Genomic DNA, 72089 nt, shown 5'->3' on the forward strand with positions numbered 1-72089 from the left:
TGGGGAGGAAGGATGTATGATTGGCTCTGGTAAGCTGGTGTCACCTGGATCCAGGAGGGCTTTGCTCAGATATTCATCTTGCTTCCTCTAGACCAGGGGTGGGCAAACTTTTTGACTCGAGGGCCACAGTGGGTTCATAAACTGGACCGGAGGGCCGGAACAAAAGCATGGATGGAGTGTTTGTGTGAACTAATACATGTTAACACTGCTGCTGTGGAAGGAGCGGAGAGGAGAACAAGAGAACCCTCTGCTCTTTCGGCTCCGCGGGCCAGATAGAACAGCTGAACGGGCCGGATTTGGCCCGTGGGCCGTAGTTTGCCCATGGCTGCTCTAGACCTTGTCCTTCCATCAGTCCTCCTTCTCTCATAATCACACACATTTATTAGTGTGGAGTGTGATGGGGGTGCTTTAGTCTGGTAAGGGTTTTTGATCATTTGTTTCAATAAGAAGAGAGCTGTTAGAATGAAATGTTCTCTCTCCCTTTTTTGTTGAATAAACATTTTGTTCTATAATCTTTCTATTTAAGGGGATGCAGGAGCAGGAGGACAGAGCAGAATCCCTAGGGAGCTCGTCAGTAAGGTCTCCTGGACAGGAACCGAGGGCTCAGCACCAGATATGTTGAGTGTGTGGTGCTTGGAGGTACAGTGGTCCCTTGACTTACGAGTGTCCCGACTAACGAGTTTTTCGAGATATGAGCCGTCTCTTGGCCGAGTTTTTGCTTTGAGTTGCGAGCTAAAATTTGGGTTATGAGCCAGCTTCAGATATTCCACCGCTAGTTGGCGCAGCGAATGTCACAGTGAGCGCCACAACATCAGCCCAGCATCACGTGTCTCACTCGTCCACTTTTTGATTTGACATACGAGTAATCTGAGTTACGAGCTTCATCACGGAACAAATTAAACTCGTAAGTCAAGGCCCCACTGCACAAGATAGTGAGGGCCAGGGGGCTGTTGGATATACTGTGCTCGATAGAGTGCAGGAGGAAGGGCTTGGCTGGAGTTTCAGTTCAGGTATAAGCCTCAGTGTCCACACATGTGAAAGGACAAATAATAATCTTCTCACTGTCGATGAAAAGAGCAAATGCACTCTCTTATGTCTGAGCTTCCAATGCCTGCTCTTGCATTTGCTTGTTTGGTGGATTGGCTGGTTGTCATCAGATTGAAAACTCATCAAGCCTAAGGACCTAGCTGGTCTTGTGGTTTTGACCTTGGCCATGGTTCCGTGCCATATGCTTCTAGCCATCTTCTCCATGGCCCAGCATCAGACCTGGGAGAGCCCAGGGCTGTGGGAAGAACCCTTCTCTGGGTATCAGGAGACCTGGTTTCTCCTCCCGCTGTTGGTGCTACCTCATTACATAACCTCGGGGGCAGTTTGGTGTGACTGGATGTGGGTAGCCCCAGAGGAGGGGTCGGGGTGTGCTGTGGCATGTGGATTTGATCCCGAAAGTGGTGGGAAGTGCCTGAAGGGTTTTGAGCAGCAGCAAAGACTCGATGCATCATCAGAGTTGTGCTTTAGGAAGTAGTTTCTGCAGAGCACTGGGCCAGAGTGCGGGCTGGATGAAACCAGTTAGGAGGCTGGTGCAACAGTCCAGTCCAAAAGTGATGAGGTGCCCCACGGCTGCTGAATGCTGAGCAGCGCAGATAGAAAGTGCTGTGAGAGTTCGGAGAAGGAGAGGCCAGTGTGAAGTGGGGTGTCAGCATATCAGAGAAGGCTTCATGGAGAAGGTAAGCCTGCTGCTGGCCTTGATGGATGACACAAAGAATGGAGGTATGTGGAGCTATAAGTCTGTGTGCATATCAGGGCAAGGAAACACAAAGCTGCAGTAAGCCACATCGGGCTTAAGTTGAGAGCTTATATAAAGGATGCTTCTCAATTCGTATGGACTTGAACGCTAAACCCGGGAATATGGATTTTGTTAGCGGTGGTTCTCACAGGTTAAGTACATTTTCTGTAGTTGATTTCTGTGGGGAGCTTATCCCCAGCATTTTCCTGTCCAGAGCTCCCCCCTTTCTTTTTCCCATGCTTGGGGCCAGGTGAGGGTGTATGATGCACCCCCTACAGCCCTGAGCTGGGGAAGGCAGAATCGCTTTGAGTCTTGAGGCTGAATGGGCCTGAATGCTGATCATGTGCCTGCTGATTCGGCGGGCAGCAGGGACCCTGGACCGGGAGCAGCTGTGCTATTATCTCAGTGCGGTCTCCAGGGTGTGCTGCCTGGGCCAGGGGACCGTCCTCAGCGGAGGAGATAGAGATAAGCCGGCTGCCAGCTGTCGCAGGTACCTTCTCATTCATTCCTCCTCCGTCATCCCCGAACCGCTCCCCTTACTAAGAGTAATGGAAATCCCCCGTTTTCTCCCACGCCTGACTGGCGAACGTGTATCTGGATCCGCTCACGGGAGAGGAGGATGGCCAGCCTTGTAGCGTTTGAGTAAAATGAGATCGGTGCTTTCTGGGAGGTAAAGCGGATACCATTGCCTCTGAGGCTCACAGGAGAAAACAGGCTCAGACTCCGCTTGCACAGCCAAGAATCGGTGGGGTGGGAACTAGGAACCAGCTACCCGTGGACATGAGTGTGTTCCTATTAGATCAGAATGGGGGCCTTTTGCAGGACAGGTCCCTTTAAGTGGGGTTTTGTAGCAATTCACTTTCTCAAAGGGCAGTGTCTCTCGTAGGTGAAGCTCTTCAGTACTCTTTGTTGAAAGGCTGTTCCAGACACTGAGGGTCCCAGGTTCCCAAGTCCACTTCATTGGCAGGGAGTGACTTGCCCAGTGTCTTAGAGAGACAGAAAGTCAAAGCAGGCCCTGGCCGGTGGCTCAGTTGGTTAGGGCATCATCCCAATACAAGGTTGTGGGTTTGATCTCCAGTCAGAGCACATGCAAGAATCAACCAATAAATGCAGAAATAAGTGGAACAACAAAGTGCGCTCTCTCTCTCTCTCTCTACAAAATCAATCAATCAGTAAAAATTTTTTAAAAAGAATGTTTAAGGTCAAAGCTGAAACAGGAGCCCAGATTGCCTGCTTTTCAAGCCTGTGTTTTGCCATCCCCCAGCTTTAGGGGGCAAGTGGGTCTTCATAGAAGAACACGCAATGTAAGCCACCCAGAGGTGGCCCCTGTCGGTGGCTCTGTGGGCCAGGGGCTGCGGGAGCTCGCAGGTGGTGTGTGGCACTTGGTGGTGTTGCCGTGGGAGACCTGCCTGGTTGGGTACATGGGTGCTGCCAGCGTTTGCAGATCCCTAGAGCACGCCAGCGTTGGCGGGAACTTGGCAACAAATGGCTGCAGCCAGACTGGCCCTTAGATGGTGCCCAGTGCAGTCTGGCCAGGCCCCATTTCTTAGTTTCCCATTCCTGGGCAGCACTGGCCTTGAACTTCCACAGCCATCATCTACCCTGACAGTCCAGGCCAGCGCTGTCTATCTGTGCTGCTCGGCATGTGTTTAGGGGCTGTTGTATTTGCTGAAGTTCAAATAGGTACCAAGTACTGTACTGGCCACTTTTAACATTGGGGTACCTAAGGACCCTGACATGGAACTATTATTCCCATTATAGAGACGGGCAGCCAGGGCTCAAAGAAGCATTGGTCGTAGGCCCCAGGCTCTTTCCACAGCCCATCCTCCCACTAATACTGACACCAGGGCTTGATACACTAGCTACCTGTGGACATCCCAGTCAGCCTTGGGCACAGCCTCTCACCAGTCTCTTTCTCGGCTGTATCCCTGCACCTCCCCCACCCTCCCTGGCACACTGATCTGCTCACTGCCTTCCAGGAAGCCGGATTTTACAGATCCCACCCTCCACACGTTATGTGTGCGGGGCTCTGGATAAGTAAGACATTCCCCTCCTCTCAGGAAACTTCAATCCATCGGCAGAGATGAAACATGACAAGAGCTACGGTACTTTAGCGGAGAAAGCTCACTGGGTCTTCAAAAGAGCCCACCGCGGCCTGCTGGGCCATGTCCTTCATTGTAAGGTCAGCATTGGGCAGACTTTGCATCTGATGATAAGAGAGAAGAAATGAAGGACTTCAGGTCACATTGCCCAGCCAAGGCCATGCTGGGGGCAGACCCAGGTCTCCTGGCCTCCCTGTGGAGCCTTCTCTCTCCTTCAAGCCGTCGTCCTGGCTTGTGGTCCAGCAGGGCCTCTGCGGCCTGAACTGTGTTCACTTCTGTCTTTAACATTTTTTAAAATTTATTTTTCAATTACAGTTAACTTACAATATGATATTTGCTTCAGGTGTACAACATAGCGATTAGACATTCATATGCATTACAAAGTGATCCCCCGATGAGTCTTTTACCCGTCTGATACCTTCCATAGTTATTGCGACATTATTGCCTGTTCCCTGAGCTGTCCTTCCAGCCCCATGGCTGCTTTTATAACTGGCAATTTGTATGTCTTCCTCTCTGTCTGATTGCCGCCTGCCTGGAGGAGACGCCTCAGACTACTGCCTGTCAAGTCGTTACAGCGACACCCCTGAAGTTGCCACCCTGGGAGGAGGGGAGTGAGCATGAAAGGCCCCAGGCTGACTGCGATGTCATCGTACTGATGTTTGGGGTTGTCAGAAGGAGGAAGATACTCATCTCATTTGATTTCTCACGTGTCCCTGCTCCCCAGCCCAGAGGAGGACCTGATGATACCAACACCGAAATCCTGTCAGAGACAGGAGCCTCTGGCCTGGCCCATCTGTTCAGATGGAAGACTGGCTGGGGTTTCCCGAATCCCTCAGCCAGTTTGACCTATGTCCCTGGCCACGCACATGGGGGCGCTCACCTTCTTGGCTGTGTAGGTGGGACAGGGGTCAGAACCGGCTTAAACCACAGCTCTGGGAAATGGAGCCAGTGTGAGCTTCGGAGCAGAGACCCGGGCTCTGGTCCTGCCATGGGCCACTGCCCTCCCGCCCTGGGTCAGATGTCCCATCGGCGTGATGGACGGACCCTCCATGGCTGTGGAGTGCAGGGGTTGGAGTGAGCGCCGTGAGGTTGAACTTGGGTTCAGTTGCGAGCTTCATGACCAACTCTTATAAACGTGTGCTGTTAACCGGGGCTGGTCTCCGGCCTCGCCGAGTCTCCCTCCAGCTGCTAATCTGTACGATGTGGCTAGTGGGCAGGCATGCCCTCATTTTCCGCAGGACCCATGTGAGGCCCGAGGGAGACAGTCACATGATGTGACGGGCGGCATAGTGCCTGGGCAGAGGCAGTGCCCAGTGAGGAAGAGTGGCATTTTTCGGTGCCACCATGGTCACTCACTCCTTGACCCCTGACAGTCTTGGATCGCCAAGCCCAGGCTGCTCTGGTCGGCCCCCGTCAGGTTTCTAGGCCGCTCCCAGGACAGGGTTCCCACTGTGGGTTCCCAGAACGCTGGCACGGTGGGGAGACCTGCACCCCAGTACTGGCTTTCTCTACCTGCGTGCTGAGTGGCATTAAACAAGTCCCTTCCCTTCTCTAGGATGGAGGTGTCTCCTGAGTAATATTAGAAATGATAATAGTCGTTGTTATGATACTAATAGAGGTAGTGGGTTGCATGGCGTCCAACCCCGAAAGGCGAGTCCATGCCCTAACCACTCCGGCCTGCAGACATGACCTAATTTGGGAAAAGGGTCTTACCCACCAAGTATGACCACTTATAGAAGCTCTTACACAGAACAGATAAGGAGCCTGGCTTAACTGCCTGCATGGCTGCGGGAGGAGGTCCCAGAGCCACCGCGCTCCCCGAGGCACCCCTGAGCCATCAGGCCCTGAGCCTTGGCAGAGCTGTCAGGAACCTGTGGGCTAGACGTCCTGTCACGCTCTGTGATTCAGTAAATGCCAGCGTCTCTTCCAACTATGCTTTTTTTGTTAGCATTTACTTTACCTGAACTGATGGAAGAGTGTGAGTCAAGACGGGTCCCTGGTTTCAAAAGAAGGCAGATTCTTTCTCTCCTGGGGCAGATTCCTAAGAAGGCAGATTCTTTCTCTCCTGGGGCAGATTCCTAAGAAGGCAGATTCTTTCTCTCCTGGGGCAGAGATTCCTAAGAAGGCAGATTCTGCGGGAACAGCAAGATGAAAGCCGGCTCTAAGTGCCGCCTCCATCCTCCCTGGGCCAGTGAGGTGGAAGGGGAGATGCCCCTCCAGAGGGCCCCCCTCCGCACCCTTCGGCAGGGTCAGTGCCTACTGGCGGTGGAGAAAGGCCAGGCCTATCCCAGCAACACGCTGCCCCTTGAGGCAACAGGGTCTGTGTCCTATCGGTGGCCTGCAGTCTCCAGCTGCCTTAGGGAGGAGAGCCACCCGAGCCTGCATGTTGGGGGAGTGGCTGGTTATCAGAACAGCTGGGCATTTGGGTTCTGGGAGCGGTTCTGGGAGCCCACAGTCCTTTTGAAATATATTATTGCCCAGCTGGTGTGACTCAGTGGTTGAGCATCGACCTATGAACCAGGAGGTCCTAGTTCGATTCCTGGTCAGGGCACATGCCCAGGTTGCAGGCTCGATCCCCAGTGTGGGACGTGTGGGAGGCAGCCAATGGATGATTCTCTCTTGTTATTGATGTTTCTATCTCTCTCTCCCTCTCCCTTCCTCTCTGAAATCAATAAAAATTATATTAAAAAAATAAGTGAAGCTGGTCACACCCTTGCTTCTCCCTTCGTAGCACGATGCTTCATTACCTGTGGCATCGGCCTGTTTTATATGCAAAGCCTACAGGCCCAGCAGATGGAGAAGACCTTTGGTGAGCTAAGGGGCGGGAACGGTTGCAGAGGAATGTGTGTGTGGATTGGAAAGCCCGGGATTGCTGGGACAGTTCTCTCCCGACAAGCGTAATTGGCCCTCGGGGCTGTAAGTGACATCAGGGTGCCCACATGTCCTGGGTGCCTGCGACCGCCCTGGCTCATGCCTGTTGTCCCAGTGGCCTTCATGGTTTGCTTCCCACTCCCACAAGCACTCAGTTTAGATGGTGAATCCCGTGGTCGCCCTCATTGTATGTGACCGAATACCTCCCCACGTGCAGATGCCACGGGGATGACGCACTCAGGCAGAAACTTGCACCCGTGATGCCGACGGCGCAGAAGCCGGCTGTGGGTCAGCACCAGTGCACGGTCACGGGTAAGGCATGTCGCCATGTCACAGCACAGGCGGTGCACAGGCAGTGACATCATGGGACAAAATGTCACACAGACCACAGACCGTGCAGCAGCTCCTATCTCATACCAGCTGGCTTTCAGACCGAGGAAATTACTTAGTGTAGCTCAGCTACAAATGAGGAGTAATGATATGGCCGTCACAGAGTGGGAGTAATTACTAAGGACCTGCGGAAAGCGCCTGGCCTGTTTCACATAATAGGCTGCCACAGATGGCATCATCATCATCATCATCATCATTATTATTATTCCATGACTTATTATTTGGGCTTTAATCTCCCCGCCTCTGAAGTGGTGAGAGATGATTTCTGTGCTGTCCTGTTCCCAGGTCTTCATGAGGCTGAAACCAGAGCCTGGTGTCCCTGCAAGTGTGTGTGACCTGGGAGTGTGTGCGACCTGGGAGTGTATGCGACCTGGGAGTGTGTACAATCTGTGAGTGTGTGCGACCTGGGAACATGTGCGACCTGTGAAAGTGTGTGCAACCTGGGAGTGTGTGCGACTGGGGAGTGTATGCGACCTGGGAGTGTATGCGACCTGTGAGTGTGTACAGTCTGTGAGTGTGTGCAACCTGGGAGTGTGTGCGACCTGGGAGTGTGTACAATCTGTGAGTGTGTGCGACCTGGGAGTGTATGCGACCTGGGAGTGTGTACAATCTGTGAGTGTGTGCGACCTGGGAACATGTGCGACCTGTGAAAGTGTGTGCAACCTGGGAGTGTGTGCGACTGGGGAGTGTATGCGACCTGGGAGTGTATGCGACCTGTGAGTGTGTACAGTCTGTGAGTGTGTGCAACCTGGGAGTGTGTGCGACCTGGGAGTGTGTGTGACCTGGGAGTGTGTGTGACCTGGGAGTGTGTGTGATCTGAGAGTGCGACCTGTGAGTGTGTGCGACCTGGGAGTGTGTACAATCTGTGAGTGTGTGCGACCTGGGAACATGTGCGACCGGTGAAAGTGTGTGCAACCTGGGAGTGTGTGCTACCTGGGAGTGTGTACAACCTGAGAGTGTATGCGACCTGTGAGTGTGTGTGACCTGGGAGTGTGTGCGACCTGGGAGTGTGTATGACCTGGGAGTGTGTGCAGTGTTTGAGGACTTTCGACATCATGGTCACCCGCCTGTCCCATAGGTCTGTGCCCCTCTGACATGGGGATGGATTTCCAAGGCACCAGCCCTTCTACTCAGCCTGAGGACTGTCATCTCGACCTCCCTGTCCCCTCCCCAGCCTAGCCTCCTCCCACCACCGAGCCATGCTGTGTACACACCAGGGCCAGATGTCACTGACTGGTGCTGGCTGACTCCCGGGGCAGGGCGGGCGGGGGAGGAGGACAGGGGTGTTGAAGAGTGGGGGCAGGTGGGAAGGAATTGGGGGTGCTGGCCTCTCCACATTCCCACCTGGAGCCTTCCTTCCTTCCTCTGCCTTTTATTCCTGATTTCTTCCCACTGTCGGCCCTTCCGCGTGCCTCACCCTTTCCTGGTTGCTGTCACTGCTTGCAGAGGGAGTGCTGCATGGTGGCCTCCGGGGCGGTGGCCCCCGTCCTCCCGGTGCCATCGGCAGGCTCTAGGTCTCCACTCCTCAGTATCAGTGTTGCAGCAGATTAGCGATCATTGGGCTTGCCTATTGGCGCGATTAGCGATCATCGGGCTTGCCTATTGGCGTGATTAGCGATCATCGGGCTTGCCTATTTGCGTGGCTGTTCTGCTTACCAGGTGATTGCCATCCTCACGATGCCCACTGGGAGTGGGGGACTTCTATAAGAGTCTATAAGCAAGTGGTGGCAACATGGACAGGAAGAGATTCGCCTTCCCCTGGCCTGGCCTGCTTAGCTTTGTGGTAGAAGAAAGCGGGGCTCTGACTGGGCTCTGTCAGGTGAACCCAGGCCCAATCGTATACACTGAAAGCAGGTTACACATTAGAGAGCAATCGAGAAGGAGAGCAGGGGGTGGGGTGACACCCTTGAGGCCCCCTCACCTCAGCCTCTCCTCTCTCGTTTCCCGGTCCTTGTGGGCGCACCTGGGCTCTCGGCCACAGCCCAGAGGTGAGGGCCGCGGCCTTCCCGGGATTCCTCTTTGGGAATTGGTTCTGTCCTTTGTCGGCACCAAGTGCTCGTGGGAGACAGTGCCTATGCCAGGGAGCTGTCTTCTTGGGCCGGGCCCTGGGCTGGAGACATGGGCTCCAACCCCAGTCTCCCCGCTGCCACCATGACCCGCTTTCCCCAAATGCAGAGACAGCCCCAGGGACGCCGACTCAGAATCACTTTCTCATCAGGCCAAGGACTTTGCAGAGTTGCTGTGTTTTCTCTATCATTTCCTCCCCCCACACTTCCTGTTTTTTCTTCCTCTTTCTCCACCCCCACCCCATCTCTCAGCCTTGTCCCTGGTTGCCTGAGAACAGGAACAAGCGTGGCGCGTTGATAATCGTGATTTCCTGACCTACGGGCCCTCTGTCTGCTGCTCAGGGCTGGAGCCAGAGGGCCCAGCCTCTCTGGGCACGTGAGCCCCGGCGGGGAGCAGGCAGGAAGCCGGGGCCCCAGAGCACCGTCTGAAAGAGAACCTCCTAAAACTAATTCTTCATGTTCTTGCAGCAATTTACAGCTTCCAAATTATATCCTCCTGCTTTCGAACTAAAACACTGCAGAACTCCCAGTGTTTTGGCCGAGTAGATACAGTCAAGTGTCAATGGGCACAGCCTAGGTGTGGGAGGGAGACAGGAGTTTATTAGTGATTCTGCACCATGTTCTCCTTGTGATCCTCCGGGTCTTTCTAGCGCTCTGAGCTCTGAAGTTAGGTTCCCTGACCCTTTGGGAAAATGAAGTTGACGGTATTCATGAGGACAGATGAGGGAAATACATCTGTGAGACTCACATGGTGCGCCTGGCCGATGCTATTTGCTTAACAAATGCAAGCTCCCTTTTTTGGTTTTCGTTTTCTGCACGGGGAAATGGCTCTTCAGAAGTACAGTAGCCAGAAAAATTACCTAATCAGTCATGCCCATGGGGGAGAGTCGTGGCTGTTGCTGTCTTCCTGAAACAGGGAGAGTGAGAGCGAGAGCGAGAGCGGGACGAGAGCGAGAGCAAGAGCGAGAGCGAGAGAGAGAGAGAGAGAGAGAGAGAGAAGCAGATAATGACAAAGAGATAGAGAGATAGAAACAGAGAGAGAGGGGGGACAGACAGAGCAAGAGAGAGGGGAGAGACAGAGCAAAAGAGAGGGGAGAGACAGAGAGAGACCCACTGAGAGACCTGCAGGCCGGGTGCTCACATGCCCATCCCTGGATAACAAAGCCTGCCCGCCACTGGGCCCCTGGGGCACGCTGTTCCATCACAATATTTTTCTAAGGGAAACAGGGAGAGCCACCCGACCACATGCCTGACGTGGACTCTTTTACTCATTTAGTTCCCAGGGTAAAGCTGCAAAAACACCAACAGCAATCTGGAAAACGTGCCGCCTCCCTTTCTGAAAATCTGTTTTTTTTAAAAAAAGGGCTTTGCATTCAGGGTCAATGACCAGTTGTTTGAGGAGTCAGCCAGACCGTGTGGCTGCTTTTTAAAAAATTCCAAAGGCCAGAGAGTCCAAGACACGTTCTCCTCTGGGTTCCTTGTCCAAGTCTCCGAACCTCGAGCGAGGCTTCTCTGAGCCTCAATCTTCTCAACCACCAAGCGAAAGCATGAAGCTGGGTGCCCGCGGATTTCTCTCAGCCTGGGAATCTGAGATTCGGGGACTCTCTGCTCTCCTTAAAAAAAAAAAAAAGTATTGTTATTGGAGGAGAACAGGAAATGGCCTCTCAGTAACATGACTTGCATTCCTTTTAGCAGATTATCACTCACTTAAGGACAGAGAAACCACCGGACTCAAGGGGGCCGCAGCCCTGACCAGGGACCAGACTTTTCTTGGCCGAGGGCTGCTCCGCTGGTCCGTCCCATCAGCCTGGATTGGTGAACCTGACTCCCAAGAGCCTCTCCAGGTAAGAAACAGCTGACGGGCGGCAGCAGGCTGTGCAGTGGCGCCCAGCACTTTCTGGGTAGGGATGTGTGATCTGCAGCCTGGAGCGTACATATGGGAAAGCGTTACGGAGGGTCGTGTTTTTCATCTAGATAGCTTGAGTTTCCTTGAAAACTGAAGCCAGAGCATTTCATAAAGCTGAGCACGGTATAGAAGGTGAGACCCGGTGATTTCCAAGGTATTTTCCAATCCCGCGGTCCCAGCGTCCTTTATCCCACCGTGCTCCGCCAGGCGTCTCACTCGCTGGGGAGCGAGGTGTACGGGTGCTCCCTTTCTTCTCCTGTGGTTCCTCTTCCCCGTGGGGCTCCCTGAGAGCGCGCCTCACTCAGAAGAAGGAGGCGAGTTTCGGAATGAGGCGGACCTGACGTGGAATTTCAGTTCTGCTATTTATGAGCTGACTGGTTTTGCCCGCATCGTTTTAAATCCCCATCTTCTGTTTCCCCATCTGTGGGATGGGACAGCGCAGTCTCGTCTGTAGACTGACGGTGACAATCAGAGGACATAATGTGCTAGCTTTGTTTCTTTCTTATATTAGACCTCAAAAAAGGTTAGCTTCTCTCCCCGTCCAGCCTTACTTTGAACTGTTAAAATATCGCTTTTCTCCTCCATTGGGTTCCATGTGGGGCTTGGGCCTTGGTTTTCGTTTCCAAAGAGCCTCAAGGTATCTAGAAGAAGAAAGAGAACTTTAGGAGAGAGGACAGCACAGTGACACCAGCAACTAGTGCATCCAGGGGCAGGCCTTGTGCGCACACACCGGAAGTCCCAAGCAGTTACAGAAGAGAGAGGCTGTCACCAGGCTTTTGATTTCAGAGCTTGTCCTCAATAGCAGCCCTCCCTCGCCTCGGCTCTGGCCGGAGTGCCCTTGCAGCCCAGCCATGGGGATGGCGTGCTCTGCTATACCCAGCGCCGGGGCCCTGCTCCTCTCCCAGCCTCTTGCCCCATCCTTTGTCACTCAAGGTGTTAGGTGAAAACCAACTCCCTCCCCGCCGCCCCTTTCCTGTTAGACCAGCAGGGTCTCAAGACCCAGGGGAAGAGCCTGCCAGCTGGCATCAGTTAATCTGGGGGTGGGCCTCCTGGCCTGGCACTCAGCAGGAGTTCCCTTCAAGAATGTGTTCCTCCAGGGACATGACATGGGCTTTCTCCCGTGTCTGTTAGCTCTGTGGGCATTCATTCATGCAGCCGTCCATGCATCCCACACACGTTTATGGAGCACAGGCTACTCGGCAGGCATCCTTGGTGTTCGGGGCACAGCACAGAACAAAGCCAAGTTGCTGTCGCATGGAGCTTGCATTCCAGTCAGATCAAGGGATCGCCAACAGGGAAACAGGCACACACGTTATATCAGGCAGTATTAAGTGCTACGTAAAAAAATAAGTCTGTTCATGCCAGAGAGCTGGGAAGTTGGGAGAACAGGCACTCCTCTTCTCTAAGGCACCAGGGAAGCCTCCCTAGTCGGCGTTATCTGAGGGGGACCTGGCTAAGTGAGAGGGGGGCCTCTCCAAGGCCCCATCCCTAAAGCATCCTCAGTAGAAATAAGGGTGGAAGTTCTTTTCTCGCAGTTTTAGTTACTGAGACTCTGGAGATGAATGAGACTTGGTGCCACGCAAGGGGCCCGTGGCCTGGCGCTCGGACAGAGCTGCTTGGGAAGTGGCATTGGTAAATGGGGTTGAAGTGAGCAGCTGTCCTGATCTGGTCGTTGTGAAACAGATTTGCTAGAGTGGGAATTTTCCATTGGAACCTCCCCCGGTCACTGCTACCAATTCTCTTGGAATTCGTTCACCTAGACCATGGCCAAGTCTTGGCTTCAGGGGAGAGGGCGGATTAGTTCATTCAGCAAACATTCGAGGGCCTCTCGCGTGCCAGCGCCAGTGCTAGACACCAGGGGTCGGTGGTGATTCGATTCAGCCCCTGCCCTCGAGTTGTTTGTGGTTTTATTGGGAGACCTACGAGTGACTAGACAACACACACTTGCCAGCATCGTGTACGAGTGGGTGTGCGGGAGCCCAGAGGAGGGGTCTCTGACCCACACTGAGGTGCAGAACCCGGGAAGCTGCCCAGAGACACACTACCTCCACTCAGTCCTAGACTTGAGGGCTCATCAGGCAGCTGAACAGCAGGGAGGGTGGGACCTTTAGGGTGGGGCATGTGGGCCGAGGGGAGGCATACACAAGGCTGCCCCTGGGAGGCCCTGTGCTCAGTGCCATTCACTGAGCTGTAGAATGTGAGGTGACTGAGAGACTGGGGGACTCGTGTGGAGTGAGAAGCTGGAACCTTGAGTGTCAGGCCAAGAGGATGAGTATGTCCTGAGGACAGCTCGGTGCTGTGAACCGTTCTTTAAGCAAAGATTGATGGGCGGCTAAGGTTGGAGTTTTATGAAGCAAAGGGTCTAATTTTCTTTGACCCCCCCCCCCCAGTTCCTTCAAGGGCTTATGTCACACCCATTCTTCCTAATGTTATAAGACCACGGTTTCCTCGGCTGTCAAGTAGGTGAATACCGAAGGGCTGAATGGGGTGTTCGTGGGGGGGGACATGGATCTAGGGCACGTCCAGCACTGAGTGCCCCTGAATGTTCACTGCGGACAATGCTTCACGGGCAGTCTTGGGACTAAATTGCTGGGAGATGGTTGGAGCACGAGCCTCGTTTCTGATGGGAGAGAATGGCTGACAAAAGGCCATGCTGTTCTAGTAGAAACCATGGAATGTACATCTCGATGTGTTTTCTCCTGGTCAGAAAATGGATGGGTAATAGCCATCTCTTAACCCTCTCTCTGCTGAATACTGAAGTAAGAGTGTTCTCTTCAGAAATGAGTGGACTCATTAGGTAGAGAATACCCGAGTACCTGCTTCAGGCCAGACACTGTGTGAGGCCTTGGAACATCAAGACACAAACGTGGGCAGCCCCTCGAGGAGTGCATTAGCTCGTCGGGGAGGAAGGAGCCAGAGTCACAGGAGCAGGTGGTGAGCAAGGGTTTGGGCCTGAACAAAGTGATGTGGATGCAGCGAAGGAGCATGCGCTCTGCCCAGGGAAGTCAGGGACGGCTTCCAAGAGGGGCTGATGAGCTGGGCATTGAAGGATGATTAGGAGTTGGGATCTGGAAGAGAGATGCTCACAGTACAAACAAGGGCCAGCACTCAATTCTAGGTGATGCTGGTGGGGAGGAAAGAGCCAGAGTGATTGTGGTGCACACATAATGCCTCCACTCTGCCTTTGAAAAATCCATTAGTAGCCACCCCCTCATGTTCCCGCCTTGTTCCCAACAGGGACTAAAAGTAGTTAAATTAACTCATTTGAGTTGATCTCTGACCCCTTGGAGGTGTGAATGAGCAGCAAAGGATAAAGGGGACCAAGAAAAAAGTGGCGAGAAAAGGAGGAGAAATCCACCATCATCCCGAAAGAGAGGAACTGCTTGATGGTGGTGGTTCGGTTTTGGTGCAGAAGGTTAGCTGTGCGTTCAGACTTGTTGGTGTGCAATGCCTGCGGGCACCACGCGCAGATCCCTCCACTTGGCCCAGCGCTGGTGTCGGGGGAGGTAGAGGGCTCAGGACACGGACATGGAGGCCCCCATGTCAGACAGGGCTGCTCTGGGTGAGTGAGTGAGCACAGGCCCCTCTGTGTGCTGCCTGGGAGCCTGGCCTGGCCTCCGCCTCTTGAAGGCCCACAAAGACTTGCTTGTTCTCCCCTGACATCAGCCTGGCCCCCAGGATCTCTCTGTCCTTCTGGGGCAAGATCTCACAGAGAGATAATAGAGTGAAAGGGAAGGGGGATCAAGTGAAGGCCGGCTCTGCGTCACCATGCCAACCAGAGTGGAGGCTAGAGACATGGTGCCTGCCCCGAGCGCCTACCCACCTGCCAGGCCCCACTCACCAGGCCACACCCAGGACAGCCCCAGGCTGCTGAGCTGCTGGTCCCACCAAAATAGAAGCTACTGGCATTGGTCCCGAGAGACCCTAGCTGTCTGGTCAATCATGGACAATACATTAGAGGGTGACATTAGTCCTAGCTGCATGCAGTGGGTTGATTGTTTAAGTAAGCAAGTATTGCATTTAAACACCTGGGTTTTCTATTTTAGCAAAGACTTATAGAGAGAGTTTGGCCTCAGAAGTTTCACAAAAGCTCACTGTTTAGTGGGCTCTGTGAGAGGGTCTGGTCTAGCTTCTGTCTGATCCCTTTTTCGGGTGCGTAAACCGAGGCCAGGAGTATGGGAGGCAGAGCTGGAAGTGGAAAGAGGGAAGACTTTATAGCCACACAAGCCCGGGCTCCAGGGCGGGAACATGTACGGAAGGCACTCAGCACAGACTTGGCCCACAGCGGGGGCTCGGCCCGCGCTCCCCCTGGTTGCTTTGTGAACTTCCATTTGTGCTGTTCAATGAATGAGCTCCCTCCTGAAGCAAAATGCATGTTAAGCCAGGACAAGAGAACTCCTGGTTTTCTTCATCCTAAACCGACCGGCCCTAAAACAACCTTCTAGTTATAGAGACAGGAAGGAAAGGGAATTTGACATTGAGACTTCAATGCTTTGTCTCAGAACTCCGGCCAAGGGCAGACTAGTCCTTGAAAGGTGAGCCGGTGTCTCCACTGTCCCTCCAGCATGTTCCCCACACTCCACTGGGCACCCAGCGACCTGAGATCGTTTCTTTTGCCGGGTTCTCAGATGGTATGAGTGGAGGAGGGGCCCCGGGCCTGGAGTTGGAATAACGATTGGCCCTCTTCCCGTGGAACGAAGTAGCCTAAACAATATTTGATCTGCCTGTGAGGGCTGCGGACCCGACAGCCAGTGAAGGGCAGAGCTTCCAAAGTTAGTCATCTGTGGCCGCAGACACCAGCCTGGGAACCCGGGCCGCAGGGTCAAGTTGAAATCAGGACAACACATGGTTTAGTCATCAAGAGCAGGGCTGGGCTTCAACATCAATTGGGAGATAAACTTGGTGAGTTTGTTTGTTTGGTTCCATTGTGGTCCGGGTTGATGAATCCAAACAGGGAAGTCCCGCCGTGACTTCGCTGCCTTCTCTGTGTATCGAGAGTTTCCTGTGGGAGCACCTCCGTGCAAGGCACGTCCCTCTGCCCCCCTGTCAGTCTGTCCGCCCTAGGCTGGGGGGACAGATCGCTAATGGAGGCTTTCCCACTGTCTTAATTTACGCGTCCAGAGTAATTTCCAGTTTCACAATATAACTGTAAGTGAAAGTTTCTCCAAAGTGAGTGGTAAGAACTTGTTTTGATAAGTTTGGAGTCAGATTTTAGCCTTAAAAAAAAATCCTTACTCTTTGCAACTGGAGTCTAGAAGATTTAGCCACAAGACAGATGTTTCCCTCGGTGGAAAACATGATTTAAGAAATTAGCGGAAGGGGTTGGGGGTAAGGGGTAGGAGGAGGTAGACAATTCCTAAGCCAAATGGTTGAATCTATTAATCTTTCATTCCCAAATGTCACGGCTCCTTTACTTATGACCAATCCTTTTGAAATGATCTTGAACAGGAACTGAATTAGTGATGCATTGGGTGCTACAGCTGTGGGTATGAACAATTCTTACAACTAAGAGAAATAACATTTAGAAAATATTCAGGATGCTGAAATTGATCCTCTGCTTTCACAAACTTCTGTTTTTCTACTAAGTACCCACCCACACAGGGGCCTGCAGTGTTTAATATGAGATGGTATCTCCCCCTCGTGGAGAAACTACTTAACTGCAAGCTCTTGAATTTGCCCCAAGAAAAGCTGTTTTAAATATATCATTTTAGTAACTCTTAAAACTAAACTACTTATCTACTTTTCAGAGTTATTGTGAGAATTAATTGAGATAGTTTGTGAGAAGCACTGAAAATTTAAGGATTATCTGGTAATGAGGATTTTTTGAAGCAGGGGACTGAGGGAAGTAATCTTTTTATTCTTTCCTTCCTTTTTTCCTTCCTTCTCTCATTTCTTCTCTCTCTCTCTCTCTCTCTCTCTCTCTCTCTCTCTCTCCTTTTCTTGGCCACCCATCCTCCTTCCTTCTTTCTCTCTTTCTAATTAAGCAGCTGGAATTCCGACAAGAGGTTCTTGAACATAGGCTTTGGCCTGGATGCCTTCACTTCACTCATTTTTTTTTCTATTGACTTAGAAACACATTCCCTGAGTGGCCTGTTTTGGATCCAAGCATAAGCAAGTCCTAGTTCCCAGCCTGGAGTGCTCCCCTCCCAGCAGGAGAGAGAGCAGGCAGGTAAGCAGGAGTGGCAGGAATGTGGAAGGCGCAAGTTGTGAGAGGACTTGGGGTTATGGCAAGAGAGGCAGGAGGCAGGGGATTCCCCCAGGACTGGGACAGGCATCCGGGCTCCAGGATGGTGGGGGATGGAAGCTTGCCAGGCAGAGAACTACCCTGAAGCAGGTTCAAATGCCACGTAGGAAACTGGTCCCTCCAGGAGATATATTGGAGGGAAACCATTCAGGCCGAAGAACTAGCAAATGCAAAGATCCCGTGGCAGAAACATATGTGATAAGTTCAAGAAAGAAAAAGCAAGGTGGCCAGAAGCAGTGACTAGTACAATGCAGGAGGGAGGGGTGTCGGGGATGAACCACCGTGGGATGGCATCACCTTGGCCTTGCTGGTTATGATAAGGACCCTGTATTTCACTCCGAGTGTAATAGGAGGTCATTGAAGGGAGTGAAGCAGGGGGCGGCATGATCACCGTAGCTGCTGCACAGCCGCTGGCTGAGTGGTTGGGCATGGTTAGAGCTAGGAGATCTGTTTAGAAGGCAAGTGGGAACTCAGGGCAGGAGATGGTGATGGCTGGTAGCTTGACCTAGGGCACTGATGATGGAGGCTGTGAAATGACTGAATTTAAGACACACCCTAAAAAGTGGAGCTGATGGAATTTGTTAGCTGGGATATGGTGGATGTGAAAAACAAAGGAGTTGAGAATAACACCAATATTTTTGGACCAAGCATCTGGAAACGTGGAATGGACATAATTGCCATGGACTCAGCTGGGAAAGACTTGGGAAGGGACAAATTTCAGGGGGAGAAACCAAAACTTTAATTTTGAATGTGCTCAGTGTGAAATGTCTGTTAGAAGTAAAATAGTCAGTTGGATATGGATATGTGAGTCAGGTGACAGTTACGAACTTGGAAGTCATCCACATACACATTAGGATGGTATTTAAAGCCCTCACGGGCACTAATAGTTCTGTAGGAACGCGGGAGTCTTCTTCATGGCCAGGGGAACAGAACTAAGACCAGTGGGAAGAACAATAGAAATAGCAGTAGTAACAGTGATTACAGTAACATTTATGTCTAGCTATTTACACATGTTGTCTCATTATTCCTAAAAACCACTCTTGGAGAGGTTGAATTAATCTCTGTGTTACTCATACTGAAACTCAGACTCGAGGGAGGGTAAGTAACTGTTGTCAAATGCATTGATTAGCACCCAGCTAATAAATGGCTGAGCTGGGATTCAAACTCACGTTCGTGTTCTTGGTGCCACACTGACCATCAGGAACCAGTTCACAGCGCAGCTTAAGAAGTGCAATGGTGTGGCTTTGCTTTCATCCCTGAGACGTGCAACTGAGCGAGACTTTCTGCCAGCTCAGCCACCCTCTCACAGAGCTGCCCTAGAGGCCGCATGTCAGAGGCCAGGGGAAACTGTGCATGTGGGTGTTGTCCAGGCCAGCACACACTCACACACTCACACACACACACACTCACACACACTCACATACACACACTCACACACACACACACACACACGCGCACACACCACACACACACACACACACACACACACACGCACACACACCACACACTCTCACACACACTCACCCACACACACACAAACACGCTCACACACCACACACTCTCACACACACTCACCCACACACACACAAACACGCTCACACACCACACACTCTCACACACACTCACCCACACACACACAAACACGCTCACACACCACACACTCTCACACACACTCACCCACACACACACAAACACGCTCACACACCACACACTCTCACACACACTCACACACACACGCACTCACACACACACACACTCACAGTGGACAGCAAGGGAGAGCAGCTTGACAAGAGATCAGAGAGATGAGACCTTAGGAAGATGAAGTCACATTTCTGCTCCAAACACCAGCTGCAGCTTAAGCACAGAGAGCACCACTAGGTGCCTACTGGTTTCCCTTGTCAGGGTCACGGTCAGAGGACCGGGCCACACTGGCCAGGGGCGGGCACTCCTTCACGCCCGCCTCAGCCAAATGAGTGCCCGGACTCCATGGGGGAAGTGGGATCTGAGGCACGAGATGGCTACTCCAAGGTCTGCGTAACAGCTCAGATTGGAGCTGGGCTTTCTAGACCCTGAGGGTCATGTCTGTGGCACTGGACTCCTTGGAAAGGGAAGGGAGAGGCTGGGATCCTGAGAGCAAGTTAGAAGCTTTACACCCCGCCCCGCCTCCACCCCCCGCCCCGGGTCCCAGCATGCAGTTCCGTGGGCGGCCAGCAGAGGGAAGCGTGCACCCGGCTTTCCCCAGCCCCGGCCTGAAGCCATATTGAATGAGCAAACGTCTGCCTCCGACTCCGTGAGATCTAAACGTCTCCTGGGCAGGAAATCCGCGAGGAGCACTGCGGGGTTGTGCAAACAGCCTTACAATGTCCGCTTGTGTGTGCGCGCCCGTGTCGCCCACAGTGCTCTGGTTTTCTGGATAATGGGGCTCTGTGGACCCCTATGCCTTGTCATGCAAAGGGAGGGACCTGCGTTTGTCATCAATGGGCTCTTGTGTGATGAATGGCCCTGCGAAGGAGCCCGCAGCAGCCGGTCCGCGCGGGCTTGGCCAGGCGGTGGTCTGAGCAAGGGCTTTCTTCCTGGCTCTAAGCGGCAGCGCAGGCTTTGTTGTAAAAGGGAAACGACGTGTTTGCGTTGCGGGGGCAGCTCTTTGCATGCAAGACAGGAGCTGCGTCAGTTAGCTGCCTGCGTGCCAGCCATGACTAGGTGCTTCGCCTGCATTGTCTCATGTTCTCGGCAACAACACCCCAAAGGAAAGCAATGCTCATTACAGAGGAGAGCGACTTGCCCCAGGTCCCCTCCGCGGGTGCCGTTTTCTGCTAGGCGACTTTTTCCCTTTGTGTGGCCCGTGATTTCAAAACAGATGAGGGATTTCTATTCCTGGGCTCCCCTGTGCTTGTACCTCCTGGGATTACATGTACAATGATGTGTGTCTGTGCGTGTGCACATTTTGCTGAGAAAGCTGATTTTTGTCATATTCTCCAAATCATCCACGGTCATAAAAACAACAGAATCACGCACCCAAAATATTTGTATTCGGGGAAATACTTGTTTTCTCTTACCTGTTCCTCTTACCAACAACTGATCTCCCGCTCGGTGTGGTTGCAGCGGGCACCTTGTCGCCCTGGCTATGCAGTGACTCCTGATCTCTCACTCCCAGCCTTTGCGAGGACGTGAGTGAGGAGGGTTTGTGTGGGAGCTGTGCTTGGCGGGGAGGAGTGGTGGGAAGGGGGACATTCTGAAAATGAAGAATTCACAGCAAGGAAGGCGGCTCATTTAGCCTGGGCCGTGGGTAGGAGGTTTCTGGGAGCAAATGCTGTCTGATCTGGACCTGGAAAGACAGACAGGATGTCCAGAGGCAGCAGAGAAGGGAAGGGCGTTCGAGACAAAGGAGGTTTGTAATCCACCAGGCCGGACCGTCTGTCTCATGTAAACCACCGATGGACAGAGCAGCCCAAAGGAGGCAACTTCTCCATGTCCCCTTTCATTTTCCAGCCGGAAGTGAGGCCATACAGAGAGTGGAGATCAATGGACGTGCCCAGATCACTCAGGCAGCCAAAGGCAATTCCAAGACCAGCCCTTAGGTGCCTGGGCTGCTGGCTCTGCGGGGGTCTCTTTCCCTTTGGAATGTGGCCGAACAGGCCTGGGCGGGCGGGCGGACACTGCCCGGCCTCCTAGGTAAGGGTCAGGCTTCCCCAGCAGCTTCCTCGTCACTATGTTCTTTTTTTAAAATATATTTTATTGGTTTTTTACAGAGAGGAAGGGAGAGAGATAGAGAGTTAGAAACATCGATGAGAGAGAAACATTGATCAGCTGCCTCCTGCACACCCCCACTGGGGATGTGCCCGCAACCCAGGTACATGCCCTTGACCGGAATCGAACCTGGGACCTTTCAGTCCGCAGGCCGACGCTCTATCCACTGAGCCAAACCGGTTTCGGCACTATGTTCTTAATCTCACACATGAAGGGGAACAAATTCACTAATGACTTCCCAGCGCTGGGCCGGTCCAGAACGCAGCCCCGGTTGCATTGTTTCCATGCTCACCAGCATTGGAAATTGGGGGGCCCATTGACTTTGAGGCCCTAAAAAGAACCTAATTTTCCCCTCATTTCTGGGAGACTGTTGCCGCTATACTACTGATGTTTTCGGGGGAAATGAGCTATGATGAGGTAATAGTCTATTTTAGAAAACCGAACGCAGATATTGACAGGGCTATTTTTGACCTGCACTTAATTGTTCGGCTCCATAATGGTCTCCCGGAATTATTAATTTTTTTGGAGAATTCCTGTGGACTGGCTTACACTGGACACCAGCAGCGCGTATTCCACAGGGAGCGCCCCCTTTGAGGAACACGGTGGTATTAATGATCGATGAGAATATTCAAGGCATTTTCCCATTTGAGTGCCATTACTTGTAGTGTTAAAACGTTTTGAAAACACATTTTAGCCATTAACTCATTTTTATTGTCAGATGAAAGTGCCTAATAGACTCACTCTACTTGAGTTTTGCTCCTTCATCTTGGAATGAAATCATCTGTTGGATTCTTGGCAACACATTGGGCAACAGAACAGAAAACCTTATGACTTCACTGCAGGAGTGAAGTGGCAGATGGGAAGGGTCGGCCACCGGCCCAGCTATCTAACATCGCTCACTGGTGGAGCAGACCAGGCTCCTGGAACATATAGGCTGAGCTACTTCATTATCTGGGTGCATTTCCCCCAGAAAAGCAGGTGCTTAATATCTTTTAAGAAATGTACCTTTACAGCCACCCAGCGTGGCTTAGTGGCTGAGTATCAACCTGTGAACCAGGAGGTCCAGGTTAGATTCCCGGGAAGGGCACAAGCCCAGGTTGTGGGCTCCATCCCCAGTGTGGGGCATGTAGGAGGCAGCTGATCCATGATTCTCATCATTGATGTTTCTATCTCTCTCTCCCTCTCCCTTCCTCTCTGGTATCAATAAAAATATATTGTTTTAAAAAAGAAACGTACCTTGACTTTAGTTGAGAAGTACTTTTTTTAAAGCACACTGTTTTGTATCTGATATAGTATGGGCTCTTGACTAACTGGTTTTGCTTATACTTCAAAACAATTAAGTAGTGGAGATACTGTACAAGGGGTTCATTGGTTACCAGGAGTGTCTCCGAGTCATGTGACTACTGGCGTGTCAGGTGGTGCCTTGGACGCTGATGCATCACGGGAGGCAAGCAGAGGGGGTTGCTTACCTTGCAGGGCACCGCTGCAGTTAGGGGGTCAGGCTTACGCTGCTACAAAGACAGACAGGTAGCCGCAGCAGGCACGCTGGAGGCACTGGCCTGAGACGGAGCAGGTCCCTCAGTGGCATGAATTTTGGTGACGCAGTGGGACTACAAATCAGAAAGTTCAGAGTCCATCTGAAGACTCTGGGAAAGGCACTTTCCTATACCTGACTCACCAGATCTGATCTCTGAAATGGGTTCAATAATCTGTCTTTGACACATACTCAAGTTGAGGACAAATGTGGCCAGACAGATCTTTTGCAAAGATGTGATGTTCTATAAATAATATGTCATTGTAGTAGTCATGACTGGTCTGTGGTTTATATGGTGACTATGTTGCCAGAAAATATTTGGATCAACCAGATTTTCTTAATCCCCCAAATACTGAGTTATGGACAGAGACTCTAAGTCTTTGGTTTTTTAAAGTCTTTGCACTAGGGATGCTAAAAATTGTAGATTCTGGGAGGCATTGGCTCACTCAAAGTGCTAACAAAAGCCGTGCATTGCCTATGCATTATCTTAGCCTAAGAAAAGTATTTGAAAAATAAAACCCTGTAGGGCTGCTATTTTATTTTGTTAATTTTTCCTCTCACCTTCTGTTCTGTATTGACAGAAGGGGTACTGGCTTAGGAATTCCCTGTTCATCAAACAGTCAGAGCTGCAGAGAAAGTCTTTAGTGCTTGTTCTATTCAGGAAAACGGGGTGCCGAAATTCTGGTGTAAGCAGGCAGAGCAGAGGCCAGCACGAGCAGCGCTGGACCTACGTCCTTTATTACGTCCTGTTTATAGAAAACAAACAAGTTTCCCCCAAAACTATGGCAATCTCTTTTCAACACAAGCCCTGGCGGTTTTATTTGGTTTTATGTTCTGGGAAAAGAACTAGTGCTATTACTTAATTTCTTTCCCCCAAACAAAAACAGAGTTCAAAACAGAAAAAAAAAAAAACACCAAAAAACAGCACAGCAGTGTGTGTGTATGTGTGCATGTGTGTGCGTGTGTGTGTGCACACACTCCAATTATTTCCTTGTTTTGGAACTGGAAGTGTTCGCAGAGAACTATTGCTTTAAGAGAGTAAATGTTTTCCACTGAGCAGCCTTGGAGCCAATTCCCTTGGGAATGGTTTCGAGATCAGAGCCAAGGAAGTAGTCATAGAAAACACTGTGTGTATACCCCAAATTGTCTCCCCAGGCAGGAGTGCTGCCCTTGGCAGGGACGTGCAGGCCGTCTCTACGGACTCTTAGCCCTCCTCCAGGGGCTGGAGAAATGCCCTCTTTCTAGACTACTTGGAAAACAATGTGAAACGACTCATTTCATAATGGTCTTGCAGTAAATCAGCCTTGAGGGAGAAGCCTTTTGTTTTTGGAAGACTTGTTGAGTCTCCCAACTTGTATCTTTTGTTCCCTTCAGTCCTGATCCCCCCTAGTTGGAGGGCTTGTCAGACTCCCAGCATCCTTCATGTCTGGGTGACAGTTGACTTCTTCTATAAGCCAACTTTCCTGAAAGAGCCCATCCACGTGGTTTTCTTTTCCTCTGAATTCCTACAGAAGTATATCCTCCCTGTTCAGGCCGTTGTGTGTGGAGCAGGTCACGTTGGATTCTAACAGAAACTGCAGACTTTCTCTCCAGAAAGATGAGCATCTACATAATCCTGTGTGCACTTTCCACAGACCCCGGATGCTCAAAGTCCCCAAACAGGGACCTTCTAGGGGTCTGGAGCCCCAGGTCTCCTCCTGTGAGGAAAAGAACCTACACCTTGCGTTTCCAGACTCTCAAGATCAAATGTGACTCCCCCTTTCATTCTCTTGTCATCTTCAGAAGTATGCTTAACCATCTGAACCTTTGTCTTCCAATAAACTCAGAGATACGTACAGCTGCCTGGCGGGTAGTATTTGCACTGCCTTCATGAGTACGTGTCCAATTGGTAAACCCTTTCCTGCGTCGTCATCTGGAAGCCAAGGCCTTGGACCCTCCCTTCCTGTGCCCCAGCCAGACCTTACTCACAGAAATGAATTCAGATGTCACAACACTCAACGTGCTGCACAGTAACTACATCACGTCCCAGGACCTCTAGGGAGCCTAAGGGAGGCATGTGTGTGTGTGGTTTAAAGTAAACCTAAACTTTACAATATCTACAAAAACCCTAGTTTTAAGTAATAAGCACGTTTACACATTATTGTTTGACCTCCTCTGTGTGAAGCTACTCTCTTACCCGGAGATTTCTTTTTCTCAACTATCTCATAGCCATGATCACTTTTTCCTTTAATCATAGAAAGCTGTATATGCGGGGCCAGCACAGCCAAGGGTTCAGTGAGCCTGAGTGGGGGCAGTGAAGGATTAAAGAAAAGTCAGACAAAGAGAATAAACTGGGTCGATCTCCTGTGCCTGGCTGAGGCCACAGAGAGACTAGGAAGGCAAATTGAGGCTTTATTCTATAGCCAGAGGTAAACAAGGTAGTGGTCACCATAGTACAATGTTCTTGTGAGTTTCACTTGTTTCAGCAGCACTTGCTGCACCTCCCACAGCCCATTAGCTACCTAGGAAGGATTTAGGGAGCTTTATAAAGACAAGCTTAATTATGCTAAGAGTGCTGTGCCCTCTAAGCTGGGACTTGTTTGTGGCTTTGCCAGCAGGTCAGTCCAAGGCTTAATCCTATAGTCGCTCCCTACAGCTGTACTTTCCATTTGTTTTATTTTTGGAAAACCATATCTTGAAAGAGACCCATTTTTCTTCTTTGCTTTGATTCTCAGAAGCTCAGGCCTGAATTGATAAGCCATCTCCAGTGAATGTGAAGGTCTTATGGCCTAGAAGTCATTCCTTGCCTCTCTACCTTTATCTTCCTAGTCTACTCTTACTTTTCTCTTCCCTCCACTTCCATTATGTACGTATTTGTATTCTCTAATGGTATGTACCATCTCTTAAATTCTTTTACTGTACAAGATAAAATATTAAAAAATTATCTTCATGTGAATTAGCTGAGCTATCTCACTAGGAACATGGTGGATGGCAATGTGTTGTGCCTGCACCGAGGAACTTAGAAAAGAGTAGACAGCCTCTGGCATGAGGATGCGTCTGGGGCTTAGTGGAAGTCCCAGGCGTGAGGGACCTTTCTATGTGGCGCCCTGGGTCCAATTCCAAACAACCATTGTCTCCACTCAGGGACCATCCATGTGATGTTAACTCGCTTTGCATTCCTTCAACCAGAACATACTTGCATGGATTCTTGTAGACCTTGGAGGAAGCAGGATGCATCAAATCTTTTGCCATTGCCCAGCAGGTATGGCCCAGTGGTTGAGTGTCAACCCATGAACCAGGAGGTCATGGTTCAATTCCCGGTCAGGGCACATGCTCGGGTTGTGGGCTCAGCCCCCAGTGGGGGCTGTGCAGGGTGCAGCCGATGAAGGTTTCTTTCTCATCATTGATGTTTCTATCTCCCTCTCCCTCTCCCTTCCTCTCTGAGATCAATAAAAATATATTTAAAAAAAACTTTTGCCATGAAGGAGTTGAAATGATTTTGTACTTATTCAAGTAGCTTGAGTTGAAATGAATGTCTTCTAGGTTCCATACATCTGGACCGGACCCCTAATACTACGCAACATCCCACAGTCATTGGTGTCAGACATCCAGAATAGTGAGAGTTCCTTAACTGGCCTTGCTTGATGTAAGCTAGATGTTCCAAAATATTGGACCGTATCAGGCAACCAGCTCAAATAACCTCTGAACAGATAGAAGTCCACAGCCACCTCATATCTGCTGGGTGTATTTCCACGTCCGTTCCTTTCAGTCTGTCCCCAATTTTAAAGGCTTGACATATTTCCCACCTAGGTCCTCTGACGGTAAAATCATGCACAGGACAGAATTTTAGGAGAAAGCTAAAGCCACTCAGGTCCCTTGTGACACATTAATAGCACAAAACGAGGGAAATTAAGAATATTTAACTTCCATTACGGCATGTCATCTGAAAGGCGGGCTGCTACGACGCAGCACGATCATCTTCCTATAAGAAAAGCCTGGATTAGAACTGGTCATGAAGTTGGAAACAGATTCTTTCCTATAGACCCAGAGGGTTTGTGAAAGTTGCCCAGTGGCAGGGATGAATTATATCAGTGCCGAATTTTAATTTGCTAGAACCTACCCCATACAAGCCTTTGCTCAAAAGCATCTTAAAGGGAGGTGTACATAAAGGAAAAGAATAACAGAAAGAATAGGGAAGATTCTTTTGGAAGGAAGAAGCATGTCATTTGCCTCTCGTGTGTGTGTGTGTGTGTGTGTGTGTGTGTGTGTGCTCAAAACGTTTATATACTTTAAGGTGGGTGAGTTCTAAGAATTATCCAGTCCAGCTGTCTGCCCAATATATAGCTCATTTCTACAATACTTTGAAGGGTTGATATAGCATATTTCTACTTAAACATCACCAGTGATGAGAAGCTCAGTGTTTCACAAGGCAAATAATTCACTATTCAGACAACCATAATGGTTAGAAATTTTTTCATGATCTTGAATGAAGATCTCCCTCATCATTCCCCCTTCCCTAGCGCCACATACAACCTGTCTAATGTATCTTTCTTAGGAAACTCCTCAATCATTATTTGAAGGCTGTTGTGATCATGGGGATGAGGGTGGCGGTGGGGCTGATCATCATGTAACAATACATAGCATGTTCTGAGCAGTCCCCATAAGGGCTATGCTAAGCACTTTCAGTTTTATCTCGTTGATCCTCACGAGCTGATGAAATACGTACGTTTAACTATTTTCCAGAGGAGAAAACTGAGGCTTGGAGAGGGAAGTAGCTTGCCCTGGATAATAGCCGGCGGGAGCCAGCAAGGATTGGAAGCAGGCCTCCCCAAATGGGCTCTTTGCTAGCTTCGTCAGTGACTGACGTCACAGGTGGTGGCTGCCAGCATTTGTGTTCTCCGGGGAGGATTGCAGAGTCTAGATGCTACCACCTGCTGTGCCCACTGCATGGCTTGCTTTCTCATTTCATGCACAGAGGTGTCCTTTTAGTGTGTTCTTCTCGCCACATCTTTCTTACAGTGGCATTTAAAGAAATTCCTGTATCGGAACACCCTCGGAAGCCACACGCCTGGAAAATTGTAGCCCTGTAGTTAGTTCTCTTCTAGAGCCCAGTGGTTTTTCAAGTTGATGTCTCCCCAGCTGAGGCATCCGAGGCACGAGCCAGGGAAATGCCTGGCAAAGCACACAGCACCCACAGCGGATGGCGCCTCCCTCACCAAGTGCTGAGTGAATGGGGGGAGGGCAGCCTCCCCAGGATAGTTACTGTCTAGAGCAGTAGAGGTTTTGCTGTTGACTTCAATAATTACTACATCTGGCCTTTTCTTTTCTTTTTTTAGGGTGACGTTGCAGCTATGTAACAAGTTTGTATTTCTCTTTGGTCTGATTTATTTTTGCCAATGCTGTAGGCTGCAGTGTCACTGAGAATAAGTTTTGGACATTATACTTTCTCATTTTTACATTTCATGAAGAATCCAATCTCATTACCACTGACATGTCAAATTTTGAGAGGCTCCGACTTGCCTGGGACTTGTATCTGTGGGAAACGTGGCCTCCAATAGAGGCTAAAAGGGGTCGCAGGGGTTGTACATCTACATTTTCTGAACTCTTCCTCGGGCACTTTAAGAAACTTACCTTTCTGGACAGACATTTTAATAACACCCTCTCTTGCGCTTATCCATTGACATGGTATGTTCCCGCATCAATGGAACAGAAACAAAGCAAAGATGAAATATTAACTGTGAGGGATCAGGGAATTAGTGAGAGGGGAGGGGAAATACTTTGTAGACTATACCTAACCTCTGCTGCCTATAACTAAAATACCTGACTCTTTTCATGGAAATAGTGGTTAAGATATTACCCATCTCCCAGTATGAAGATGCTTTTTATAGGGTATTAAGACAGTTATGGGGCTCAGGGGTATTTATGCAAGTTATCAAATATGATCAGTGCTTTCGAAGTTTATTTTTATACTGCTAATGATATTTGGTTTTGTGTTGCTTTTCCTAGGTTTGCTGGCATGGGAAATCTGCTCAAAGTCCTTACCAGGGAAATTGAAAACTATCCACATTTTTTTCTGGATTTTGAAAGTAAGTTTTAAAAACTTAAAGATGATGATAAAAACTTATCATTTTATAGCTTGCTGATAGGGAAGCGTATAACAAAAATGTCTCCTTTCTTTCCCTGTTTAAAAAAACAACAATGGAACATCTTTTAAAAATATGTACAGTTTTCTTTTATTTTAGAAGTGATCAGCTTTTGTGAGCTTAGCATAAATCATCATCATGCATTTTTCCTAATAATTTTCATGAATTTTTATCACATTCTAAATAAAAATAGTGTTCATAGCAATTTCCACCGATTAATGTAAAGCAAATTATCATTGGTGGTGAAAGGAAAAGAGTGATCAATACCAGGAATAAGGCTTACAGGTGATTTATTTTTAGTCATCTCTACCTCTTCTTTATTCATTATTTTGTAATGTAACACTATTTCAGGATTTTGACACGCATGACTTTTATCTGAAAGGTTATGTTTCTTTTATCAAAAACTTTAAATATTTTTCCAAGATAAAATGGCTTATGAATCATGACTAAATAAACACAGAGATTCTTTGTTATCTTGTTTATTTTCTTGATTGAAAATATTTACAAGTGAGTGACACATTCATGTTTAATTGACTAAGCTCATGTTTCCACCTTTCCTCCTGTGTCCCCCCTTCATTTTGAATTAAAATTCTGTAATAGTGGGCACATTCACTTTTAAATGTCATTTTTTTTGCCAGTATTCACTATCTACTAGGTATTACAGACTTTAAACTTTAATTTTTCAAGTATTTTATCTATATTAAAAATAAGAAGAAACTTCCTTACATGGGGGGTAAACTTCCTAACAGACATTTTTGAGGTAAATGCTAGAAGACGCTTTCAAGGTATGGTACACCAAAAGGTGGAAGCTCTCTAGGAATATCTTTTCAGAACCCCTTCTGGGTCTAAAATAAATACTTAAAAATCAGGAAAATTGATCCCAAAGCTCATGTGTTCTGAAATAATATTTAGATTATATTCAGTGAAAGACATCTCACCTCTAATTTTTTACTACTGCTATTGTTCTTGTTTGGTTGGGTTTGGTTGGGTTTGGCTGTGTTTGGCTGGACTTGGTTAGGTTTGGCTGTGTTTGGTTGGGTTTGGCTGTGTTAGGCTGGATATGGTTTGGTTTGGCTGGTTTGGGCTGTGTATGGTTGGGTTTGGCTGTGTTTGGCTAGATTTGGTTTGGTTTGGTTTGGTTGGGTTTTGGCTGTGTTTGTTTGGGTCTAGTAAGGGGTGCATCTCCAGAGAAAATAGCTGATACCAGTAGGGAAAAACTAGAGAACAGACAAGATCTGAGCAGAAGGGAACTTAAGGTAAGTTTATGCCTAAAGCGGGGACATGATTAGTTATTATCATGGATCCAGGAAAGAGGCCACATTGTAGAGGAAGAAAGATGTCATCCTGCACTGATATTCTTGATGGCAGAATCTGGTCCCACTCTTAGCTCATGTTGAGCATGGAGCATTGATCACCGAGTGAGACTTAGTGGCAAATGCTGGCCATAGGAAGGAATGGGACAGAACAGGCTAGATCCAGGAGGGCACAGATGTTCAAGAAGAAGGGAGTGTAAATGGGTTCAAATGCTGCAGTGTGGTCATGAAGGACAGACTTGAAAAGGGAATGATGAGTGAGATCATGAGCTGCCCCCCTCCTGGTAGTCACTGGGAGAACAGATTTAAGATTTATTGCTTTGCATACAGAGACTGGGTTGCAAAGAGTTAAGTAGTAACCAGCGGAGAGAGGAAGGAAGGCTGAACAGCATGTAGCAACAGCTTAAATGAATTTGGCACCTCAGCTTTGCATGTTGAATATTCTTTTTGAAGTCAGTGATGGAATATAATTGAACCGGGTCAAATAGATATAATTAAGCTGGGTCAAAATATAACACAAAATTAGACACATCTGTCCTTAGGTTGCCAGTTGTGTAGACCTGACTCAAATTCTTGTTTGACCTTTGTAGTGAGTTCTACTCTTTATGCTCACATTTCTGCTCAACCACTTAATATCTCTTTCATTGTTGCTTTTTTTCATCCCACTACTTTTTTTTCTTTTTCTCTCTCTACTTCCTTGTCATGTCTACATTTCCTCTTTGAAGGCTGGGAGACAGAATGGGAATAAAATGCAACCTAATCTTTCATGAGTAATGTTTTTTTTTTTGGGGGGGGGCAGTGTATAGAAAGATGTGTGCCTGAAGACCTACTGATAACTTTAATCGAATTCACCCATTATGGCACCCAAAGTGGGCAATGGGCATTAACCTTCCTGTGAAAAGTTCCAGTGATTGCCAGACTGAAATGACCACTGGAAACATCTAGCAAACCTTATTTTTCTATAGTTGTCTGTTCCTCACCCCAAAATTCTGATTCAATGGTCTAGTCCTAAGACTCTACTTTTGCCCACATTCCCCAGGCATGTTTGAAGGTCAGCCAGTTTGGGAACCACATTTAACGAATGGACCCAAGTGAGGCACTAGCCCAGCCTAGTGTGTGGGACCAGAGAGCTAACAAAGTAACCTCTTGAGTTCCCAGATCCAGAGCTGCAGCCTCCAGAATTGATCGCAGAGGGCCCCTCGTAGCTTCTGTCTCCCTATTTTCCCTTGCCCAGCAGGAGTTAGAGCTGGCTGCAAGTCAGAGCTACAAATCGAGAGTGATGCTCTTCCTCAGTCCTTTACACAGTGTCTGTCTACCTTGAATTGGAAGGTCACCAAGACAGGTAGAAGTTCAAGTAGATTAAAATCTACATTGTTATGACAGGTATCAGTAATTCATCCCCCTTATTTAAACCTGCTATGAACATTCTTGTAGAATCTTGGTGGGCATTATTTCTTTTGGAGAAATACCTAGTAGGGGATTGCTGGTCAGTTATATGCAACTTTGCAAAAAACTGTTGAATAGTTTTCGAAACGTGATATACTATTTTCCATTCCTACTAACAAGATAGGGAGCTTAGGTGTTCTAAATCTTTCACAACATTTAGTATTGTCAATCTTCACCTTTTTAGTTATTCTGGTGGTTACAGGATGGTATCTCATTGTGGTTTTAATTTGCATTTACATGGTCACTGATAATGCTGAACACGTTTTCATGTGCTTATTGATTATTTGATTATCATTTTTAGGAATGTTGTCTACTCAAGTATTTTACCCATTTTTAATTGGATTATTTTTCCTTATACTACTAAGATTGTTCTAGCTCAGATTGTTTTAAATCCCTTATCAGAAATTAGTTAACTGTACTTGTCCAAATCAATTTTACAATTAGCTTCAATTTCTACAAAAAAAAAATCTTGCTCGGATATTGATTATAACTATATTCAATCTATAGCTTGGTTTGCTGAGAATTGGCATCTAAACAATATTGATTCTTCCTATTTATGAATATGGCATATCTTTCCATTTATTTAGATATTCTTATAAGTTCATTTATAGTTTTTGGGATCTTGTATACCTTTTGTTGACTATATCCTGGAGCAGTTTCTATTTTGACCATAACAGCTTTTTTATGTTTTGTGTTTGCGTGGTATGTGTGTCCCCATCCTATCTATGCATTAATCTATATTCTGTATTCTTGCAAACAACATATAGTCCACCCTCGCTTTTCATCCAAGCTGATACTATCTACCTTGTAATTGGAGTGCTTAATGCATTTGCATTTAATTATCATATGTACATTTAATTAATGTTGTTATTTGAATCTATCTTGGTGTTGACTTCCATTTGTTACATTTGCTCTTTGTTTCTCTCTTCATGTTTATCTGCCTTTTGATTACATGAAGTAATTTTTGGTAGTCTCATCTGTCTTTTCTGTCGACTTTTTATTTATGCCTTTTAGTGCTTATTTTAGATATTATAATATACATCTTTAACTTATGGAAATCTATCTTCAAAGTATATTCTTTACTTCATGAAGAATTTATGAACCTTATCACTGTATACTTCCAATCACCGCCCTGCCCCCCTTTCTGTGAGTGTGATATGTTTTGCTTCTACATATGATATAAACTTCTCATTGCAATTTTTAAATTTTAAACTCCCAGTAACCTTTTAAGTGTGTGTGTGTGTGTGTGTGTGTGTGTGTGTGTGTGGTTTTAATAGATATTTTATGTTTACTTGTCCTGGTGTTCGCCATTCCTTCTTACACAACCAGGTCTCTTTGGTATTATTTCCTTGCAGCCTAAACAGCTTTCCTGTGGAGAGGATTTGGATGGCATCTTAGGCTTCTATCATTATTTGTCTTATCTAGTGTCCAGCACAGGGGGGTATGAAGCCTAGGCTTAGGAATTTGGATTTTCTTATTGATGCTAATTCAGTCACTATATTCCGAGCATCTCCAGCATTATAACCTCAAGTGGGAATATCAGGGATGGGAGTTGGTCAGGGAGGCACAGAGAGGTGACATAGCAGACATAAATATAGGGACATTAGAAAAATATGACCTCTTCTTCAAAGAATGTATAATTTTATTGGGGAGATGCAAGGACATTGGAGAGACAATAGTACAGGTAATAGAGAAATCTGTACTAGGACAGAGAGCCAGAAGAAATAAAGGTTCTAGGCTGTGCTGAAGATAGTGGCTGATAAATAATTTTCTTATAAGACAAACCAAACCTGATGAGAATAATAGAAATGCTGAGCACAAACATGGGGGTGAGGTTGTTAAGAAAGAAAATCTAAAGCCTCCAAACCATTTACTACCAGGAAGACTGAATATTTTGACCTATTAGGACTCCAGTCTCTCACTCTTTAAAGCAAAGAGGGTGTCAGATTAGCTGACCATCTGGGGTATTTTGGTTGACACAGATTGCTTCTTGCCACGACTGATCTCTTCTTTTATCTGTCCCTCTTTGGTGCCCTCACATCTGCTAAGGTTGTTCAGAGGACACCAGATAATCTTGGAGGGAAAGGAGGAACATAAGATGTATTTTGGTCACTTTGCAAATGAGAAAACAGGCAGACAATGAAACCCCAATAAAACAAAACAGACTTGGGAAGTGAATTACGAATGCCAACAGAGGGATTCATTCACAGTGATTCCTTAAATTTCTAGTACTTTCACTTTTTAAGTGCCTTTCATCTATATCTATATCTTCATTATGACTCCTACAGGACCATACAGGCAGGAGACGGTGGTGGGCCTTTTAAGGGGGCTCTTGCTGGCTTCTTTCTCTACCAAGAATTAATCTGAGGCCTAGAGAAATTCATCATTTTGTCCTTGGATCTAATAGCGACTGGCAAATCGGGCAATAGGACCTGGATCTCCAAAAACTCCATTGTTGTTGTTTCCGATTTTCCCCCTGACATCACGGGGATCCCATTGCATGTGAGCGAAATAAACAGGCCTTCAGGCACCTCGAGTCTCACTGCTCTTCCCCAGCCCTCCTTGGTTGTTCCACAGGAAAGGGCTCTGGGCTCTGGTGTGGGATGACTAATGTTCCTACACAAATAAACGTGTCACCCCAGTCACACTTATATTTTCCAGCAGACCTGTGCAATTTTATGTTGTTTCCGCAAGCAGTTACAGTATGGTGCTATAAATCATTGCCATTTTACATCCCTGAATATTAATAATAGGTAGTTATTTCTGTTTCTGAGTTTACCCCGAAAGGGAGAGGGGTGGAGGAGTGAGGATGTGGGTTGGGAAGAAAAGCTATAGGTTTCATTTACAGTTTTGGCAAATCCTTTTTTTGTACCTTTCATGGTGTTTCTAAAACAGCTGGTGGCATGAAGAGATAGTGATAGATCCTGTTGCTGAAATGCCAGGGATTCCTTCAAAGCCAAAGACATCTCCAAGTCACTTGTGTCTTCCCCTCATGTTACCTTTGGTTGACTTGTTTGATTGTCTGTCAGCTTTGCTATACAGTCCCACATCGGCTGTCAGGAGAAGGTATGTGTGTGTGCCCCTGGTGCTTGTGAAGGCAGAGGGATCCTTGACTGATTTACAAAGATAAGAATCCTTTGAAGTGACAGCCTGCTCTGGGTTGAGCCCTGCCATCCCTCCCTGGGGCTTGTTCACCTAAGATGTTCATTCCTGACAAACAAAGCACACAGCCACCTTCCTCTCCATCCCCACAGAGGAATGCCAAGCATCCCGCTTTCCGTAAATGTCCTAGTCCTCCGCCTGACCCCGTGACACCACAATGCTGACAGTTACCATCCACCCTCACTAGCACATGGCGCCAAAGAAGGATAAATAGATCCCCTGCAAACAAAATGAATACCTGTTTACCTCTCTCAACTGATGAGGGAGTTTTCCCCATTAAAGATGCAAGGCACTCGGCATGCAGTGAGTTCCTGACGATGAATGTTTATATTCAAGGTCACAGAGCACATGATACATTTTCACACTTTCCACAATGGCAAGTACAGGACAGGGGTTTAAATCATCGCCTGGGGAATGGCCTGGAAGGGCTGGTTCCAGGGCGCCCCGAGGTATTGGTTTCTGAAATTGCCTGTGTAAATCACAGCCATGTGTAACAGCATCATTGGTCGACAGGAGCAGCCCAGCTTCATGGAACCATTCTCTTCGATTTCGATGAACTCATTGGTGATGATTAAAAGTGTAGAATGTGATTCTTAGAAGAAACATCACGAAAGAATTCACTGGCTGCAGCAGGAAAAAAAAAGATCCATTTCCATCAGTAATATAATTGGCGGGCATTGTGTGCGTGTGTGTACCATTGACTAAAGGTCAATCTTTGTGTTAAAACAGACAAACAAAGCCTGTAATTGAGAGTTGGTGTTGACTCAGCACACACCTTGGGAGGTGGCTGATAGGTTAAATATAATAACCTTTCAATCACTAATTTGTCAAGGTCTTTTTCAAGAGGCCTCTCTCCTTGACATCTGCAGACACATATATTTTTAAAAACAAGGTTAGCAATGTGGAGCATGCCAGAAGTATCAACACCAAAGCCTCTCAGGGAATGTTCCAGAAATCAAAATGATACAAGTCTTAAGATTGGTAGAGTAAACATAAGTGCAGTTTTTCACTCAACAAATATCCAATTAGTGTGTTAACTACACTGAGGAGACATTGAGGCCATAAATAAGTGATGGATTATTTAAAAACACACATCTTAATGCAAGTGTGAACAGCTAATTTGATTGTAAGAAAATACATATATCTTAATGGTAATAGTGAGAGATATAACAGCCATTTTAAGAGAAGAGACAGAAGGGACCATCTAGAAGTAATAGGATTTTTTTCCCACTGCTTCCCAATACTTACATTCTCTGCCACCTTGTCAATTCCTTCATTTATTCATTGATTCTTGGCATGTTTATTGAGAATCCCCAGTCAGTAGGGCATATGGGGGCACTGAGGACAAGCATAATCAACTTCATCTCCAAAGATTGCAGAATTCAAAGACATGCAGGAAAAGCATCATGAAACATAGTGTGAGAAATATATTTAAACTAGAGGCCCGGTGCACAAAATTCGTGCACTCATGGGGGTCTTTCAGCCCAGCCTGCGCCCTCTCGCAGTCTGGAGCCCTCGGGGGATGTCCGACTGCTGGCTTAGCAGGGGGTGGGCCTAAGCCAGCAGTTGGACATCCTTAGTGCTACCATGGAGGCGGGAGAGACTCCCACCACTGCCGCTGCGCTCACCAGCCATGAGCCCAGCTTCTGGCTGAGCAGCGCTCCCCCTGTGGGAGTGTACTGACTACTACGGGACACCTCCTGCATTGATCGTCTGCCCCTTGGTGGTCAGTGTGTATCATAGCGACAGGTCGTTCCACTGTTAGGTCAATTTGCGTATTACCCTTTTATTATATAGGATCATTCAGCCAACTGTTCAGCAAATTTTTCTGCAACATCTACTATGTGCCAGGCCCTGGAGGTATGATATTAAATAAAACAAGGCCAGAGTCCTACAGCCTAATGGATCAGATTCTTGTTAATGAGTCCCGACTGATCATTTAGCTGGATGATAAAGATAGGATGAGTTATTGATCTCCACAGGGACATGGGCCACTGCCAAATGTCACTTAGGGTTGCGCAGTCCTTTTCCCATTTGGAGGGAGGAACAGACAGGCAGATTGGAGCTTCCCCTAGTGAGCGGTCTTCACCTTGAAGTCCAATGTCCCTTGGGATCTGGGTCTCCTGAGACTCTTATACACCCAGAGGACAGGGACCATGCTGCTGGCATCAAGGACCTAATTAGTAACTGGAAGAAGAGGTGACTAGTTCCATCACAGGGGAAGGAGAAAAAATTAGGGCATGCAATAATAACACCAACAAATGATGGAAGAAAAAGAGCCAACTCATTATTAAGTGGGGATGAAAGAAAGAATGGTGGATTGGATGTCTCCCATCCCACCCCTGCTAACCAGGGCCACAGGAAACATTTCAAACAAGACACTAGGAAACCTGCCAAGAGAAACATTCTCTCAGAGACGGAGGCTGGGACAGGGGTCCCATTCCCCAGGTCACTCCAGTTTCCAGGGGTGAGTGACCTTGTAGTGGAAGGTTATCGACACAGCCCTCCCCCTGCTCTGCCGCTGGGAGAGAGGTGACCACCCCATGCTGCTTGTCCCACTCTGCGTGGTCACATAACTGTCGGGGTTGATCTGTATCAGAGAGGGTCACTCCTTTGGGCCACTCGATCAGAAACCATCTTACTTTGGGAGTATGTAAGACCTCTATTTTTAAAAACTGACTTCGAATCTTTTTCCTTTTGTGTTTCAGTCATTGTCAAAGGGATGGGTTTGGGGGTTTTGTTTGCCCAGCACCCCTCTTCCAGCCCACTGAGCTTTCCTCCTGTTTTGTTGAAAGCTTATCCAGTGGCGGCTTGCAGGGACAGAGCCCTGTGACAGCCAAGATTAGGAGGCTGCGACTCCTGGTTTCCAAGTGCCTTCTCTGCACCTACTTTATAATTACATGCAAACACACTTACCCCTCGGAATCCTGGTCACAGGCTTGATTTTTCTTTTCCTCCTCTTCAAAGATACATCCCTTTGAGAAAATGGTCTTTGTTTAGCTCATGATTTTTTTCGAGATATTCATCCGAAGGGGAAAGGGTTGGTGTGTTTGATTTTTATTTGTTTTCTAGGGTCTTCACTTTGCATTTTTGTCCCGTGTTCACTTCCCTGACTTCCTTCTTACCCTGAAATGGTGTTCCACTGACATGCTTTCTTCATTGTGGGGCTTGCTAGCTTGTGGGTGTTTAGGTTTCTGTTTTAAGACACCCCCGTGGCTTTGAGAGAAGTTTAGAAAAGCAGGAAAAGACAGACTATAAATTTGTTAATATTGTGGATAACGTGGTACCTGAGAAAACCTTCCAAGTGCTTGTGGGAAAGTGAAAAGGTCGCAAAAGGTAACGGAGCAACACGTTTCTTTCCCCTTCTGTTTCCCAGCCCGGATCCTGTACTCCAACCCAGCAGCCTCTTTCCTCCCCAGCTGCCTACCTGTTCCAAGCTCCCCATGGGTACACTCCCTCACCTCCCCTTTCTGCCCTGGCCTCATCCTTTGCATGAGGTGGGTTTCACTCCTCCCCGCCCACACTATCTCTTCTCTGAACCCTCCTGTGCATGTACGTGAGTCCTTCCTCATTCCCTGGCTGAACTCCATCTCATTCCTAGAGGTATAATCTGCCACCTTTCTGGAAAATCTATAGGGCTTTGGTTTTGTTTTTCTAAAGAGAATTACACCCTTCATTTCCCAAGTAACGCTACCAATCTTTTGGGCTGAGCAGGGCTTAGTAAGAAAGTGGTCTAAAAATCCCATGGGCATCACTGCTCAAGGGTCTTGCCTGGGGTGAGTGCAGGTCCAGCACAGCTGGCCTAACCCCTGCTCCCATACTCAGCCTCTCCGAAGGCCCTATCAGCGTGGTGAGGGCCTCACTTAGATGTCACCTGTCTTGTGGCTTCTGTTCTATACCCCGAGGAACAATGAATTATTACAGTTCACGGGAGTGTGAGACCAGACATAACTCGGTCCCACCCTTTCATCGGCAGGGTCTTCTGAAAGAATGTAGTGCCTTGGGACTTGATTTTTGGAATCAGAGCTTTGGGAAATGACATCTATCTATTTCCTTCCTTAGCAGTGCCTTTACTTTAGATGGAGATGAATGTTCTTGCCAGCCCAGGCAAATCCTCCATTTCATAGGTATTGTGAGATGAGTAGAGCCCAGCCTTTACCCACTCAGTGCTCACCCACCAGCCCGCATAACTACTCCTGGGACAAGAGCCTACATTGGCTGCAGGGATGCAATCAAGTGAACATTCACTGAGGAGCGAAGGGGTTGCTTCCGGGGCCGTTGGAATATGTTCTTCCCTCATGTAAGGTCGAATGTGCCACTTGTTTGTGTGCTCTGGAAAGATGCCTCTCTCTTGGCTCTGAAGGAAAATTATCTAATCTTTTAAGCTTATTTTTATGTGGAAATATGAAGGGAATGGTTTTTTCCAATCTATACTCAGATTCACCGATTTTTAATCATAATGGAAAATATTCAATAGTTTCTCCTATTAAACGTGGTTTCAAAAAGACTATGTTTATACCTCCCAGCACCTGGTGCACCTATTGACACTTAGTAGGTGTGCAGAAAGTGTGTTCCACGAGTTAAGGAGAACCCATAATGATTCCCACGTACTTGGTATCCTGTGTACAGAAAGATGGATGAGTATTTTGCACCGAGTAGTGGCCACGAGTTAATGGTCCCTTCCCTGTAGCTTATTATACTAAAGAGTAAATACCAAACCTGCAGGAATAAAATAAGATTGTCTGACAAGTCAAACTGCGTGCTGACCTCTTCCCCAGTTGTTTGTAAACGCAAGCGCTCCGTGTCTGTTTGTGTCCCTTCTGTGCAGATGCCCAGCCCACGGAAGGGGAGCGGGAGATATGGAACCAGATCAGTGCCGTCCTCCAGGATTCCGAGAGCATCCTCGCCGACCTGCAGGCGTACAAGGGCGCGGGCCCGGAGATCCGAGACGTATGCCAATGACAATACCCAGCTGACAGCACCCTTGTGGGAGAAGGGACACACACACACACACACACACACACACACACACACACACACACAGCAGGATTAAGTAATAGGCCTAGTATTTCCTAGTGTAGTAGGAAGAACAAGGACGGTAATGTGTCCTTTCAAAAAAAGCGTATGAATAACCCCTTGTATTGTAGGGCATTAATCCGAGCACACACTGCTGTAGGCCATGTCAAATATTAGCCATTCTCTTCCCAGACACACATGTGATATTGCAAGACTCACATGCACACAATGATTTGTCAGCCTGTTACTTCATTTGAAGTCAACGTACCTAGAAAGTCTGTGAACAGCACTTGAAATATGAGTCAGGAGACCTGGGTTTCTATGAACTTTCCAACATTTTATAATAATTTGGGCGGGTTCCACCGGCACCACAAACAGCAGTCATGAACTATCTCACTTCACGTAGCCTGCAGGTCTGTCATTTGGAACTGACTTAGGAGATTTAAAAATAAATAAATACATGAAAAACAAGACAGCCACCAAAGCAAAAAAGGAAATTGTCAGTGTGGCTTTTGAGACTTCCAAATGCCTGAGAGGCAAGGTACTTCTCATCCTTCTTATTTGAAAGAACTAGTTTTGTGGCAGTACCACCACATACACACATTCATGCGCACACACACATGTACACACAGACATACACTCCCCTACTGCCGCTGCCAAAATCCTTCTGGAAAATAAATACCGCTGACGTCACAGTCCTCCAGCTGCTGAAGCCCAGACAAAACAGCATTTCTAAGAAAGTAACAGCCTGTTAAAGAGTTGTTTTTCTACTTAGGAGGTCACCACGAATGTAGGTAATTTAGGTAACATCACAGACTGGCAGGACTGCAACACGTATTACAGAGAACGGAAAAGATCTACAGAATTTTCATTTCACAATGAGCACCAGCTCTACTTAGAAGAATAAATGGTGATGGAGGAGGGTTGCATTGCTTCCTGTTAGATGTGAATTTTTTACATGTAAGATAAGAGAAACTAATACACTGACTCAGAATCTAATTGCAGAGTCATTTGCACTATGATCGGTGCTAAAACCTCCATTCTAACGGAGCATCCTGGAAGACAGTCTGATGAACTGACGTCCATTTAACAAGTGTACATTAGTAAATTGCTTTGGAAATTGGGTTTTTGAAAATGTAGATTCTCTCTGAATTTTAAGTCATTTTGACGTGGAGCTTATTTTCTTTCTAAACAATCCTGTGATTTTTTTATAGGCCATTCAAAATCCCAATGACATCCAGCTTCAAGAAAAAGCATGGAATGCAGTGTGTCCTCTGGTCGTGAGGCTAAAGAGATTTTATGAGTTTTCCATAAGGCTAGGTGAGTTCGTGTTTCTAGTTTCACGTCCCATGTGTGAAGTTGTATTATGGTGTTGGTGAAAGTCACAGGAAGAGCTCAGTGCCTGAGGAAATGGCCCCCATCCACTCGCTGTGTCTTTTCAGAGGCCATTCTTGGACAACACCACCTGTCCTTTTCATTTCTTTCAATTCACTGCGATGTTTCTTCTCCTGAATATCTTGGCACGTTTAGAGTGTCTCTATTGGTGGTCCCTTTGGTCCTATTCTCAGCTAAGTGCGACTCTAAACAGTTTCACTGTGGTCTGATCACATTTCTGGGTGACAGAGAAGTTGGGAGATTCAGTTTACCTGCTAACCCAAGAAGAACTTGGTTGGCAGGAGTCATGTGATAAATTTAACACAGAAAAATTTAATATAGAAAATTTTTAGAACAACAACAACAAGACAAATAGAACCCTGTCAGGTATAAGATGGCTTTGCAGGAGCAAGAGCAAAGTCAGGCCTGCTTGACAACAGGCTCAATGTGAACATCGATCTGATGTCACCACTCCCCTCAACAGGAAAGCTGAGGTTTCCTTAGCCAATATGTCTACAGCGGTTCTCGACCTGTGGGTCGCGACCCCTTTGGCAGTTGAATGACCCTTTCACAGGGGTCGCCTAAGACCATCCTGCATATCAGATATTTACATTACGATTCATAACAGTAGCAACATGACAGTTATGAAGTAGCAACGAAAATAATTTTATGGTTGGGTCATAACATGAGGAATTGTATTTAAAGGGCCAGAAGGTTGAGAACCACTGGTCTAGAATGAAGAAGGGGCATAGCCATGTTCTACTCTATTTTTGCCACAAATAAATGCTACATTTTAAAAAGAAAACAGTGAAATTGAGGAGGATAATAGCGATGATGTTGAGAAAACTTGAATCTAAGACCCAGAAGGAGTAGTTGAATGAACCGAACCAGTTTTTCAGGAAGAAAGAGCTTTTGAAGACCCTCAGGTTGATGCAGGATCAGTTTCTCTGTTTCCTCAAAGTCTATATCTCAACCCATGAACTGAAACCTATGGAACACGTTTCAGTTCAACAGAAGGAAAAAGATCCCCCTGCAGGGGGAGGTCAAGGTAGAACTAGCTGCCTCAGAAGACAGTGCAGTCCCAGGGGTGGAAAGGGCTGGAAACACCCTGTCAAGATGCTGAAGGACATCAAAGGACTGTAGAGCAGGTCCTGGCAACATTTCTGTAAAGAGCCAGATAATATGTATTTTAGGCGTGTGGGCCATCCGGTCTTGCAACTAATCAACTCTGCCATTGTCACATAAAACTCTCCATAGCCAGTATAGAAAGGAATGAGTGTGCCTGTTTTTAAATAAAACTTCATTTAAATTTTTTATAAGACTTTTAAATAAAAGGGCCAGATTTGACCTGGGGATCATAGTTTCCCAACCCCTAATGTAAAAGGTTGATTAAATGACTCAGTGCTATTAGAAATACATTGACTTGAAAACTAGAGGGAACGTTTAAAAACAGACAAGTGGGTGTAATGTGATGGGCAATAATGGAGGTAAATATGCCAATGGGTAAGTAGAAGAAATATTGCTGGGAATAGGTGAGACTGTAGATGCAGAGAAGAGCGGGCATGGAACCTGAGATCTCTCCCTGCAAAGCAGGTTATCTGACCCATGTGTTCTGGGCCACCCCGTCTCATCCTGGATCATGAATAGCTGCCTCGTGCACATGATCCAAAAACATGTGTTTATGGTTTCCCAACACTGTTTGCAGTTGGCACTACTGAACAGGGGAAGGTGCAGCTGAGCTTGGAGAGACATTTACAGAACCGTGGGACCATGGTGTGGGGTTGGGAGGGGACTTCTGCAGTGGAGGAGCCTGCTCAGCGTGAAGGCTCCTTCTCTTCCTGGTCCACACACATCATACTGCCCACAGTGACATGGAAACACAGGGAGAAGAAAGACCCATCCCGGCAGGTTATCTCTGAGAATGTCAGCGGCGGCTGCAGATGGTGCCTTTGAAGGATCTCTGTAGGCCATCTCAAATATGTATTTTTCCCTTTGACTTTCAGAAAAAGCTCTTCAGAGTTTATTAGAATCTCTGACCTGTCCACCCTACACACCAACCCAGCACCTGGAGCGAGAGCAGGCGCTGGCAAAGGAATTTGCGGAAATCCTGCATTTTACCCTTCGATTCGATGAGCTGAAGGTAGGGCCGCATATGTTTGATGATTTACTAAGCTTGTACTGAGTTCCTACTGGGTACAGATCCTCCGCAGTGCTGTGGGGTGGGGAGTAGAGCGACATGAGTGAGATGCCGTAGCTCCTTCCCTAGGGAGACATAGAATGTGGTGAGAATTTGCACTCATTGTGGTAAAGTGACTTAAGATGGTGGTTTTCATGTGAAAATTCAAATTCTATTCATGCAATAAGAGACATTTTCGAGTGTCTGCTCCTCATTGAGAACAAATATACTTCCCCATGAAAACAGGGCATATTTTTAAATAATGAAGCTCCGGGTGCTTATTTTTAACCAGAAGTTGCATGGACTCGTGTAGCAAAGAGAAGTCTTGGTGTGCTTGCAGATCTAGTGCTGGGCTCCCCATGTGAATTCCCCACCTGATGCTGACAGATGCCCTTCTCCCCTCCCTTCTGAATTTCAGATGAGGAACCCGGCTATTCAGAATGACTTCAGCTACTACAGGAGGACAATAAGCCGCAACCGCATCAACAACATGCACGTGAGTGCCTGGGTCCCTTGGGTCTAGACACCCGCACTCCCCGTCTCTTTCGGTGTCTGTATGGGGCAGGTCTCAGGGAGAAGATAGTCTTGTCTACATTTCAATTTCCAGGGAACATTGTTTGGGGAATTTCACCATCTCTTTATCAATCGCATCTTCTCTTCTTGTTTTTATCAGCTAGACATTGAGAACGAAGTCAATAACGAGATGGCCAACCGAATGTCCCTCTTCTATGCGGAAGCCACGCCCATGCTGAAAACCCTTAGCAATGCCACCATGCACTTTGTCTCCGAAGTAAGTGGACTTGAGCAACGAGGTGCTTTTTCCTTAACTGCGGGCAAAGGCTGCTGGCAGAGCTAACATCCATTTGTGTCTCCCACTTAGAACAAAACCCTGCCGATAGAGAACACCACAGACTGCCTCAGCACCATGACGAGCGTCTGTAAAGTCATGCTGGAAACGCCGTAAGTGACGCCCGAGCTGTACTGGTGGCCGAGAGCTCACCAGCCAGAGCCTGTTGGTGTAATGATGACGATGACTCCTTACCACTGGGTCAGCACATTAGCAGTTACACATCCGTTACCTGAATTAATCTCATAAAGACCTCTCGGTGGTAGGTGTCTTTATCCCATGTCAGAGCTGGAGAAGATGAGCTGACTCTCCAAGGATTGCAAAACTTGTTAGATGGCCGAGCCAACACTTGAGTCAAAGATGCTGTAGAGCCCTAGCCGGTTTTGCTCAGTGGATAGAGCATTGGCCTGCAGACCAAAGGGTCCCAGATTCGATTCCTGTCAAGGGCACGTACTTTGGTTGCAGGTTCCTCCCCAGCCCTGGCCCTGGTTGGGGCACATGCAGGAGGCAACCAATCGATGTGTTTCTCTCACATCGATGTTTCTCTGTCTTTCCCTCTCTCTTGCACTCTCTCTAAAAGATCAATGAAAAAATATCCTTGGGTGAGGATTAACAAAAAAACAAAGAAAGATGCTGTAGAAATTGTGTAAGAATCAAGAGGAGGATTGGGTGAAATAACTGGATATTATTAGTCATATGTTGGAGAAAAGATTTGAGAGAAGATTTAGAACCAGGAGAAGTGGTAAGACTGTTACAGGAGTGATAATGAAGATCTCTCTCTCTCTCTCTCTCTCTCTCTCTCTCTCTCTCTCTCTCCCACTCCCTGCAGTCTCTTTGTATTTAAGCTGGTTGCTAGATTTTTAAAAAATAGTTGACTTTGTTGAGGATGAGGCAGCATGGGAATGAGGAAATTCACACTCAAAAGTCAGGGTTACACTTATATCTATAGCTCCCTCTGGGCCCAGAGACAAGTGGTCTGAATTGCCTGGGCCCTGGTTTCCTCATATGATACCAGTCTCAGAACCCCATCTAAGTTGCAGAGTGTTTGGCATGCCCAAAGGGATCAAAAATGCCTTATAAAATTTGATGTTCTCTTCACGTGGAAGATGGTATTAATTTCAAATATTTTGCTTATACCAAAGTTAATAGTTATTCCAAGACAAAAACAGTAATCATCTTCATTGAAGGGCCAATTCATAAGGAAATAGATATTAAGAAAGCCTCTGGTATTGGCCAGAATTATCTGAATCATCAGAGACCCTCTCAGGGTAAGTGCACAAAATTCATACTTCACGAATACTCACAGCCCAGTGACTGGCACATCGTTTCTTTAAGGTATCTTCCACAATTTAATTCAATCTGCAGCCTGTATCTTAACAAAGGAAGTTACCCTGACTGGAGACACGATAGCTGCTCTGTGGAAATGAGCTTGATTCTTTTTCTCTATAATGAAGCCATTATTCTCTATAATCTTGGACAGCCAGAGGGAACTGCTATAAAATATTCAGGATTGATGGGTGGGGAGTGATGTACGCGCTGAGCTGGCTCACTGAAGGGCAGAAGAGAAGAGAATTGACTGCCCTCTAATTTACCTTATTTTTGCACTGAATTGCTGGTGGGATAGATTCGAGGAGAATTATCATCATGGGTTTCTAGAAGAGCATATTAACCTGGTTGGGGCAGGTCTGGGATTGTTCTCAAGAGAGGATTGGAGGAGTCTCCGGCAGCCAGTGTGGAGCCAGATACGAGCATGCTCGGGCCAGGAAGTAACCCCCCTGCCATTTCCCCTCTCTCCCAGGGAGTACAGGAGCAGGTTTACGAGCGAAGAAACGCTGATGTTCTGCATGAGGGTGATGGTGGGGGTCATCATCCTCTACGACCACGTCCACCCCGTGGGAGCTTTCTGCAAGACGTCCAAGATCGATGTAAGAATATTATAAAATGTGCTTTCCAATAAGAGTACATAAATGCTGCCGAGGAGACCTTGCTTCTCCCTCCTCCACCACCCACTAAGAATGACCTCTCCAAGACACAGCCCCATGCTGGTACCTCTCCTCATAGGAAGAAATCCAATCTTTTTTATGTGCTTACAACAGAGCATCCAACCTCAAAAGCATAACGGGAACGTGGAGGAGCTGATCCGCTCAGCCAGGAGAGGAGCTGAGCAGATGAACAGCCACTTAGCTGCAAGTGCCCCTTCAGTTTATCCGTGTTATACAAATATATTTTTATTTTATTTTTAAAATATATTTTTATTGATTTCAGAGAGGAAGGAAGAGGGAGAGAGAGAAACAGCAATGATGAGAGAAAATCATTGATTGGCTGCCTCCTGCATGTCCCCTACTGGGGATTGAGCCTGCAACTTGGGCATGTGTCCTTGACCGGAATCGAACCTGGGATCCTTCAGTCCACTACACAGGCCAACACTCTACCTACTGAGCCAAACCAGCTAGGGCAAAATATATTTTTAATACATTATATGAAAAGCATTAGGAGATACTGAATCACAAGATACCCTCCTCAAATCACAAACAACATTCCAACTTCCTCTCCAGCCCACTTTCCAGTGCCTCCACCAGATTCCCATGCCTTTTGTCATTGGCAGGTGCCTGAGCTCTTTTCCCTGCCCTGAGCGCCCTTCCTCTTCTCTTGTGGGTGGATTCCATTAAGACCCTCCTCAAATATCCCTCATCCTGCCCCTGTGTGGATCAGGCCCTTCCTTCTTTTCCAACCCCGAGAGCATTTACCATTTAGGGTTTTCTGACTCCCTCACAGACACAGTTCTTTGACTAGAGCAGAGACCATTATCTATACACCTAATGTCTGATTTACTGCTTAGGAGTGCGCATGGCACATAGAGCATGGGACTCAATAGATGCTCCACAGAGCTTTTGCTGAATGAATGAATGAACGAATGAATGAATATAAGGGGAAAACAGTTGATGTTGGTGTGCAAGTGATTTCCTGTTGATAGTGGGATAAAAACATGCGTCCTGTCAGCCCAGCACTTGTCTCAAGCACCCCCCAGTAGTGTATTCCATTTGTTGACTCAAAGCCTTTTAAGTACAGAATAGGACCTCTTTGTACTAACAGTCTGGCACCCTCTATGCTCCTTCATCTGCACAGAACAGTGTCTTTGATGCTTTAGTCCTGGACACACAGAAAGTCTACCTGCCCAGAGGGGCCATGGATGTGCAGAATGTGAGAAAATCTATCAATGAAAAATGCAACCTGGATTACTCATTTTGAGGTTCCAGCTTCCTAATACAGCTAGACATGACTCTTCAGGGAGACTTACTTACTTTTCTGTAATTATTTGTTTACCAAGAAAATATTTAGTGGTAGGTGCTCCTCCTATCTCCAGTCTTGCTTCCTCTGCTCAATTTCTGTATTAGTCACATTGCTAGATTATTTAACACTCACCAAGGGTGTTTTCTACAGGAAAATGCCCCTAACTTCCTAACATACAATGAACCCCACATTGAATCTAGCCCTGACTATTATCCTAACTGCAACTTGTTATTCACACCCATGACTTTAATCAGCCTGAAATAGAACTAGACATTCCCAAAGGGTACCCACTGCTCTTACAACCCTGTTCTAATCTATGGTCCCATTGCTCCTTTAGCATCTTTTACAAGAACATAGGATAATGAGCTATTTGTCTCTCTCCTCCCACTGGACTACGAGCTCCGTTGGGAGAGGGAACAAATCTCTACATCGCACAGTTTGGTCCCATCCTGTACCCATGATTGGCATCTCTGATTGACCATGACATTCTTTCTCAATAAGCCTATACATGACCCCCAAATGATTCTCAACCCTGTGCTTTGGCTACCTCCATCCAACTATCAGGGTTTATCAGGCTTTTAAGAAAAACTTTCACACTGGCTGGGTAGCTCAGTCAGTTAGAGCGTTGTCTCAATACAACAAGGCTGCAGGTTCGATCCCAGTAGGAGCGCCTTAAAAAAAATCAATCATTGAGTGCACAAATAAGTGGAACAACAAATCGATGTTTCTCTCTCTCCCTCTCTTTCTTCCTCTCTCTCTCTAAAATCAATCCAATTTTTTTAAAAAAATAAAAACTTACAGCATACCAGAGGTATACATACTCCCAGTAAATGTTGATAAGTGACCACTATAAAAGAGGTCTTGAATGTACCCAAATCTGATATAGTGCATGAACATTTGAGTTTAAAATGAGTGACCATATTCTTTGCAGCAAGATTCTTCCTTTGTAAAAAAAAAATTTCCAGGATATGCATAATATACTATGATCTAAATTTGATTTTCATAATCTCCCCAAATTTTGAATAAATTATATTCCAAAGGCACAAAAGCCAAGAAACTTGCCTAGGTTCATGAAGATATTAAACAAGTAGGCATGGGTGAAACCCAGTCATTCTGCCTCCATGTGGTTCACATTCCCAACCACTGGTCTTTCCCAGTCCTCTCCTGTCTAGTGAGGGAGTCGGTCAGTGTGGGCACTAACACCTCTGAGGTTCTCTAACTGCCAGTGCACTATTCCGAATGCAAGAAGGTGGCGGTGACTTCCACCTGGTGAAGGTAATGCAGTCAAAAGAGGCTTCCTGGTGTTAGTGATCTTCAGTTGAGTCTTAACAAACAGCTGAAGGAGGAAAAGCATTCAGGGCAGAGGGATGGGATAAAGTGGTCAGGTTTATAATCCGTTCAGTCTCCACTGAGCACCTCCTGGAGGAAAAGCCCTGCCCTTAGCTCTCAGTAAAAGACAAGAAGATCAAAGGCTCAAGTCTGTGTCCCCACACGCCAGATACGTAAAATGCTCAACTGCAGGACAGTATAACCTGATGTGGAACCTTCTGGAAGCCCAGAGGAGCAAGTCACTGGCCTGGGGGTGGGGGAAGAAGAAGGTCTGTTGGTCATTTCTGTGAGCAGGAATAATGTGATATTATTATGGACAAATACTATAATGGACAGAAGTTATGGACAGAATTACTAGGATATTAACAGATGCTGTGTTTTCTCCTCCCAGATGAAAGGCTGCATAAAGGTTTTGAAGGAACAGGCCCCGGACAGTGTGGAGGGGCTGCTGAATGCCCTCAGGTGAGCCTCAGGCCCGGGGTAGCTTTGCCAGGGGCGGCCAACGCTTCAGATCCTTTGCAAACGTAGATGCTGTTAGGGACTGAGGGCTAAGGCATCAGGCGTAGTCCTTTGCATATTGTAATACATTTGCTCTTCCCAACAACCTGTTAATAAGGTCAGCGCCATTTTTATCATCTCCTTTTTACAGATGGAAGAAACTGAGATTTAGGGAAGTCAAATAACTTGCCAAAAGTTGCATAGCAGATGGCCAAGCTAGGACCTCAACCCAGGTCTGGGTGACCCCGCAGGTTGTGGCCCTAACTCCCAGCCACACTGCTTAATGGTGGTGGTTAGTAGGGGCTCATTAGACAAAGCAGCCTCCCAGGCCTCAGGGATAGATCAGTAATATTCCGCCTGCGTACAACACTTAATGTTTTGTACTCCGCTCCCAGTCACGTTGTCTCATTTCATCATCACAATGCAGAGAATTAAGGGCCATCCATTATCTTCATTCAGTCAATGAAGGAATGAGATGCCTATGAAATGAATAGACTAGACACTGAGATTGATCCTGTTTTGTGGAACTCCTCCATCATTGTTCAGAATGGTTTTAGAATTACTGTAAGAGCCTTCAGGATTATGAGGGCCAACCAAGGTTTTCTCCAGTGGTGCCCATTTCACAGAAGGCTGGCTTTTCATCTTAGCAAAGAGACTTTAGTTACTGAAGTTTTTGGATCAAGCAAGACTTCCAGAGTAGGGTACTATGGTAGGCTGTGGGTCTCCTGTGAGTGCTAGTATGTGTGTGTCCCCTGGGCACTGTGGTAAAGTGAGACAGCACAGGCTTCTGAGGCAGCCAGACCTGTATCCAACTTGTTCAGAAATCCTTCATGGTCATCTTTGTGATCTGGAACGGGTCATGTAGCCTCTCTACATCTCAGTTTTGACATCTGTCAAATGGAGGTAAGAAACTCTCTTGCAAAGAGTTAGTGTCAGTGAAATGAGAACTTACATGGAGCGCCTAGGGCATGGTCAAGATTTTATTACATGTTACTTCTCCCTCCTTTCCTTCTCATAAACTATTTCTGCACCAGGTTAGTGGGAGGATGCAGATGGCATCATTTTTTGTCGTTGTTGTTGTTCACTTCCATTTGTGCCCCCTGGTGGTGTCAATGGGGATAAGTGTTGCCTGGAAAGTAGAAAACTAGAAATGTTTTAGAGCTGCTATGTTGCTATGCAAATCCATATTTTCAAATTCGTGACTTAGCAGGGGTGGCCTAGATGGCCGGGATCCTGCATTCAGTCATGAGAAGTCTACTTCCCTGTAAATGAGACTGCTTAATATCTCCTCCATAATTATTTGAGTATTTGATCTATTTGTTTAATAATCGTAATACACAATTCCTCTGGAAGGAAGAATCAAATATTCAATCCATATGAGAATACTCTGGGCATTGGAATGTGGCTCTCTGTCTAAAGAACCAAGCCTAAGCTTGATTTATAAATATCATTTATGTCTCCCAAGGCAAAGATGGGCTGGTGAGTCATTATTGGAGCTTTCACAGAGCACTATTTGCACAGTGAACGCCATCATTCTCTCTCCATCCAGGTTCACTACAAAGCACTTGAACGATGAATCGACTTCCAAACAGATTCGAGCAATGCTTCAGTAAAGCTCTGCTCCAAGAAGAGGATCTATGTACTGACCTCAGAAGATGTATATGTTTACATAATTTAATACAGATTGATGTTAATACTTGTGTATTTACATAACCGTTTCCTTCTTGTCACTGCAATATATGGACCTTAATTTGTATCCTGACTGACTCAACCCAGCAGAGCATAAGTTGACTTGAGAGCCTTACCTTTAATGTCTAAAACAAAACCCCCTCCTCCAAAGGCAAAAGTTGGAGATGTTGAACTTTGCCACTGGAGTCCTTTAACTACGCCTGTAACAATCAGAAATTGCTGATCGTTTGTGGTAGTGTTTAAATTCTAGATGTGTAATCTCTCTGGGAAGTATAGTGATAGAAACACAAAGTATTTGATTTCCTGTATCGGCTCAGCTACAAGAAACACGACTGGTATCCTGGCAGAGAGAGAGAGAGGGATCCAGAAAAAGGAAAAATGCATGTGGAGGTTCCAGCCCAGGTGTGTGGGATTCGGCACGCCCCCTCTCTTTCCAGAGACTGCAGACCACACGTGCAGCCTTTCTGTGTGCACGTGTTTAATCATCGGCATTTTCCCTTTCTGCTGGATGTATGCCCCTCCGAAGTCCCCTTTCAGTTTGCAAGAGGAAAATCACCTGTGTTTGAATCAGTTCGCAGGAGAGAAGCCAGGATAGATAGGTGTGCTGTTGTAGGTGGGCTGTCGAAAGTGGTTGTCTTGGAAGTCGGGGACATGTTAGGAGGAAGGACACCCAGACAACAGGACAGATCTTCAACCCTCTGTCACAGGGACCAGGACGTGGAGCTCTGGCTTGAAATTGTGGGTAAGTTTGCTGACTTTGCAGCTATTTGCATAGTGCGGGGCACTCAGCCCCTCATAGGAGCCTTGTTCTCTGTGGACCATTCCCGTGACAATAGAGTTCTGGGGTACTCATTAGTTATCAGAAAACGGGGGGAATTTGGAGGGGAAAAAAATCTATGTTTTCTGGTTACCTTGTCTTTAAAACACAGCTTCTCCCTGACCCCATTGCCAGCTTGTTGCCTTGAGTAAAGCCTGGTCAGAGTTCCTGCAGTTAGTTCTAGGCCTACTCACTCACAGTGTGATCTTGCGAAACTCACTTCAGCTGTGTCTCACCCGTCTCCTCTCTGAAATGGACATTGAAAACCAACCATCTCCAGGAGCCCTCTCTGCCTAAGACTACCTTTGAGTCGAAGGCTACCTGTCATTAAAATGACTGACTCCCACATTCTTTCTTAGTAAGTGGAGTCCACTAAGCATCACCCCACCTTATCCTGATGACTGATGGTATGACAAGGCCTAGAGCAGTGGTTCCCAACCTTTTTTTGGCCATGCCCCACCTAAGCTTCTCTAAAATCTTGATGCTCCTATGTGACATATAATTCTTATTATTCAAAAAGTGAACTCCTCTTCACATTAACTTGGTCTAAACAAGCTTCCAAAGAACATGGCATCCATGAAAGAGAAAAATAAAAGAACGAAAGGGCAGTTGAAGTACTGAGGAAGAAATCACTAAGAAATTGTTTAAAAAATAATATGAAGTGATATAAAAAAAAGCAAATAAAGTTTCAAAACATATAGTAGAGAACTGAAATGCATAAATATGTCACAATATATATTTATATACTATATATGAGACCCCTAGAACCATAAGAAATGCAAAAAATTCACTGTTAATATCTCATTCTCGAATTACCCCCCTTAAAAATCAAATTGCGCCCCCTCATGGGGCATGTGCCCCACGTTGGGAACCACTGGCCTAGAGTCATACTGTCTGAAGATCATAGCTTGGAATGAAATCCAGGAAATCTAATCTCAGTTGGAAAAAAAGAACAGAGGGCGAAGTCAATCAGGACCCTACTGCCCCAATGAAGGACTAGAACCCAGGATGCCTCACTCCCAACTCCATGCTCTTTCCTTTTCACCATGTGGCCTATATATACTACTATGGGATGAGACTGGATACTTTAAAATAAATCCTCAGTCTGGCCTAGATAATGACAGGAAGTTACCAAGTGGATGATCATTCCAGAAGTTGGGTCTGGGTACCTTAGAGCTTGGCGCCATTCACAATGTCCCAAGAAAGGAGCTGTCACACCACTGCTTTCCAGATTTTTTGGCCAGCTGGCATTCCCTTGAGTCCTCCAAGAAAAGGGGAGGTATACATGTGTTTTGTTTTATTTTTATCAAAGAAATCCAGCCATGGCAGGACAGGTTCCGTGGTCTGTATCTAAATGTCAGTCCACAGAGAGAGGAAAGACCCTTTTCCTTAAAGCTTTTCAAGCTGAACCAGTACAGCGGCCTGGGGGGCTGTTCTCCCACCAGAATAGAATCATACTAGTTGGCCTTGAGGAACTTTTCAAGCCTCGGGGTTCTAATGTCCCAGAGGAAGCCAGAAAATGGGGTAACGATGGGTGAACACATCATTCAATATTCAGCTTAAGAAAAGTTCTTCTGTTTGGCAGCCACATGGTATCCTTGGGCAACAACTGTCAAGACTGGACACATAGAGGCATTGAATGTTCATCATCACTGGGTCTGTTTTCCTCTTTTATCCGGAAAGGAGAGTCAGTCTTGGAAAGAGGAATGGACTTGCAGAGCAAATAGTTGAGCACGGGTATCATTTTTTAACTAGACTTTCTATCAAAAGGGACCAAATACATGGGAGGGGCTGCTGGCCTGCCCCAGTTTAGCCAGGTGGTCTTGTCTCAAAGCCAAAATTCATTCGCCAGGATGTGGGTTCTCCAAAGCCCAGGGTCTGATAGGTTGCCTCTGAGTGTCAGGAGGGCAGGTTAACTGAATGTCTGTGATCACGGGCAGGTGGTGGACCTTAGGCCCACTCCAGAGCTATTGTGGGAGACAAATTCTTTTAACAGTCTGTCCGCCAGGCATCAGGAGTCCTTTAACAATCATGGTTTCTATGCTGCATGCACATGCGTCCAAGACCTATGGGGGGGTTTAGGGAAAGTGCTAACAACAGTCTTCATGTCAATGTTAACTATATTTCATATCTGTTGTCTCATAGTTTACAAATAAACTGTTTTCTGTTACTCCCATATTTATTTGGGGGGCAAGCAACAAAAGGAAAATTACATTTCTCAGAACCACTGCTATTTTGGCATTATAACTTTGTTCTCAGAAACTTTTCATGGACCACAAGGAATTAGTAGTTTTAAAAAAAAGCTCAAAACAAGTGGCAATAAATGTTTGTACTGTGGTGACCCATTCAGACTGGCATATTAATTAATAACCAGAAAGAAAGTCTTGGATGCTATCTTTTAACTACCAATTAATATCATGCTTCCTCAAAGTTCACTCCTAGTCATTACCATTATACTAAGATATTAATGGCAAACTGAAGTTTTTAATACATCATCACATTGAAGTAAAAATAATTTCATGCTTCCTCAAAAGAAAAATAAAACCCTCTCAATTTGGGAATCTAAGCATCCAGTAGAATTCAGAGACTTCTCATTCAATTGTGTATCCTGGACAGCTGTGAGTTTTCTAGATATTCATAATAAATGTTGAAATTTTATCTTAAAGAAACAAACCCTCTACAATTTCCCCACTACATCTATGAAAGCTGGTGCATACACGAAGCTGTTTTAAAGTTTTCATATCTTCTTTGCTATCATTGTGATTTTTTGCCTGCTTTGCCTCTTTTTGTTTGTACAGAAGTTTTGGGTGTGAAGTGAAAATTAAAATTTGGTACATATATTTAAAAATACACCTCTATTTTATATATGATGTTCAAGGTGGAGTGGGCGATAAGCACATGATCGTAGATATGTGACACGCATAGATATTTGCCAAAGATCTGTTCTGAGCACCAGGAAAGCACATCATCTGCCTTTGACTTCTCGATGCCTCAGTTTCTTCAAGTACAACATGAAATACCCAAAAATGTACTGCTCTTGATATCAGCTGTGTCTTATTCATTTCAGCAAAGACTCTCCATTAGGAAAAAAGCATAAAATAAGTACAGAAATGCATGAGATATACTTGTCTGAGGAGGCTAAGAAACCCTAATAAATGCTCTTTCAATCATTATTTTAAGGACAGTAGCACTTTGTGAATTTGGCAAAATCAGCAAATAATCTATTCCTTATAAGTACAGTTTTTCAGGCAACTTTAGCACCAAGGCAATTCTCTTCACTGTGGAACATTGACACTATTCTATAGTATTACTTTCAATGCCTGCAAGCGAATCACCTGGGACCTAATTATGTGTGTTCTCAATGGATCAGGATCCCCAAGAGAACCCTTCTATGGTGTCTTATACAAAAGAAAAAAAGAAATTAATAGAAATGGGACATTTTCTATAAATTGACATATGGACAAATTATAAGTGGACAAAAGCTGGGAGGGAGGAGAGAGGGAGGGAGAAATCCTAATTAAGTGAGGGTTGAGAGTTCCGTGACAGGAAAAATTGAGTAAAGCTTATGTGTGATTGTCAAGAAGAATACAGCTAGTGAGGAATTGAACACCCTTCATACCAACCAGAAGGTTTGTTGTTAATCAGGGTTCTCTTGGAAGGATAGGATGAAGGGTTCAGCTGGCTGAATTCATGAAACCTGGTGAATATTTGCAATTTGTGTTCACACCTGATTTTATGCTTTAGGTTGTCAATGACTAGATAGAATTCCTAAGTGTTGGCTGTTTGAAAATTATGCACTCTTGTCCAGCCAGCATGGCTCAGTGGTTGAGCATCGACCTATGAACCAGGAGGTCATTGTTCGATTCCCAATCAGGGCACATGCCCAGTTTGCAGGATGTGGGCTCCATCTCCAGTGTGGTTTTTGCAGGAGGCAGTTGATCAACAATTCTCTCTCAACAATGATGTTTCTATCTCTCCTTCTCCCATCTTTTCTGAAATAAATGAAAATATATTTAAAATTTAAAAAAAAAGATAAGAAAAGAGCCCTAGCCAATTTGGCTCAGTGGATAGAGCATTGGCCTGCAGACTGAAGGGCCCCAGGTTCGATTCCGGTCAAGGGCACATGCCCAGGTTGCAGGCTTGATCCCCAGTGGGGGGCGTGCAGGAGGCAGCCAATCAATGATTTTCATCATTGATGTTTCTCTCTCTCCCCCTCCCTTCCTCTCTGAAATCAATAAAAATCTACTTTTTAAAAAAGGAAAATTATGCACTCTACTCATCACAAACTATATGACTGATTAAATAATACTGACGATAATATTGATTAATTTATGTAAACTATATTCATTAAGTGCATTAATCTATCCAATGTCAAAATCCTGATCTCTATTAGTAGAAAATGCTCCTGATCACACCTACATGGTATCTAAATAATGAGAGGTTTTGGCCCTTCTGTCTGCTCCAGCTCAAAACTCAAACTCCAAAGAAGGGAGCTTTTCTTTCATGGTCAAATCAAGCTTGGGGGACTGTATTTTTTACTTCTATAGCTCTTCTCTTGCCTGTTTTCTATTACATAAAGTGCAAAAATCCTGGAGGTATCCTGGATATCATAAAAATACCTCCATCAAAATACCCTTTGAAATTGTGACAAGATTTTAGATGTCCTAGAATTTAGTTTAGAAAGAGTCTTTTAGGCTGAAAGTTCTTGTAAATTCGCTTAAGAAAGTCTTTTCTCATTGAAATCTTTCAGTTTTTCCCATCAAATAGCATATTTTCAGATACCTCCTCTTTGTGCTTTCTCATCATTTTTAATAGTCTTTGTTTGCACCCTGACAAAGCTATATTTATTATTTCACTAACCATTTCTAAGCCACCCAAGTCTTCCATGTTGTGACTTGAGGACCAATAGTTTTAAAAGGCCCCTTATACCTCAAAGAAGCATGTTTCTAGAAAAATATTGAATGTACTTGGGGCAGCTATTAAATTATTTTCTTCCAAATGTCAATATATTTGAAAGAATCTTATTTTGTATGAAAAAAAATGATCTAATCACTGTGGAGGTGGGTATAAAGGTGGTGGTATTCTATGTGTGAGGAAGATGAAATGATAGGGAGCTGTAGGTTGAATCTGGAGGTATTTACCTCCAAAATGTACCATGGGAATTTCTACTCCATCATGTTGCCATTAATGCACACCCTCTTCCTCATCGTTTATCTGAAGTCTACCACTACATCAAGGCCCAGGTCATACTCACCTCCTCCATGAAGCTTTCCCCATCTACCCAGTACATGCTAATCCTCTCTTCTTAGTTCCTCATGCATTTAATTTATTTGATACTAAATATAGGTCACCATATAGTACTTTAAATTATATGTTTGCTTTTCAACTAGATTTTAAGTTCCTGAGGGCAGGAAAATGTCCCTTAGAGGACCAAGCTCAACATATGCTCAATAGAAGCTTCCTGCAAACTTCGGGGTTCTGAAACCTGAGTTTGCTAAGATGAATCCCTGAGAATTAATTTTGACAGCTCACAACCATCCACAGTAACAAATTTTCTACTCTCCTGGTTGGTCAGTTTTATCCCTAGAGAAAATATTTACCTATCTGTGAGGATATTTTTAACTTCCATGGACACAGAGAACTTGCAGCTTGCCGCTGGTCTGCTAGGAATCCAGCTGAGAAGTCAGGTTGATGTCTTGATCAAAAGTCTGAGTCAGCTAGTCCTAGCAAGGGCAGGTGTGCTATTCAGGTGGAGCCTTGCTCAGTCTGGGACTAGGCAGCTACTCCATCAGAGGCTAGCGAAGAAGTGCAACAGAAGGCATCTCCAAAAACTAGACAAATCTATTCAGCACCTTGGATAGCAACCTACGCGTGTTGCCCTAACAGGCCACAGTCATTTATCCTGGCATCTATAAGCACTATTAGTTGGTTCAAATTTGTCTCTAGAACTCTGGTTAGCAAAGACAATATGTTCATTCTAAAAATAAAGTTGCTAGGTACTGTGGATGTATTTTTCTTTGTCCTGGGGCTTCTGAATATCACAGAAGATCAGCAGAAAGTAATTTGGAAATGCCCGGGTTTCGTCTTGAGTTTCCATTTTCACAGTGTCTTTAGATTCAAGCCCAACTCATAGGCATTACTCTTTCTTCTTCTTCCAACTGATTATTGATACCTAACAAATATCGTTTCTAAAGGGCTCTCAAAAACTATCAAATTCTCCCTGGCTCATTTGCTTTATTTACTCCAAGCTTCATTATCTGTCCCTTAGATCACTGACTTTACTTTCTTCCTCCTCTCATCCACTCTCTGCACAGTCAACACCCATCCTTCTGTGACGTATATCTGACAATGTCTGTGCCACACTATTTGTCTTAGCCAGTTTCCGGAAATATGTTCTCAGAAATGCTAATTGCTGTTCCATTAAATAATTAATTTTGTTCTTTTTAAAATAAGTTTTGCTCTTCTAGCCCTTTCATTCCATGGGAATATTAGAAACAGCTTGTCGATTTCTACCCCAAAAAAACTTGGTGGGAATTTCTTTTAATCTACACATTAGTTTGGGGAGAATAGCATATTAACAATTGAGTCTTGCCATCCATTATTGTAAGTCTTCTAATTTAGTTAGTCTATCTATGAATAAGGACCCAAAGTTTTACTTTATCAACCCTATTCCCTTTGATTTCTTTTTTCTTGCCCTCCAACACTAACAAAAACCTCTACTACAATGGTAAATAGAAGTGGTGAGAGTGGGTTTAAATTTTTAAAAAACTAAACAATTGTATGTTGTTTGAAGATCCAAAACAATTGTTTAAGAAACCGTTTCAACCCATATTTTTAGGGAGCTAGTCATTTCACTTAATTTCTTCCATATTTATGAGCTTTATTCCTGCACTTTATATATTTGTATTTTACTAGTTGTTTGCATTTTCATAGAAAATAATACATTTTATTCACATTTAGAAATAATCAGCAATAACTTTACCAATTATTGTCTTTAAATTCTCAATATTGTCTCTTTACCTGTGGATATATCCATTTCCTTAGCTCCATTTCCTTGGCAGGAATTCTTTTTTTAATATATGTTTTTCCTTTTTGTGCCCCAGTTAGACAAATACACAATTTACCTGTTTGTGTGTGAGCGTGCATGCCAGGAAACAAAAAAGTGGAGAGAGTTGGCTCCTGGGTAGACCGCTTACACTGCACATGGTAACTGCCCATCACAACCACCACTGACATCCAGGTAGACCTAGGGGCTCTGGTGTGGGGACCCACAATGTGTGTGACACATAAAATAGCCTCTACTTATGAAGTGTGCCAATAATCAGATTTTATTATTTAAGGCTCTTTGGTATGTGCTATCTCATTTTTGCTTCTAAATTTGTATCACAGAGAAGTTCAATACCTTACAAGACACACAATTCTATTTAGGGATGTATGTTAGTATTGCCTTTTTTCCCCAAAAGAAATAGAGGTACAGTTCTATACCTTCTTGTTTAACAAATGGTAAATAATTGCTCATATTTATTTAACTTGGAGTTTCTGGATGTCCAACTAGAACTTAAAGAGTATATAACTCTAAGTAAACCAGTACTTCAGTACTGGTTAAGAATTAATAGAATAGATACATTATGAAATAATTAGCATTATGAATTTTTGAAAATATATCCCTTTCTATCCTATTATTACAAATCATACCACAGACTTACAAAGTGACTTCTTATCTAGGTAGAAAGAATAATCCTGTAAGAAGTCTATTTGTAATATTATATGATGGGAGATGAAAACTTGATTGGCTCTCCTTAATTAAGAGACTTGTAATTGTTTTCTTTGGTTCCAATATAACATGTTATTATACCTCATACTACTTCTGAAAAATAATTTCCAAAGTATTTTGGATAGTCCCCTGATATGATAAAGTCAGCACAAAATTAATTGTGGCAAGTAAAGAACATAGATTTATAAAAACAGAAAAGGGGAGCTAAGTGGAGTGTATAAAGAACATCTAAAAATATTTGGGACAGATGATGGATTAACACTGCTACTGGTAATTGGGGATCTTATGTAACATAAGATGTTACAGATGGTAGGAATTATGGGTATGAAAGGTCTCACTTTGACAGACTTTGCTAGTGTTTTTAATAAATGTCCCATTCTAGCCTTAGACAGGAGTTGGGTTGTTTGAGAAGCAGAAATGCTTGGCATGTTGACTTAAACTACCTGTTATTAACTCATTTTTGTCACCTCAAGATAACTAGACTGTACCTGTGGAATTATAGTTTCTCTTGCGTGATTTTTCAAAGGGTTGTCAAATTAACATCTCCGAGTCCCTGTGGTGATAAGTGAAGATCACTGACTCGGGAACAAAGGGAGGATGTCCTCAATGGAAACATCCTTCATTTCTTCTCTAAAACTCAGTCACTGTTCCTTTCATTTCTCAGTTACTGAGTTACTTATATTGAGTATAAATAAGACCATGTGCTAATTATCAAGAATGTGGTTATAAACATGAGAGAGTGGGAGGCATAAAATATAATTTAATTTGACAAGGATTGTGATGGAGACAAGCACAGTGTCATTTGATAAGGGGCGTGAGAAACCTAACGTAGCCTGGTCATGTTGAGAGATGACAAGGAGATCATCCAGGTGATGGCCACAGAGCATTGAAGACTGGAGCGGAACATACAGAGGATCAAGGTCAAAGGGGTGACTGTTTCAGTTAGAAGCAGCAGCATGTGCAAAGGCAAGATGGCATGACACAGCCAGGGAGTTACATGGCTGGAGCATATGGGTTTTGGGGGGATGAGCGGGGGAGAAAAGCATATGGGATTGCAGTGAGAGGAAAGGTTGGACAAGGTGAAAAGATATTAGGGGTATAGCAAGCCATGGAAACACTGGGTGAAAGGATGATCTGGAAAAATAGACTGAAAAGAGGAAACCAGCCATTGCTAGTAAGGATACAAATAAGTATACATGCTTATACAGAACTTGCCAGGAGCTAGACCAAGTAAGTGATTATGCATATTAACTTTTCTATGTGATACGTACTATTTTTAAAAACAAACAAACACATTTTTGCAGAGGAGAAAACCAAGGCACAAAGATATTAAGTAAATTCTCTAAGTTCTTAGGGCTGTGAGGTGCAGTTCTGGGATTCTAATCCAGGCAGCTGAGCCTGTCTGTTAGGAAACCAGGCTTAGTGCCCCATCACCCTGGTGTTGATGGGAAGTGAGGGATTGCTTCTCTCTTAGCCTGCATGGTTCCCATCACACACCTCCTGAGGTTCTCCTCAACATGCTAGTTTGGGGCAGCTATGATGGCACTAAGAAAACCCAGAATTGGATCTTGGGGACTTGGGCCTCCGCAATCTAGAGACTCATAGGACACAGAGCAAGGGAAGAGGTGGCTTCAGGAAGTCGCGAGGAGGTACAAATGGAGGGTTGGGAGATGGTGACCTCAATCTCTAATCATCGGGAGACAGGATCCAGGATAGATTTCAGCTCAGCTGGTGTGTACAACTGTCACTCAAAAGCACAGGTGTGTGTGGGAGGGGGAAGGGAACCTTCTACCAAGTGAATCTGAACACGCTAGCTTACATCCCAAGGTCAGAATAATGCCTCCTGCTGGCTTCCTGGGCTTGGCCCACTCTCCAACAGCCAGTGTTACTGCATTCACTTGCAGCAAGCGCTATCCTGGGACTTTTATCAGTTAATGAAGTTTCTAAATTCACTTTGCAATCTATGAAGGATGGATGAGGGCCGTGCAGTAGTGGGAGAGACAGGCATCTAATCATCCTCAATCTTTCATCCTAGCCTCAACCTAACACAGTCATTGGCATCTCCCCTGAGCAATTCACCCACAGATGTAAGATACTGTCTGTAATGTCCCATTACAGCAATAACCTTGTAGATGACACCTTTTATCCTGAGTAAAATGCAAGTGTTTTTGGCACTGAGTGTTTCTTCCTCTGGGTGTGTGATGGCTGAGAGCTGGCTAGATGGTTGTCTGTGCACACAGAAATGCCTACTGAGTTCCCTCCCTTGTCTTGGATACTGCCATCACTGACACTGGGCAGCATGTGTGCTGTGTGTTATGTTATACAAGAGTGAGGGCACTGAATGAATGAATGAATGAATGAGTGAATAAAGCAGAGGCACAATGTTATTCTTTTGAACCATTTTTACTGTCACCATTTCATTTGTAAACTACAGTGCATATCATTTATTTCACATAATCTATCAGAATGACACTTCATTAAATGAAGAAATTTCAATTAACTAATGAAGATTTCATTGTCTACTTTTTTGATGTTCATATTAGAGCAGGCCACTTTGATGACAACTTTTATAGCTATAATTAAATGTGTGCTAATAGATTTAGTTAAAATTTGCAAATAATAAGGCATATTTTATCTTTATTTTATTATTCATGACAAATTCAATTTAGCCTGGTGGCAGTCACCCAGATTTCTGTGTCTTCTCTTCTTTCTTCTTACAAGTCTGTGCTTCCCTTAAGAAAAAAGCTTGAAGTGCTGATATATCAGCATTATAATTTCCATGAAATTCACACATAGACCCATGAACAAAGAAAGTCCTCCTTTCCCTGCTGTGATATGTGGAGAAAGGCAACCCCAGGTGACCAGCACACATATAAATCTCACAGCTTAATCAGCATAAATCCAGATCGTGACAGTATGGCATGTGTTCCTGGGGTTCCGTGCCATTCAGAAATGCCCTTCTATTACTCTCCTAGGAGAGGGTCATTGCCAATGTCTGCACACTCCAGCCACAGGAGCTCGGACCTCTAAAGAAACACTGGTCAATTAACTCTTGGACATTGATTTTTAATATGCTCATTATAGTCGGCTAAAATATGTCCTGTTTTTACCTTAACATTCATTTACTTCCAGATCTATGTTTTGGATCCACTCTCCATTCCTTTAGTCAAACTTGTATTTACTTTCCATTACATTCCAAGCTCTGGAATGGGTATAAACTTACCAGAGTATCACAGCCAATAAACAGGAGAGTTGGAGTTCAAATGAGATTTCTGGATGCAATAATAATTCTTCCTACTGAGCTACTGCCTTCCCCTGAGGGCCTGGATGAAAGGGAGATAATTTCCATAGACCGACATTTATTGAACGCCCACCTCTGTGTCAGGCCCTGAGCGAGGCACTGGTATGTAGAGCAGGTAAAGGGACATGCTCTGGGCTCTCATGCAGCTTACACTCAAGAATGGGGTTGGCAAACTTTATCTTAAAAGGTAAATATTGCAGGGCAAAGAAGCAAAATCAAGGACATTAGGAAGGTGCTTATATAGCCATTTACAATGTAAAAATCATTTAAACTCATAGGCCGTGTGGGTTGTGATAAACAGTTTATTACATTAATAGGAAGTTTGTTGTGCTCCAGTCTAGATAAAGAGAGATTTAAAAAAATGAATACATGTGTGAGCACAGAATTGTAAGCAGGGCACAAAGAAAAAGCAGCGGTTCCCTGGGAGACATAGGGAGACTCAGGGGAGATGAATGAAGCTGGAGGGTCAGGGAGGTTGGGTGGAGGAAGGACACTTGGACCAGGACCTGAAGGGTGAACTGTTAGATGGGTAAAGAGTGGAGGACAGAACATTTTGGGCAGGGGCCACACACACACACACACTCTCACTCACTCACCCATACACACAAACACATTCACTCACACACACTCATACACACACATACACACTCATACACACACACTCACACACACACACACACACTCACACACACACACACTCACCCACTCATCCATACACACAAACACATTCACTCACACACACTCATACACACACACATTCACACACACTCACACACGCACACACACACACACAAGTGGAGCAGGAACATGGAGACCAATGGGAGGCAAACACAGAGATTAAAGAGGAAGTTGGGGCAGGCCATTGGATCAGGCAGGGCTTGTGAAGAGGCAGCCAGAGGTAGTCCTGCCTCAGACCAATCAGCAGTGGAAGTGAAAGAGGGGGTGAGTAGGAGGCCAAATGCAAGGGCAGAGGGGACCTCACAGCTATGCCCGTGAAATGCTGTTATGTGTGTCAACCTTCAGGGAAGGCCCGCCTCCCCTAGCTCAACCCTCCCAGCACACATTCCTTTCAGGTCTGGGCTTTGATGCATTTAAAGAGAATTCAAACCATCCTTCCATTTCATAGTTTAATCTGTTGCTGCAGGCTGGACAAAAAGGGCAGGAAAGCAGCCTGACCGCCTTCCCCCTCCAGAAGTTGGGGCCACCCAGGGTCCTGGAAAAGGACACAGAGCAGAAGGCAGGAGACCCAGGTCTCTGTTCTGGCTCAGCCCAGATTTCACCTTTCACCTTCGCATCTGGGTTCTCCTTTAATTGGTCACAGAGACCCAATCCTATCAGAGTTACCTGCACAGACTCTGGCCTCGGACACTCTAGGTTCAGTTCCAGCCTCTGCCATCTTCCATCTATGCAACTTCGGTCATGTTGCTGAGCCACTTTGAGCCTCACTCAGCATCCCCATCTTCAGGATGGGACCATTTGGGCATCTAATTGGCAGGGTTGCTGTGAGTAGCCGATGGTTGTGTGAAGGCTTAGCAGGGAGCATAGCACAGAGAGTGACTTGGTCAATATTTGCTCTTCACTGGATCCTTTCATAACTGTGTGCTATAGGCAAGACGCAGTTATTATCCCATATTACAGATGATGGACTCGAGGTTCAATAAAATCAAGTCTCTTGCTTAGGATCATGTGGCAGAGCTGGTTCTCCAACTCATGCCTTCTGAGCTCCAGTCCAAGGCCCACTCCCTCTAGCACCATGTTCCAGTGTAGTTACTGTGGGCAAGTCACTGCATCCTTAGGGGCCTCAGTTTACCTAACAGTAAGATAATGGGCGTGGAGGGGAGTGTATGAGCCCTAAGTTCCTCACCTGATCTAACCATCCATAAACTTACAATCCAATCTGGAGACTTGGCCTTCTTGGGACCAGCTCTGGTTCTGCACGTGATTCAGGGTTGGTCTGGGGGTATGGGGGCAGGGGGTGATGCCGACCAAGGTTGTGCCCAACCTTCTAAATACCAGCGCTTCCCCAGGTGAGGTCTGTGCCAGCTGCCAGCCCCTGCTCTGTGCTCCAAAAGTGCCCTTGTCACATAAAACTCTCCTCTAACACTGTCTCCCTTTAGAAAGAAAGTAAATCATAACTTCTCACTTAAGCTTTTCTGCTTCTAGTCAGACCTGCTTTAGCCTGGAGTTAAAAAAGAGTGTATTTGGTTGGATCACATTTCAACTCAGTCTAATAGATATTTGCTTAAGGGGGGGAAAAAGGTTGAAGAAAAAAGGGAAATGTCAAAACAGAATAATAAAATGGTCTATAAACAGAAGCAGGTTTTCTGCGATACGTTCCCCCGATAAACCCGCTAATGGTTCCCAAATGCACTGTCCTGGGTGGATGCCAGGCTGGGCGGCCGGGGGTTCTGGGTTATTTTTAATTTTACTGTAGCCAAACCATGACCTCATCCCGAAGGAATTCTCTCCCACCAAAGAGCTGCATCGAGTTATTTGTCGGCCGAAATTCATTTGAATGCGGGTTCATCGGAAACATGTGTGGCCACAGAAGCAGCCGAGAGGGAAATCTGGGGAAAAGTGGGATTTTCAAGGGAACCCTGGCCTTTGTTTTCATGAAACAAGTTGGTCCTCGTGGGACCTCAGCCCTTTGATAGTGTGGGCCCTGGGCCTGCTGCTCCCTGTGACCGCGCTGTGCCCCCAGCTGCCCCAGAGCACCCCCTCCCCCCGGATTACGTGTGGTCATTGTCTATCCCCCACCAGGGCCAGGCCCTGAGGTAGCCCCCCTGTGAGATGGACTGGGGTCTCCCAGGCAGGAGCTTTGGATAATACCCGCCTAACTTGCAGACAGTGCATCACAATGGCCATCACTGATAACGAAAACTACCCTTTGTCAATCACCTACTATGGGCAATGTGCTAAGGGCTTTGCATATATTCTCTCGCATCCTCACAACGAATATAGGAGGTGTGATTATTTCCCATTTCATGGATATGAAAACTGAGGCTTCCAGAGGTCCACTCCCTAAAAGCACCCTGGCTGTTCAGTGGCTTCATCAAATTTCAAGCTCTCGCCTGTTTTAGCTCAAGCTTCCACTCTTGCCACAATGCTTCCACAAACAGAAGTCTTCAGGGGATTTAGAGAACAGAAAGATATCTTTATCCTGGAAGAATCAGGGAAGGCTTACCATAGGAGATGGCACTTGAGCTAAGTATGAAGGACAGGTAACATGTGCACAAATGGAGATACCTTCCATACAGAGCAAAAGTCAGGAAGGAAGGGGAGGCATCAGAACGATGTGGACCGGACCCTGGAAGGAGGAAAGAACCTGGCTTGACTCCCAAAGGAGAAGAGCGGCAAATGAGATGGGAAGTGTTTCATGAGCCTGTGTCATGGACAGCACCTGATTTTCAGATGACCGGGCAGGCTTGACCTGGGAAGAGATAGTCATTTGTCAAGTTTTAAAAATGAAAGCATCATGAGTTGTCAGCTGAGAAGGAGTGACATGGGAAACTCAGGGAAGGAGATCAGGCTGGTGAGGGCAGAGCTCTGGGGATGAGAAAGGGGTAGCAGAAGAATAATCTAGAGTACTTGGTGATTGGCCGCCATGTGGGTTTAGGGGGTTGGGGTAGGTTGTAGGAGAGAACAAACTAAGATGAATCTCATTGGCCTTGTCAGATTAAAACTTCCAAAGTCAAGTTCAATGCTTGCCTGTGATTTGCTGCAGGAACCCCATCATGAAGTGGCCCGCGGATCTGGAACCTTCATGTGACTCTTTTGTCTTAGGTCGAATTAATTGTGACCTTGTCACCCATCTCTCTAGCCTGGCAGTTCCTCCACGGGGGTTCATTCATCTCTATATCCCATGCCACCAGGGGAGTCTAGCAAAAAGTTGGTGTAAACAAATGTTTGTTGGATTTAAAGTAACTGAACCTTAACGCAAGGATAAAGAGTGAAGCAGCAACAGCCACCAGATGGTCTGCATTCTGCTGGCAAAAACTCACATGTGAAGAACACCCAAATATGTGGTCTGGCTTTTGCATATTCCATCCAGATGTTTGGCTTCAGGTAGAAGCAGACTAGGAAATCCTTAATGAACAGACTAGTGTTTCTTAACATGCCCAGCCTCCAGCCCGCCCCACTGTCTCCTGTGGGAGGTGGCAGGGAATTCAACGTTGTTAAATGGGCTGCGCAGACAAGCGCCCTGGATGGGGTTACAAGAAATGAGTGACAGGGAGGGGCAGAGGCAGCTCACGGCCCCCACCCCTGACCCACAGGGGTGTTAGAAGGTGAGAGGAGCCAGCTGGCTGGAGTGTGAGCACGAGGACAGTGATCGGAGAGCTGAGCGCCAGATCCTGAACAGGGGACAATCCGGTGGCCTTATTGGACATGATGACGATTTGGGCTTCCACCCTGAGTGGCATGGTGGGTCACCGTAGAGTTTCCAGCACAGGAGTGACATATTATACGCCATTATACGTGGCGTTTTTAAAAGAACACTCTGACTTCTTCAGTGAGACTAGCCTGTGGGCAGGAGAAAAGAAGGAAAGGGAAGGGAAGAAAGAAGTTAAGACACTACCACAGTCATCCAGAGAAGAGGGGTGGTCGCTTGGGCTCACGTGGGCATGGTGGGATGCGGCCAGGAAGTCTGGCCGATGGGCATAGACACCACAGGAGGAGGCAGGAATGTGGTCCATTAGGAGGAAATGGGCAGGCCCTGGGCTCTCAGGTAGAGAGGGTTCGGGGCCATCGCAGTAAAGCCCTCCCAGGTTCAATTGACAGACCCTAGCACCAAGTATAAGAACTGGCTCTTAGTTTATAATCAATAAGAGATATCCACTGTTCCGTTATTAATTAGAACATACACTGCCCTTCAGTTTACACAGTGGTAATTAAATGGTGAGAATGATGGAAATAGTGATAATTATAATAATTATTATAAGAGCTACTACCTGTTAAGGACTGATATGCTAGACATATAAATGTAACCCCTACAAACCAAATAAAATTTATACAGTATGTATTATAAATACAAAGTAGAGTATGTATTATAAATGAAGAATCAAGAGGTTCTAATTACTTGTCTAAAGGCATAGAGAAAGAAAAATGTTGATCTAAGTAAGATTAAGTAAATTGAATCCCACGTAGGTCCTATCATTCAAAAGTATTCTTGTAGCAAATGCTTCTGTGATATATTTTCAACCCTTTATAGATCAGCATTTCAAGCACTTAAGACGGTTGAAATTATTTTTTAATAAAGCTCACCTATTCCTGCTTAGATTCCATCTTTCCAACCTTTGCAATAAGATCCGATGCGGAAGACACTCTCAGAGCCCTCAGCATGTCTGGTTTGGGGTCTTCCCCCCAAGATCCAGGAAGTTTCATTATTGACTCCAGACTGCGGCAGGTCCCCAGAGCCGGCGTGTTCCGTGTCTGTGGTAGGGAGAGACAGCCCGCTCCCAGGCCGGGCCCTGTTTACACTCCCTTGATCACAGATAATGATTTGTTTACAACAGACATTCTGTCTTCATTAGACTCACTTCTGGACAGTCAATAGAGGGACTAAGATGACAGGGCACATGTATGTCTGAAGTTCACACATCCTGCCTTGCTCAAGAGACACCAGGCTCAGCCACGACTCTCTGGGACTGCCACCTGAGATCAGGACATCAGCTGAGATGCCAGTGTGATGGGATGCCCACCAGACACCACACACTTGGCTTGGGATTCAGAGAGCAAAAACAGACCCATTGACTCCAAGGTACTTTAACCAGAGGTTGAGAGGGACAGAGAGGGACAGGAAACTGCCTTTTAAAGGGTCAACCAAGAAAGGATGACCCTTCCCCAAAGGAACACGAAGGAAGGCTCAATGCATGACTGCTCAAGTTCATCTTCTCTGACTCCTGCACCCCAGCACCAGGCAGCCTCAGCGCCCGAGGCTCAGCGCCTGTGGAGTAGTACCCAAATGTCACTCTCTTTGCCCAGAAAGAGTCAGCAGCTCACCTGCAAGGTGGACAACCTGCCTAGCACCTTCCTCCTGGCCTGGAGAAGCAGATCTTTCTGCCTCCACTGCAACTGAGGGACCCTGAGCAAGGTATTTCACCAACCGGGGTCCCAGGATCACATTTACAAGTTAGGGATAGCAGTTTGTACCCTACAGATGTTTCAGGGACACTGCACTGAAAAGACAAGATCTGAAAGCAGTGTTTGCTGGACGAAGCTTTCAGACACAGATCATCTCTTTGTTCTAATCCTCGCTCCTTCAGGTCTGTATGGCCACGGGAACTCACTCCTCCCCAGGCGCCAGACCTGTCACCTGGATAGTGAAAGGACTGAGCCACATGCCTTCTTAGAACCCCTTACGCTCTAATTGCATATGAACTTTAGTCTCTGCCAAGGTTTTGTTTCTTGGCAAGACCTGGCATGTTTTCCCCATTCACCCCACAGAGACATGGACCCTGCAAAGCAGAGATTGGACACGTTTCCCCATTGGACCTGTCTGTGTGCAGAGAAGGGAGGCCAGGATCACAGCAGGCTCACTGGCATACCCTGGCGTGCTGGCGCGGGTCTGACCGAGGGCATCGTTTTGCCCACCTGATCAGCCAGTGTGATGTGATGCCCACCAGACACCACACACTTCGCTTGGGGATCAGAGCAAAAACAGACCCGTTGACTCCAAGGTACTTTAACCAGAGGTTGGGAGGGACAGAGAGGGACAGGAAGCTGCCTTTTAAATAGTATTGACAGTCAAAATACCAGATAACCAATAGGTTGCAGGTGTGGGTCATCCTTGAGACAGCTACGTATTCCCACTGGAAAGAATAATGGAAACAGCCCAGGTCTGGGGCATAGGCAGACCTGGATTGGAATGCCAGCTCTCCCACGCGTTAGCTGTGTGCCTGTGCACAGAACACTCAGCGGGGCTGCCTGGCAGCGCCCCTGTCTGTGGTGGCAGAGTGTCTGCCATGATTGGGTGTCTGTGGTGGCAGGGTGTCTGCCGTGACAGGGTGTCTGTGGTGGCAGAGTGTCTGCCGTGACAGGGTGTCTGTGGTGACAGGGTGTCCATGGGAGCAGGGCCCTTGTTTGTTGGTTTATGTTGGTGAGAGGAAAGGCAGGTCGTCTCTATTTAGATGCTTCAGCAAATCTCTGCTCAGTCAGCCAAGTAACTGCCTGACGTTAGGTAAAATTCAGGTAAGCAGGCCAGGGCTCTGGGAGGAGAAGGGCATTATGGACTTTTTCTGCCTTGTTGAACAGCCAGCACCTTCTGATGCCCTTGGTTAGGGAGCTGATTAGTGGGAAAGCAGTGGGCAGGTCTGCACAGGGGCTTCTGAAAAGAAAGAAACTGAGATCTTAGCAGCTAAGATTTAGCTCCTTCTTTGAGATCCTCTGTAGCTGGGCCATCGCTGGAAGAATGCAGCCCCCTGTCAGGAGGGCGGAGGGGTGTGGGTGGGCCGGGCTCAGCGCCAGGGGCATTGCGAGGGTAAGGTGGGGTGTTGCACCCACGTGGCTGGGAATGGATGACAGGAGCTCCTGCAGACCCAGCTTTGGTGGCCCAGAGGATGGCTGAGGTTGTGACTAAAAACCGCAGAAGCTGTGACCGGGAGCAAGAGGCTGGGCAGGACACAGGTCAAGTAAGGGCACCGTAGGAACAGTGGAAGGGGCTCCATCAGTCTGTCCAAGGCCAGGTTCCCACTGAGGTCCCCTGTGCTGCTGACAGACTCCACCTCCCTCTTCCTCTGGGATTGAAAGCAGGACAGGTCCCTTGGGCCTGATCAAGGGACAGATCAAGACCTACAGGTCCTTGACGTGCCAGTGGACGCAGGGGGGGAGGGGAGTGGCCTTGGGAGGGAGAAAAAGAACTTCCTGCAAAGCTGAGTGAATGCGGCTTGGAAGATGAACTGGGAAAATTATAAATATTTGACTGTATCCATTCACTAGGCGGCAACAGGGTTCCTACCAGGTACACGTGCAGCGGGGCTAACGCAATCTGCCCACACAGGTGTGTGGGGGGAAAGCTGCCAGGGTGCCACCTGGGTCTGGCGTGGCACAGACCCTCAGCCACTCTCTGGGGCAGAAACCCCCCCAGAGTGACAGTAGATGGCGGGAAGGGGTTGGAGCCGATAAGAATGATACTAGCACTTCAACCGTGTTTCTAGAAAACTCTCTCTTGTTGTTAGCACCGTGCTGGGGTAGGAGTGGGCTATGCAGGGCAGAGAAGGAATGAGACAGTCCAGGGTCTCAGCGGTCCCAGTGCCTGGGGAACAAGACCCTCCCCCTGGCCATGGTTCTAAGAGAGGACACATGACTGAGGGCTGCATCCGCGAGGCTCTCGGAAAGAAATAGGTGGACTGGTTCCCTGAAGTGATGGGGGTTAGTTAGGAAGGCCAGCAGTTCCCAGGCCGGGGGTCTGGGCTCTACCACACATCAAAACACACCTGCGTGGCTCCGTGGTTGAGCATCGACCTATGAACCAAGAGGTCATGGTTTGATTCCCGGTCAGGGCACATGCCTGGGTTTTAGGCTCGATCCTCAGTGAAGGGTGGCATTCAGGAGGCAGCTGATCAATGATTCTCTCTCATCGTTGATGTTTCTCTCTCTCCCTCTCCCTTCCTCTCTGAAATCAATACATATATATATTTATTTAAAAATACAGCTGCCTTCACAGGGGATGGGGGCAAAGATGGTTTTCCAAGTGGTGCCCACTGTTGGCAGCCGGGGGTCTATTGCCAGGACACCTTTGAGAATAAGGTAACAGGTGCCAGAGGAGCCGGAGCAGCAGGGCTGCAGCCTCAGGGAGCTGGGTGGACCCGGGGCAGCTCAGGGAGAAACTGTGGCCCATGCCACTGGGTAGTGGGCTTCGGCCGGCTCAGGTCTGTATCTGAAAGCCCATCAGTCCGCCCTCGCCCTCCTCCTCACTTCTCTGTCTCATGCCTCCGCCTACACATCCGTGTCAGCTCGTCTGCTATTTAGAGAGTCTTCATGTTTCTCTGAATCGTCTCTTTTCCAGACCAAATCCTCCCACTGCCGTCCTTCTCCCGGATTCAGTGTCCTCAGGGCGCCACTCCCGATGGGGGCTGCGGGGGCCTTGTGCTTCTGGGCCCTCCCAGAGAGCTTGTGGGGTGTCGCCTGCTGGGGAGGGGGCCCTGAGCAGCAGACAGCGACCTCAGCCTTGGTTCACCCAGGACTGCAACTCTGAGAACATGTCTGTGGCTTCTCCTGACTCGTTTTTCTCAGCTGTAAAATGGACATAATCACACGGCGGCAGACCTCAAAGCCGGGGTCTGAAGGAGGTTG

General features: G+C 46.5%; 1 protein-coding gene across 1 annotated transcript; it reads left to right on the top strand.

Annotated features, from left to right (window-relative positions):
* Positions 1-10878: 10878 nt before the first annotated feature.
* On the top strand, positions 10879-52233 carry FAM49A (family with sequence similarity 49 member A). Its single transcript, XM_006767561.2, has 11 exons — positions 10879-11056; positions 28629-28708; positions 39515-39636; positions 40917-41022; positions 43080-43216; positions 43671-43748; positions 43926-44042; positions 44133-44212; positions 45898-46024; positions 49111-49181; positions 50767-52233. Exons 2-11 carry the CDS (start codon positions 28639-28641, stop codon positions 50828-50830), a joined length of 972 nt encoding a protein of 323 aa, XP_006767624.1. The 5' UTR covers positions 10879-11056; positions 28629-28638; the 3' UTR covers positions 50831-52233.
* The last annotated feature ends 19856 nt before the right edge of the window (positions 52234-72089 follow it).

The sequence above is a fragment of the Myotis davidii genome, unplaced genomic scaffold (genome assembly GCF_000327345.1).
Source record: "Myotis davidii unplaced genomic scaffold, ASM32734v1 scaffold238, whole genome shotgun sequence".
Classification (NCBI taxonomy): Eukaryota; Metazoa; Chordata; class Mammalia; order Chiroptera; family Vespertilionidae; genus Myotis; species Myotis davidii.

What these genes read in the sequence shown, in the direction of transcription:
- FAM49A (XM_006767561.2), top strand. Translation starts at nt 28,639, where the DNA reads ATGGGAAATCTGCTCAAAGTCCTTACCAGGGAAATTGAAAACTATCCA. An exon ending in CGGGCCCGGAGATCCGAGAC is followed by an intron (nt 39,637 to 40,916) that starts GTATGCCAATGA and finishes ATTTTTTTATAG; the next exon opens with GCCATTCAAAATCCCAATGA. An exon ending in CCATGCACTTTGTCTCCGAA is followed by an intron (nt 44,043 to 44,132) that starts GTAAGTGGACTT and finishes TCTCCCACTTAG; the next exon opens with AACAAAACCCTGCCGATAGA.